The sequence below is a fragment of the Dermacentor andersoni genome, chromosome 3, assembly GCF_023375885.2.
Source record: "Dermacentor andersoni chromosome 3, qqDerAnde1_hic_scaffold, whole genome shotgun sequence".
NCBI classification, from domain to species: Eukaryota; Metazoa; Arthropoda; class Arachnida; order Ixodida; family Ixodidae; genus Dermacentor; species Dermacentor andersoni.
In genome coordinates, this window is record NC_092816.1 from 31,747,471 (window position 1) to 31,819,559 (window position 72,089).

Here is a 72,089-nt window from a genome sequence, read left to right on the forward strand (position 1 = left end):
GGTCGGGCATGAAATAGATGGTAGCTGGCTCATGCCATCATCCGACTCATCCACGCTGAGCACGTTGTTGAAGGGAGGGACTTGTTTTCATCGAGAACGAGGAATACGGGATTTATTTACAATATCTACATGAAGGGTGGAAAACGTTACAGTTCATCAGTCTAACATGACTGAAATAGAATGCATACCGAACAGCCGCAAAACGGCTGCTTAAAAACACTCTGGCCTCCCTAGATCCGTAGGTGAGGGAAAACGGCCTTTCAACCTTCGATCAATGGGAGTGTCCAAAGTCATCGTTGTCGACCTGTCTTTGAGGGGGAGGGTTCACACACTCACTTCCGCACTATGGTTTCACTGAACACACCGAGGTGAGAGGGTTCTTGTAGACAGCGGTCTTGACCCGAGCAGGCGCATCTTGATCCCAGAGCTGACCCCGCAGTCAGTGGCCGCCGCGTCTGTCCATTGACTGTGACGACTTCTGAGGCCCGTGGGAAAGCACCGCAAAACATCCCCTTCCAGGAGTTCCCCCGCTCCAACCAAACCGTGAAGGCGACAGCGAATCGACCAACAATACACGGTCCGCCGAACGCGACTAGACATGCCGGTGCCGACGGGCTGTTGAGGTGGCGCATTGTTGTCTTTACAAAGCGAGTCATCGCAGCGGGCCGGGAAAATTTTGCAGGTTGGTACCCCTGCAGGCCGATCGTAACAGCTCCTCCATGGCCCGGAAAATCTCGACTGGCCAGTGCTGATAACCGCTGGGCAGGAAGAGAATGGCTGCTGGCAAAGGCGGGGGGATGCCTTGGCTTGCAGCGACCAGCTGTGAAATGACACCGCCCCAAAACATCCAACAAGGACAGGCAACTGCAAAGCGAACCTAACAACACGGCTCTGCGCCGAGGTAAGGTATCTTGGATCTCACTTTAGACCCGCTAGGTTTCAAAGAAAACATAAGTGCAGAAACAACAAATGCTGCACTTCGCTACGCCAATTTTTGAAGGAATTTCGTGCTGAAAAATTCAGCAATCATGGATAGAGTTCTGCTAAATGAGAGGGGATCTTCTTGGCTAAACAAAATTAACAATAACAACCCCAAAATTTAGGCGGGATCCCTAAACGCAGAATTCAAATTAGCCTGCGCAAACCATCCGCAGTGCTATGCAACTTTTCCTTCTTATATCTAACGGAGAAGTTGAACTCTTGGAGAGTGAGGCTCCATCGGAGCAAGCGGCCATTTTTGTGTGACATTTGATTGAGCCACGTCAGAGGACAGTGGTCGGTCTCAAAGATGAACCTCGCTCCGTACAAGTAACACGACAACTTCTGGGCTGCCCAAACTAAACAAGCACATTCCTTCTCTGAAGCGCTGTAGGCTTCCTCTCTTACAGTTAGCTTACGGCTGGCATAGAGGATAGGATGTTCCTCATTATCGTCACCGACCTGACTAAGTACCACGCCCATATCCCTGTCGCTTGCATCACACTGAACTATGAATTCCTTTGTGTAGTCTCACGCGCGAAGCACAGGACGAGAAACCAATAGCGTTTTCAAATCTTGGAAAGTGTTCTCTTTGTCCTTATCCCAGTACACGCTATTCGGTGCTCCCTTTCCGAGGGCGTCCGTTAAGGGACTTGCTATTTGCGAGTAATTCGGAATGTACGGTTGATAGTAACCGACAAGTCCCAAAAATGAACGAATGTCTGTTTTCGTGCGTGGCTGTGAAAAATCTCCAATCGTAGCTGTTTTCAGCTCGGCCGGCCGTCACGTGTTCTGACCGACAACATGGCCCAGATAAGTAACCTGCGAGCAGCCAAACCTACACTTTTCCGCTTTCATCGTTAAGCCGGCTTTCCTCAACCGTGAGAACACCTGTTTGAGGTGCGATACGTGCTGTTTCCAGCTGTCCGAAAAAATTGTCACATCATCAAGATATGGCAAGGCGAACTTCTGCAAGTCTTTTAGGACAATATTCATTAACTTAGAGAAGCTAAACGGTGCGTTCTTCAGCCCGAAGCTGAGGGCGAGAGGGCGAAAAGTGCCTACAGGTGAGATAAATGCGGCATAGCGGCTGGCACTTTCTGAAAAGGGAACTTGCCAGTATCCCCGCACGAGATCTATAGTTTAGCAGCTATATATATTTACGCCGTACGTAACCTTCGCTTACAACACGGCGGTGCAAGAAACAACACAGATCACGCCATTTAAGCTGGTTTACGGCAGAAACCCGACGACCACTCTCGACGCCATGCTGCCGCACATCACCGATGAAAATAATCTTGACATCCCCACCTATCTCCAGCGCACCGAAGAAGCCTGACATCTCGCCCACCTGCGGATCAAGAACCAACAAAAAATCGACAGCCGACACTACAACATTCGACGATGCTACGATAGGTACCAGCCCGGCGACCGTGTTTGGGCTTGGACCCCAATTCGCTGACGAGGACTTAGCGAGAAGCTTTTACGCCGCTATTTCTAGCCCTACAAGATCATCAGACGCATTGGCGCACTGGACTTTGAGGTCGTGCCAGACGGCATTTCGCTATCACAGCTGCGCCGCTCACGACCTGAAATAGTCTACGTTGTGCGACTCAAGCCGTTCTACCAGCGCTAATGAACTTTGGAATTTTGCGTAGCTGACCTTTGGACTTTTTTTTACTTTGTTTCTTTTCGTTGTTTTGTTACTTTTGTTTAATAAGTGTCCTTTTGTGTTTCGCTCTCTTGTGTTTATAGCATCGGGACGATGCTTTTTAAGAGGGGGGTATTGACACGTGTACTTGTTTATCTTAATCGGGTGACCACGTTTCACCGCCTAACAAATGTTATCGCACAGCGCAGGACGTGCCTGCATGTATCGGAAGTTTCTGGAATGTTATCGATTGTTCCATCCGCTGTCTATTGCCGAACCTTGTGTAATCTGATTTCATGCATGCACGACGTGAATGGCGTAGAACTTTGTTGAAGACACGTGGGTCCCAGACTCCCAGAGATTACTCTGGAACATTCAACGACTGATGTATAAAAAGCCGACGTGCTTGACCCGCTGATCAGATTTCCGACGATCGCCGACTGTGTTCGCAGCTATCGTTGTGTTTTAATTGTAACTTGCTTTTGTGGGCACAAGCTCGCGCAATAAGACGCTAGTTTCGCCATTCACAGTTTTGCTTTTTTCACCGTCACTACTACGTGACAATAGGACATCTAGCAATCAGTCGCTTTTGGACGTGGCTCACGTGAGGAGTCCAGGACAAGTCTCTGTCAATCACAACATGCAAGAGCCTATGACTTCTCCTGGACGAGATCACTTATCCGCTGATTGATATGGCATATGCAGACATTGCCTTCCGGATGAACGCCACCACTGCGCACTTTTCCCACGTCACCTCCAGACCTTGTTTACGAAGGTAGATGAGGCCACCTTCCGAAGCAGAACGCGAAGCTGAAGCCGTGTCACCCCCGACGTCCAGATACAGATGTCGCCAGCGTAGATAGAGAGTCGAACGGTGCTTGACAGAGAGAGAGAGAAGGGAAGACGGAAAGGCAGGGAGGTTAAACAGACTGAGTCCAGTTTGCTACCCTAGACGTGGGGAGAGGAATGGGGAGTGAAAGAGGGAGAGAGAGAACTTAGGTGTAGGATGTTTATAGTCGGGCACTCAAGTCTGTTGCCCTCAGGTAGCGAAAAAGCGCTCGAACTGCTTTCTGGGCCGATGAAGTGCTTGACAGGCCCTCGAGTAGTCCAATAAGGGCTAGATTAACAAGCATTGGGCTTAGTACTCCGCCGTGAGGGACTCCGCGGCTACTATAATATAGGAGTGTCGGGCCATCCCCGGTGAGCACGTAGAATTATCGCATCTGTAGGTAGCTATGAACCCAGATATATGTCTTGCCACCAAGTCCTATTTCCTCTAACGCTTTAAGGTTGGCTTCATGGTCTCCACATACAGATGGCGCTAAGCCCCATGAACCATCGATGAACCACCATGTTTTGAACGTATGGGCTCCTACAGAAGCTTCGCTACCAGGTATATTTACCTTGGAGCAGCTGCCCCGGAAAGGCGGTGGTCCCGGGTTCGAGTCCCGGACCAGGATGAAGTTTTCTTCAACTGCGAGGCTTTTCTTTCGAGGAACCCGTATGGGTTTCCTTTGTAGCAATTGCTACGAACGGGCGGATGTCTGATTTTCCCTTTACTAATTACTTCTCTCCACCTTGCGGGTTTCCGCAGAACTAATACTTCAGCACTCTTATCTGTGATGCATGTTAGTACTTCAGCCCTCCTATCCCCACTACTGACTGAATCAGCGTGGTCAGATGGATTGCATACACAACTGAAGTCTCCCACGAGAAAGACAGAGCGATCGCAATCTGGCAAGGTTAAGCATAGCTTCAAAAATCTTATTTCCATTAGCTTCATCATTGAAAGCATAGACATTAACTACACGCCATTTAGTATACCATGTAAATGGAAATCGCAACTTTTGAAGTGGCCTTTACTGTCGAAGATCAGGATAAGATCAGAACAAGGAGTTCTCTTTAAAAAGAGAAAACAACCTGCTGAAAGGTCCACAGAGTGCGATACGCAAACAAGGTAATCAGTGAGGAAAGGCTGCAGGGCATTGCGTCTATCTATGCAGACATAGTTTCCAACACAAATGCGACGTAGTCGTGTGGCTTGACCTTTAAAAATTCCTTGTTTCCAATGTCAGGGATGGTGGCTTGTATAGTCTAGGTACTGTAGTTTATCAAAAGGTTTCCTATAGAGCGTTGTCTTTAGTGTCCTATTGCCAATATATATTGTTGTGTACAGAAAGTTTATGCGCTCACTTGAAGATTCCTACGTGAATTTTATTGTTGGGTGAAAAGAATTTATCTAGACTGTCCTGACCCTGTCCCAATATTATAAATATGTTGTCTATGTACCGTACGTATGTGTGAGGCTTGTCTGTGCAGTAAGATAAGAAAGTTGTTTTTAGAGTCCCCGTAAATACGTTCGCGTAGGTTGGTGCAAAAGGTGTACCCATGCTTGTCCCATGTATTTGTAGGTAGCAATTCTCCTCAAAGTCGAAGTAATTATATGTTAGAACTAATTCAAGAAGAGACCTATAGACTGCAATAAAGTGGTGTGCATTGTGTTTGGACAGCGTTTCTTTTATCGAAGATAAACCATCAGTGATTGGAACGTTGGTGTACAGGGCCATGGCGTGTAGTGTCCTTTGCGGTAGTGTGCTTTTGCGCTAGTGTGCCTAGTGTGCTAAGTTTAGCGGTAGTGTGCCTGTAGTGCTAATGTCGTCCATAATTCTTAGTAGGTGGGGTGCATGTTGTACAAATGCGGAAATGTTTTGGGAAAGTCACCAAGGAAGTGGTTAAGAAATTGGGAGAGGCTCTCTTTCCGGGTTTTGTTGTTTGATACTATGGGACTCCCTGGAATGTTAGCGGTGTATAGCTCAGTGAGTGGAATTTCATGAATTTTCAGAAGGTGGTAGAAGCGCCTTGCAGTTTTGTTGCTTGGTTTAAGAAATTTGAGTTCGGGCAGTGCTATCAACTCATCAGCCAAAAGTAATTTCAGCCTGTTAGTAATTAGTGTGTACGGTAACGTCGGATCGTTGTCTAGCTTACGGTGATGCTAAGGGTTGTCTAGCTGTCTGTAAGCCTCGTGCTTGTACTTATCTATTGGCCAAATGACTACACTTCCACCCTCATCTGCTTCCTTATTGCCAATGTCGTTTTGACAACTAAGATTTTAAATGATACGACCCACTGAGGAAGTTGTGGTTTTAGGTCGCTTAGTTGTCTTGGATTGGCTTATAATTTCTTTAGTGACAGTTTTAACATATAGGTCGAGTTCTACGGCTTGTTGTGGTTCGGGAGACCAAATGGAATTGGGCTCTAAGTAGTGCCGTCCCGGTGTCTAGTGCGTTTGTGTCTGCGAATGGTGTTCGTTTCACATTTGACATTTGTAAGCCGATCACTGTTTTGTTGGCGTGAACCAGAGCGCGCTTTGAATAATTCTTGTTGCCTACGTCGTCAGTGCCTTCGCGTCCGCCAACGTTTTGCATTGCCTGATATTCGAGCGCACTGGCGTGCAGTGGAGGGGGTCGTTTCGTAAGACATGTCCGCTCGCGCTGCGTTATCTGCCTCCGCTGCGCGATACTCCCATCCAAGGTTCCGCTGCGTAAACGTTTTCATGGCTCCGACTCGTCTTTTTTATAGCCGCCTAGCTGCCTCGCTGTTCTCGTGACTCCCACATATCAGCTCTTCGTCCTGCGTTTTTTTTTTTTTAAGGGTTTCTTTCAGTCCCATGTTCGACGGCGTGTGTTCTCACGTCGCAGCAGTTTCTGTTTCTTTTCTCTTCAATCACGAACCAACCGGCTTGCGAAGAAAGCTTTCCGGCCGTCGCGCGAGCTTTGCTCGGCGCTGCACGCCTTGCACCGGCGAGTCGTTCGACGAGCCCCGGATCGCCGCAGGAATACGCGGAGGTCGGGCGACGAGAGTCAAACTGGTTTACAATCGGCGGGACTCTGTATAGCGAGTCGGCGACAACAACCAGTGCGACCGACCTGCCGCCCCGGACAGATCGGCTTAGCAGGCCCCGGCGACGCAGCAGCAAGCAGCTCGTCGCGATCTCGTCGTCTGAGCGACGCAAGCGAGCGAGCGAGCGTTCAGCCACATACGTCAGAGTGGATTGTCATCCAGTCAGCTGTTGGAGATCGCGGGCCTCCCCGTTGACTGCGTCCTGGACGAGTTTTATTTTAATTTTTACTCACCGTGTTTTGAAACGACGCGTTTCGAACTCGTACAGCGAGTGGGCGCCGAACGAGAAGCGCAATGACTTCATCGCTGCTCAAGATCGTGCTGCTTCTGGCGCCGGTGTTACTGGCCTACGCTTTCATAACCTACATAGAAGTTCGCCTGCCTCTTCCGGTGAGTGTTGAAAGGGGTGAACGCACGCTCTCGCTTTGGCGAACGTCCGGTTGATAATTGGGTTCGTGTGCTTTTGCATTGGAAGAACTATTGTGGTGGGGTTCGATGACTCAGGTGTTATAGTGTGTATACAGCGGTCACGCCGTTGCGGATTTTTCTTTCTTTCTGGTTCGCTCCTTCGGCTTTACCATTTTCTCAATATTGCATAAGACCAGCTAAACTGTTTGTTTTGGAAAGTGAGAAACAATAGCTTTCTATGCTATCAGAATTAGAGACATCGCCCTCGACGTCAGTCTTTAGAAACTGTGAATGAATTAGAAGGCACGCTAAAGTGCTCTGTCCACCCATTCACATTCTTCTTTTTTTCCTTCTTTGTACATATACGCCAGTCATAGAGAAGCATCGCCAGAACAAGCAAAAATTTGTGGAGTTCAGAAAAACAAATATCATAGACCATGCACGTTCCTCATTTGCCGTTACGAGGACACCTCATGGGTTGCGCATTGCTTAATTTGTAAGCGGAAAGTAGAAAGGCATAAGAAAGATAAAGAGAGCGATAAAGAAATAGGGAGAGAAAGAAAGAAAGATGGCTCGTGCATTACGTTTTGATACAGAATTATGGTCTTTAGAAAAATGATAGCGTACCTATAGTCAGAATTAAAAAAAAAAAGCTAATAGGGTCTGAGGTGACGCCCTGTTAGTGATTTAAGAGCTGTTAGGAAATAACTGTGACCTTCAGGGTCGACCACAGTGAGAGAAGAGGATAGGCTGAAGTGGGAGGTAAGGGAAGGGGGTGTAGTGTGCGCGCGAGATATGTTTTTTCATGCGTCAGCTTTCGCTGCACGTACGAAGGGGTCGTGTTACAAGTTTGTAGATATGAACACGCGCAAGTACGTGTGCTGATGCAGAAAAAAGAAAGAAACAAGGCTGCAACTGCACAGAACGATCGTTTTCTGAACGCAACGGGTGGGAGCAACACTTTGCTTTGGTCCCACTGCAAAGTATAATAGGACGGAAGTATATATGCTCAGCGAGTTGTATCTACGTATTTTGAGTTATCGTGCTCGTTTTCGTAACGACCAGTCACTGTGCAAGCTAGACTCACTTTCGCTTTTCGAATACAGCAAAGCGATATTCCTCTCATCACTTTCTCTGTGCCTCTGACCAACCAGTATTTTGACTTCGGGCAGTCAGATATTTGGCTGCACGTTAACCGACGCCTCGAGCCCTCGGCTGCTTGCCAGATGACCCACATCGGCGCATAGCCCGGGGCCACGGGACCAGATGCTCGGTCCCTGCCATGGCTCGCTAACGTGTTGCGAGGTGACGTCGGCGTCCTGTTTCGGCGTCATGCCGTAATTACCGTTAATCGCCTCCCTCTATAGGAATGTGCAGTCGCGCTGGCCTCACCACAGCATACGAACGCAACCGCCTCTTAATAAGTGCTTCGACACCAAAAGTATGCATCAAATGGAAATTTATTCCGGAAAAAGACGAGAGAGAGAGAAAGGAGGTGGCACATTCGACAATGGCCAATGTTGCTTTCACCCAATAACCCGCAATATATATGACCTTCCGCATGGCTTCCGTTTGGCTCGGAGGACGCCGCCTACGGTGGATTGCTTTCACGTGTTTACGGTGCTTTCTAATGTTGCTGGTTGAGAACGGGAAACCGCGTCGCTGATTCTCTTTAGATGTGATCGATGGTGCCGCATATTACTAAGATATTCACTGAAGGCCGCAGATTCACTTTGGCAACAATAATCTGAAAGATACTGTTATGCCACGATTGCGGCAGAGCTAAACTTCAACGAATATATATATATATATATATATATATCAGTGGTGATTTAGCGGTAAATGCGTCCGTTAGCACTACGTCGTACCTCTTTGAGGTTCCGGATCCGTGATTTAAACCGCGTTCACCACGTTGCAAAGTGTTGTTCAGCAGCTCACTCGGCACACGTCCTGCCTATTCGAGGAACGAAGCGCAGCTGAAGGTGGTGCGTGATTTGGCGCATGGCGGTCTTCGGGAGTGCACTTTACTTTTTCTTTTGTGGCACAGTTTCGCTACTCAAGGATTAGCGTCATCATCATCATCATCAGCCTGGTTACGCCCACTGCAGGGCAAAGGCCTCTCCCATACTTCTCCAACTGCCCCGGTCATGTACTAATTGTGGCCATGTTGACCCTCCAAACTTCCTAATCTCATCTGCCCACCTAACTTTCTGTCGCCCCCTGCTACGCTTCCCTTCCCTCGGAATCCACTCTGTAACTCTTAATGACCATCGGTTATCTTCCCTCCTCATTACATGTCCTGCCCATGCCCATTTCTTTTTCTTGATTTCAACTAAGATGTCATTAACGCGCGTTTGTTCCCTCACCCAATCTGCTCGTTTCTTACCCCTTAATGTTACACCTATCATTCTTCTTTTCATAGCTCGTTGCGTAGTCCTCAATTTAAGTAGAACCCTTTTCGTAAGCCTCCAGGTTTCTGCCCCGTACGTGAGTACTGGTAACACACAGCTGTTATACACTTTTCTCTTGAGGGATAATAGAGACTTTAGCTTGTACGCTATTCCGGTAAACGGGAGCGGTTTGGGCGGATTACCGGATGGTCGGGGCGTAAACGTGAGTGGTGAAGCCGCCTGGTGTTGTAGAGCTCAACCAGACAAACGCACGGCTAAAACTGCAGTAACTCACCATATCCTGCTTCGCCACTCGTGCAAATTTTTGGCAGCGGCGTAATTGTGAACACGATTACGCCACTGTCGAAAATTTACGCCAGCAGCTAAGCAGAATATAGTAATTAGCTCTGTGTTTGTGTGGTTGAGCTTTGCGCCACCAGCTGGCGCCACCAATCTGGCCGCTCACGTTGACGCCCCCGCTAAACCGGAAAACCGCCCGCGCTTGCCCGAATACCGGACACGCTAAAAGTCTCTAATGGCAACCTGCTGTTCATGATCTGCGAATGCCTGCCAAACGCACCCCAGCCCATTCTTATTCTTCTGATTATTTCACTCTCATGATCCGGATCAGCAGGCACTACCTGTCCTAAGTAGATATATTCCCTTACCACACTTCCAGTGCCTCGCTACCTATCGTAAACTGCTGTTCCCTTCCGAGACTTTTAAACATTACTTTAGTTTTCTGCAGATTAATTTTTAGTCCCACCCTTCTGCTCTGCCTCTCCAGGTCAGTGAGCACGCATTGTAGTTGGTCCCCTGAGTTACTAAGAAAGGCAATATCATCAGCGAAGCGCAAGTTACCAAGGTATTCTCCATTTACTCTTATCCCCAATTCTTCCCAATCCAAGTCTCTGAATACCTCCTGTAAACACGCTGTGAATAGCATTGGAGAGATCGTATCTCCCTGCCTGACGCCTTTCTTTATAGGGATTTTGTTGCTTTCTTTATGGAGGACTACAGTGGCTGTGGAGCCGCTATAGATATCTTTCAGTATTTTTACGTACGGCTCGTCTACACCCTGATTCCGCAATGCCTCCATGACTGCTGAGGTTTCGACTGAATCAAACGCTTTCTCATAATCAATGAAAGCTATATATAATGGTTGGTTATATTCCGCACATTTCTCTATCACCTGATTGATAGTGTGAATATGATCTATTGTTGAGTAGCCTTGACGGAATCCTGCCTGGTCCTTTGGTTGACGGAAGTCTAAGGTGTTCCTGATTCTATTTGCAATTACCTTAGTAAATAATTTGTAGGCAACGGAGAGTAAGCTGATCAGTCTATAATTTTTCAAGTCTTTGGCGTCCCCTTTCTTATGGATTAGGATTATGTTAGCGTTCTTCCAAGATTCCGGTACGCTCGAGGCCATGACGCATTGTGTATACAGGGTGGCCAGTTTTTCTAGAACAATCTGCCCACCGTCCTTCAACAAATCTGCTGTTACCTGATCCTCCCCAGCTGCCTTCCACCTCTGCATAGCTCCCAAGGCTTTCCTTACTTCTTCCGGCGTTACTTGTGGGATTTCGAATTCCTCTTGACTATTCTCTCTTCCATTATCATCGTGGGTGCCACTCGTACTGTATAAATCTCTATAGAACGCCTCAGCCACTTGAACTATCTCATCCATATTAGTAATGATATTGCCGGCTTTGTCTCTTAACGCATACATCTGATTCTTGCCACTTCCTAGTTTCTTCTTCACTGCTTTTAGGCTTCCTCCGTTCCTGAGAGCTTGTTCAATTCTATTCATATTATACTTCCTTATGTCAGCTGTCTTACGCTTGTTGATTAACTTCGAAAATTCTGCCAGTTCTATTCTAGCTGTAGGGTTAGAAGCTTTCATACATTGGCGTTTCTTGATCAGATCTTTCGTCTCCTGCGATAGCTTACTGGTATCCTGTCTAACGGAGTTACCGCCGACTTCTATTGCACACTCCTTTGTGATGCCCACAAGATTGTCGTTCATTGCTTCAACACTAAGGTCCTCTTCCTGAGTTAAAGCCGAATACCTGTTCTGTAGCTTGATCTGGAATTCCTCTATTTTTCCTCTTACCGCTAACTCATTGATCGGCTTCTTATGTACCAGTTTCTTCCGTTCCCTCCTCAAGTCTAGGCTAATTTGAGTTCTCACCATCCTGTGGTCAATGCAGCGAACCTTACCGAGCACGTCCACATCTTGTATGATGCCAGGGTTAGCGCAGAGTACGAAGTCTATTTCATTTCTAGTCTCGCCGTTCGGGCTCCTCCACGTCCACTTTCGGCTATCCCGCTTGCAGAAGAAGGTATTCATTATCCGCATATTATTCTGTTCCGCAAACTCTACTAATAACTCTCCCCTGCTATTCCTAGTGCCTATGCCATATTCCCCCACTGCCTTGTCTCCAGCCTGCTTCTTGTCTACACCGGATTAGCGTATTACGCCTCATCTCGGGCGAAACCCGCAGTCTGTTTGAACAGAATTCTGCTGCAGGAATGGGAACCGCGAAAGAGACTTGCACTGTTGGCGACAACCAAGTAAAAATGGACGGATGAAAAAGGAAGCCCACACATTATTAGCATGTAATCCACGCATAATATTTATGACTAACAGCCAAGCAGCTGTAAGCGCGCCCTTTGATGAGGCAGTCACATGTGCGCGCAACCGCAAACGCTCTCACGTGTCTACGCCCCACCGCGCTACGCCATGCAAGGCGAAGCAGGTTGCGTTCACCTGCTTTGAAATTCAAACCAGGCGTGCCCTGTGATATACTGTCGTAGTTGATGCACGCAGCGTCCAGGAAGTCAGACGGTAGAATGGCATGCCTTTATTGTATGGCAAAGTAACCGAACAGCAGCAGCCTGCAGCTGCCGGTGAACAACTGTAAAGTCAGGTTACAGGTGACCGCCTCGACGCAGTAGCAGCTGCTTATAACCACATCTGTGGGCAAGCCGGTGGCTGATAAGCCCGGCACAAGAAAGCCGCATATGGCGCTATCGCAGTTCGTCATTGATGTACCACATATAGAATCTTTTTAAAAATTTATGGTGGTAAATTCTTCGAGATATTTTAGTTTCTTCGCATAGGTTTGAAGACATGGTGAGCATAATGAAACACATGATGTCTTGTGTGTTGTCCATATCTTGAAGCTAATAAAAGAAATCGTCAGTGCCATGCTGAATACGGTGGCTCTCGTCACATTACCGATTATAATCAGTATGGGACTTGGACAATACTCGGCAGGGAGACTACCTCGGAATCACTCATGGCTTCCCTTCTGCCGCTGAGTAGGTGTCAGGTGGGCGTCTTGAGCGAGACAGTTATTTTGTTTCCGCAGTTAGATATGTCTCCCTATCTTTAACAAGCAACAGAAGAAAACAATTTAGTGGTGTTATGTTTTATGATGAGCATAGTGCTATTTACAGCGCAAAGGTGAGACGAACGAAAAAGTATGGACAAAACAACACTCTGCATTCGGTCTTGCTGCATTTGCACTGGAAATAACAACGTTGTCGAAATGACTCACCCAGCAGTGGGCCTTTTCGATATGCCTTCCCGCAAGGCCCAGTACTGTCCGAGAAGCTCCCCCTTTCCACCTCCCCAAGTGTAGGGTAGCTAACCGAGCACACCACTTATTAACTTCCCTACCTTTATATCTTTGTCTCTCTCTCTCTCTCTCTCTCTCTGGATACGCCACTGCGCATTGGCGTCTTGAGAAGTCCTGGGCAGTGCGGGACGACCAATCGAAGGTTTTCATGAGACTCCATCCGCGATAATTCATTGAGTCAAGTCGTTTACGAATGACTTCGGGCGTGAGGCGCCTGCTGCAGCACGTCGGTGCACAATGGATTTCTGCTTTCTTTGTTGCGTCAAACGACGTTTACTCGGTTTCTCCGCTACCAGGGCAAGCGGCCTCCGCCGGGCTCCCCGTGGCCCGCGCCCCAGCGATGGCAGTCGTGGCCGCTACAGCGGAGCCTGGACCCGGACACGTTTGCACTGAGCTCGGCAGCTACCGACTCGTGCGACGTGGTGGCCAAGGCTCTGGCTCGATACCGCAAACTCGCCTTCCTCGGCGACACCCGAAGAGGATCTGCAGGAGGAGAGGGCATCTCGGCCGTCGTCGATCACGGAGTCCTGCCCGCGCTCAGGGTCGAAGTGGCCCACTACCAGGGACAGGAACACTGCGGCTACCCGCAGCACAAGGAGGACGAGAGCTGTAAGCGGGCGTACACTGATCGAAGCTCGTAGATTGCGCTAACCTACGCGCCGCGCGTAGCACAACACACACACACACACACACACACACACACACACACACACACACACACACACACACACACACACACACACACACACACACACACACACACACACACACACACACACACACACACACACACACACACACACACACACACACACACGCACACACACACACACACACACACACACACACACACACACACACACACACACACACACACACACACACACACACACACACAAAAAAAAATGATACAGTGGTGTGAATCTCGCTCAATTCGACCGGATTGAGCAACATTCCGGATAAAGTGCTCCGGCAGACAATAAAAAATGCCCGGCGTACATCACTTAGCTACCAGCGCTGACTTGTCATTGTATGTTACAATCCAATCTCGGTCAGATTACGCAAACGGGAACACAACGTAGCACTTCCATTGTACCTGAGCAGACGTTGCGGGCCATAGCGCAAAAAAAAAAAAAAAAAATCACAGCTCGTGCTGGCTGACTAATCGTAAAACAAGCCCGCAATGGGACACAGCCAGTATAGGGCATTCAGCTGCTGCAGGATCGGGCTAGAGTTGAATATCTCTCGTACAATGGCATAGCCAACGCCGACATCAGCAAGGAGGCTGTGGGCCTTTATGGGCCCAGCCGCCACCAACTCAAAGCAAAGGCTGCCTGGCACCCGACCCTTTTTTGCTGCCTTTCGAGCGGCCTCCGGGCAAATACCGTAGCTCGCACCACCACGCGACGGACAACGGTCGCAGGTCACGCACGGCGCGGCTTCTCAGATCACGCGCGTGTTCTCAGCCTTCGAGACCGAGCCACACGTGATCACTCTTTCGCTGCCTGACGCGTGTTAACGAGGGAGACGCAATTAGTGTGGAGTTCGCGGCAGGAAACGGATCTTGGGAATCATGTTTCAGCGGTGCTCCCAAACCGGAGTCACGAAACGAGTCAAGTAATCTAGTAACTTCTGCTACGATTATATCGCCAACCAGAATGCAGGAGAATTTTTTTACGAATGGTCATGGAACTCTATTGTTTCTGGTAGTAGAACGAACAGGCAGGTTAAAAAAAATTGCGGACTGTGGGTTTCGCAAGAAAAGTGGAATGCCAGCCCAGTTTTAGCTTGCAGCCATTAAAACAGTACAGCCCTATGTTGGTCGCGTACATTATATAGTGCATGTAGCACACTTGAAATGCAGGCTGCATGGCCAGGAAATATTCTGCCTCCTTTTTGATCCCACATTCGGTAAACTGTTGAGCCTGCTCGTACAGTCTGACTACGCTTATAGGGATATCTCTGAAGTGGGAACCTTATTACGAATGATAAATACAAACACATTAGTGCAGAAATGTAACGACAGCGAAACTTTGGGAATCGAAAAAAAGAAGTATGCAAAAAACTAGCTGTAGGCACTTCTTGTTCTCAAGTGTATGCTTTTTCAGTTCCATTCAATTACATATGAATTACAGTTTCCTCTTTATTCTGTCGTTGTACAAAAGTTGAGCTGTTCTGGTGGAGGCAAAAATGTCACCAGCAGATAGAGACAACCACTCCTCACATGTGCACATGTCACATCAAACATGCCACATGTGCACACGTGAGGAGTGGTTGTCTCTGTTTGCTGGTTTATTTCCTTTTCCTTTTGCAAAGGGAATCAGAAATCATTTTACTTTTTTAGACAGAGAGAAAACGACACAAAGAAAGAGGAACGTGATTTTTTTTTCTTAATATGTGCGAGCTTAGCACACCGCGTCTGAATGAGCGAGTGCAATTACAACCATGCAGCAGCAGGAACACACACACAAAAAAAGAGAGTGGAGTTTAGTCTTGTCGCAGAGCGGTATATATATATATATATATATATATATATATATATATATATATATATATATATATATATATATATATATATATATATATATATATATGTATATAGGACAGAACGACTCGACGTGCCTGAGTCATATTATTTAAACCTATTGCATGTATGCTACGTAACTCGTTGTCGGACTGCTCGAATCGACGCGTAGATGCGTACTGACACCCATAACCTGCATATTAAATGCATTGCCACGTGGTATGGAGAATTTCGCGAGACGCGAAGAGATCGAACCAGAAAAGGCTGTTCCTTTGCCAGGGCCAATGGCGATAAGGAGCCGGCAGTGTGTGTGTGTGGGGGGGGGGGGGGGGGGGGGGGAAGTAGAAATACGAAACGAAAGGAGTACAGCTTACACTTACAGCGCCTCTTATTAGGTCACTTCTCAAGCCGCGGCTTACCTCGGAGAAGGAGCTTTTAGCTTTAAAACAGTACAGTGATTTGGCAATGTGGTACGGGACATAGACAAAGAGAACTTCAAGAGCTTTTCGAAAATATGAGCTGAACTGAAACAGTTTAAGAGAAATTTTGGTTCATGCCTACACTTATCGTCCGCGCATTGTATACAGAAGGCGCTAACAACGGTGCTGAAGCTGAAAAAAAAAAAGAAATATTGCTGGCCCCAATTTCGCATCCATCTGGCGCAAAATCCTAGAAACCACGATTGATGACTAGAGCTGGAAGCTGCGCCGACAAACATCTTCTCCAAGTTTGTAACGGTTTTCATGCAACTTTCCACTAACTTACAGTTCCTAAGTCATATCTGTGGATACTCCAGTATTTGAGCTGAGAATTTCATTTGGAAATTCCTGCGCGTCTTTAGGTGATTGTTCTCAGCTGACGCTGCTCGAGACATACGTCTATTAGCGGCTTGTGTAAACATAATAAGGTCTATCCTTTTTGATGACCTTCCTCTCTATCTTCCCGTAGCATGTTCTGTAAACGTTTGTAAGTGGCTGAAGGCTTCACTGATGCTGAGAAGTGTTGTACTGCTTGGATTCTCTATACCCTATGGGCCCCTATGCGGCAGTGCCCGTATGATGCAGCTACTTGAGTAACTTGACAGGTAACAGCGTTCTTTTCTCTTTGAAGACACACTCAACATACCCGAGCAGGGAGATGCAATGCTTACGTCTCAAACCGTGTGGGGCGCTTTGCGCGGTGAGTGGAATTTTTTCTTACCTCACAAACATAATGTACAAAATATTCGACAGGGTAATCACAAGTTCCGTTCGTTGTCTTTTCAGGACTTGAAACATTTACTCAGCTCGTTCACCAAGATCCTGTCAGCAAAGCGGTAAGAGAACTGCGAGAACTTGGAATAGCGTATTAAATGCCCAGATTTAGACTAAGCATCATTGTGTATAATGAAAGGCAAAGTGCTCGATGTGGACTTCAGAAACACGCTCAGAAAGAACATTAGGGAGCTTTAGGAATGCTTCGCCCAGGCGACTTAGCGTAACCAAAAACCCAAACTCAATTATAGGCATTTTGAGTTCTTCTGCGTGTCCAGAGGACTTCCTCCCTCAACTTTGTGTCCCGTATTTAAAAGACCGCAAGAAATGCAGTCGCCTTATGAATGTCTTTATAACGAAGTGCTTAAGGCCCCCGAAGTCGTTCGTTATAGAGGTGACTTCGTTTAAACGTCTCGCGTCGCACCGCTCACGATATAACCGAGATGCAATTATTTCTACGTTATACAGGTCATGTTGTGGAGGCGTTCGTTGTATTTACTGCATTTTGAAAACTACCAGACACGCTGCAACACCGATTGCATACCCTTCATTGCTGATATACAATAGTTTTGACCCTGGACATCAGAAATAATATCACTTACGCTCACTGCTGTAGTCGTGAGTGCGTAGTTTTGCGAAGCACGACTTTCTTGTACAACTTTTCTGGTGTAAAACATTGTAAGAAATGCTACGCTTACTGGTAGCACGCGCTTTAGATGTTGCGCTCATTGCGCCCTCGCAAACGAACGACCCACAGAAAACAACTTGCAACCACGAACCTACACTTAGGTACGTGGTAAACGTACGTGGTAATCACAAATTATTCATTGTTATTTAATTATCGGTGTCTTTTTCTTTGCTTTCCTTTACAGTTTCTTATCAACGTCACCGTCATCGATGATTTTCCCAGATTTTCATACAGAGGTCTGCTGCTCGATTCATCAAGGCACTTTCAACCTATGAAGGTTCTCAAGCAAAACTTGGTGCGTCCATACGAACACTATATAATTTCTCAGATATTTAACAGCGATTTTCGGCTGTTGAACAGGTTCCTCAGGAGGGCGCAACAGTTCCACCTTTTATAGTGTTGTTGCCTCAGTTTTCTACATCCTGTCATTTGTTATTTATTAGCTGCATGGCCCATATATAAATATGCTGTACAGGGTCGTTCGCACTTGGTTGAAACACGTACGATCGCTTTTTATTGCGATAGCAATTATATGGACACTCAGGCGCATTTTTGCCGTCGGTGTTGCCGTGATACTCCGTATAAAGTCGAAGGGCGATAAGACAGTCGCCGCGCGCCGTATGCTGTATGGGAGTGAAAGCGCGCGAGAGGAGCCGCGATATTGGCTAAATCTGGCAAAAACCATGGGGAGATTGGAGGGAAGGAGGAGGGAGGCGTTGTTATTCGGCAGAAAAGGAGGAAAGCGGGGAGGAAGCTCGATTCGTTCTTCCGTCGCGCGCACAGAACAGGTGAGAGAGGAGGTAGGGGGCGGGGCGTTGTACTTCGGCAGCAACGCGCGGACGCGCGCGGGCTTTATCTTGAAAGCAATCTGCTTTGAGGGCAGAGTCTGGGTGGGTCGACGGCTCGTAGCTTTGCGTGCGCTGTGTTCTCGTTGCTCAGTTCGTGCAGAAGTTACAGACTACACGAAGGTCACCTCACTCGCTGCTGCTGCCGCGCTTCCTCACGCCAGCATTTTGACAGCGTGTCCGCGGTCGTCGATCGTGATGTCTTCATGTATGCCTGTGCGCGCTGATACTTGCTTGTTAATTATTGCGATAGGAATTATATGGGCACTCGTTTATCTATATGGACACTCGAGGCACATTTTTGCCCTTGCCGTCGGCGTCCTCGTGATGTTCCGTATGAAGTCTAAGGGCGATAATACCGTCGCCAGGCGTCGTATGCTGTATCACGGCTCATTCTCGCGCGTGCGAAGGGAGAAAGCGGAGAGCTAACGCGCCGTCTTCCGTCGCGCGGGAGGCCGTGGAAAGATGGGAGGGAAGGGGGGGCGGCGGCGTTGTGCTCCGGCAGCAACTGCGCATTTCGCGACCGGGCGCAAGGGGAACTGACGATTGCAGCTCAATCTCGCGCGCCATATAGGGAGGAAAGCGGGGAGGCAGCGCGGGAGGCAGGATGAGTGGCTTCGACTCCGCTACATGCCTACTTTGCGCGGCCGCGCGCGCCGTATCTTGAAAGGTATCTGTAGACGGCTCATACCTTTGTGCGCGCAGTGTTCTCACCGCTCTTGCGTTTTTTGCGTTGGAGCGTTGGACCGCACGAAGGTCACTCCCTAGGGAAAATTCCAATATAAGTCTCTGTTGGTCTTACACGAAATATGTAGGTACTATAGGAAAACCTACAGGTCCCATAGCAAAGCGTACAGGTCCCATAAAGACTTTTGCCGGTCTTATATCAGTGCGATAGAGAGTTCTATAAGAAAAACGAAATCCTTTAGGGGTTCCAATTGAAAAAGTAGAAGTCGCGATATAAACTTGCATTGGACAAATAAAATGCTTCGCAGGTCCCGATAGATGCAATAGAAGTGGTGATCATGATATAAACCTGCATTGGTAGTATTGCTTGGCAAGAATTGGATAAAGCAGACACGCTAAACATCGAGAATGAAGGTAGAAAAGGAGTCGCTTTAGTAAAGGGTTTATGCATCCCAAGCTGTTAATTTCTTATAGTGAGGATATCTAGGTACCGTTTGTTGTTTCACTGCGTAATCTTGTAGAGATCAGAGCTGGCCACCAGCACATCTGTAGGGGTAGAACAGATGCGGCCATATATAGGCCACGATCTGGCGTATAAGTGGTCTCCTGTTTGTGAAATGTTTAGCAAGGCCGCAGCAGCAACCACGACCAGCAATGTCTGGAAGGTCTTCACGCAGAAAGATTCGCTTTAAAATGAACAATTAATGCACCTTTGTAGAACAAACGACTTTGGTACACAGTGCTACGATGTACACCAATACACCTGTAAGCTAATAGACCAATACAGGTTATCAGTTTTACCAGTGTATCAGGCATATTACTTCATGGCCCAATAGACCAATAAAAATATGTTTTATTAGTGTATCAGGTCTATCGTTTCATAATCCAATAAGATGAAACCTATAGACACCAATAAAATGTTTCTATTAGAAATTTTCCTAGGGTTTCGCTCGCTACTGCTTCCGGGCTTGCTCACTCTAGCGTTTTCACTGCGAGTGTCCGCGCTCATCGAGTGGGATGTGTTCACGTTTGCTTGTGCGCCCTGACACCATGTTTGTGAATTCAATTAGTCAGAGAATGTTTCCCAGTTTATGCGGCCGAAAAAACTACTACCCTTACTTCGTATAGCTATGTACTAATTTGCTATCGCAATTGATGCTTCGCCTTTCGTGTGAAACTGCGACTTCTTTAGTTAGTAAGCGAGTGTTTGCAATTGATGCTTCGCCTTTCGGGCGAAATTGCGACTTCTTTAGTTAGTAAGCGAATGTTTGCAAGTTTATATGGCCGATAAAACTACAATCCTTACTTCATATAGCTATCTACTAATTTGACATCGCAATCGATGCTTCGCCTTTCGGGCGAAACGGCGACCTTTTTTTTTTCCCGATCGCAGGATGCCATGGCCTACAACAAATTCAACGTCTTCCACTGGCACCTTGTCGACGACCAGTCGTGGCCACTGGAAATGGCGACGTACCCAAACCTGACACAGGTACGCCACTCTCGCTCCTGCTGTGATTAGAGCGCAGTCCTTAGGCGCCCGTTCCTGCGGCGAACGTCGGCCTGGTCCCTCGTAACCGAGTGAAGGAGCACAGCGAAAGATAAAAGCGAGCGCAGAGCGCAGCGGGAGATGAAAGACGGCGATAGCGTAGAGAGCGCGAGGCGGAAAGCGGAGGAGGAGGGGCAGCGGAACCATGATGCGGAAAGCGGAGGACGAGGGTATGGCGAAAGCGTGAGAAGGAAAGCGTATAGTGCCACGCAAGACGGGGGCTTTGCAGCCACGATGGTTACAGAGTATACTACGTGTCGTCTGTATGAAAACAAAGCGCTGCATGAGCGGAGGTCTGTACGCGGAGGCTGCTGTGAATCGCGCCCACGCCTTCCACGGTTCGCCTCTCGCGATCTCCCGACTAGCGAGGCCGTCGCGCCACACTTCGCTCCGTTTGCAACGTGCCGCCAGAGACATTATCCACACCAGCCAACATATCGCGAAATGAAAATACATATACAGCTGTGCTCACATTTCACATTAGGGAGTATCGCTATCGTTGGTGAATTATTGTTTTGCTTTTGTTTTTGTGGCTGTTTGGAGGAGCGTTGTTTTACTCTGAACAGCAGTTGAAAGTTCTTACCTACGTTAACCATAATCATCAGTTAACAAACAATCAAGCGAACGAACAAAGAAACTTTATTCAAACGTCACAAAATGTTTAGAAGCGCGGACAAAAAGCCTTCAACAGGCTTGACTGGGTCTGTGCACTCTACAAATGGTACACAGTGAGAAGAGCATGGTCTAACTAAAAAGGTTACAGATTTGTAGCACGTATGTATTAACAGTAAACACAGAAAATAATGATTATTGTCTAGCACAACAATTAAGACAACCATATAGAAAATATAGAGTATATCAACAGAATATCTAAAAGAACAAGAATAAGCTTACTAATGAAGTTAGAATACAGTGTTAATAGCTCTAGATATAGGATATACAACAATATGGAATAAGGAACGCAAAGAGTGAGAGAGAGATAGTCACATATCCAGATTCAACGCTGCATGTTCCATAAAGCTTACAGGCTCTTATGAAAATCACAAGCATCGTGTGCACAAAGTTTTGAACGATTAGGAAATATCATTATTATCTCTTGATAATTCATTTAATAAAGATGGCAAGTGAAATTTGAACATTTCTTTTCCATGTAGTTTTTGCGGCATGCATCTTTCCACTTTTCAAGTGTACGTGCATTGTTTAAAGGATGGTTTTATTGAAATCCCGCCAAGCTATATAATGTACTGGTATGCCCAGATGCGCCATATTTGTAATGTCGAGCAAGCCTGTAGAGATACAATGATTTCATGCTGATAATGTCGAATTTATGAAATAATTCCGAAGTGTGCGTACTAGGAGAAACTTTAAGGCTATACGAACGACTCGCTTTTGTAGCCGAAGAAGTCTATGTTTTCGAGGGCTGTCGTAGACCAGAATAAGGCGCCTTAATTCATTATCGAGGATTATAAAGAATTATAGAATAAGATATTTACCGACACCAGAAACTATGAACAATGACGGCGCATAAAGCCAGTCGTACGAGAAAGTTTTCCAACAAGGTAATCAACATGATCGTTTCATGACATGTTTTCTGAAAAGTAGATTCCCAACGTTTTAAATGTCATTTCAGTGTTGGCTATCATGAGAAATGGAAGATGGAAACATTTTTGACATGGGTGGAACGTTACAGGTTTAGCCTTTTGAACTTTATTTTTAAATCGTTTTCGAGAGCCCAGGTATTAGTTAGTGCTAATGTGTTATTGGCTCTTTCAGCCAACTTTGGCGATTGAATTCCCTGAAAAAAATGAACTCGTTTTGTCGGCGTATATGATTTACTTTGACGTATTATCAATATTCATGAGTTTATTAATGTACAGTATGAAAAGGAAAGGCCCAAAATGCTTCCTTGAGGAACACCTGAAGTTATCGGTTTCACTGAATTGAATGGTGTCGGTTAATGTCAACGAACTGTGCGCGATGTTTTAAGTATGAAGAAATATAAAGACAGTAATTTTCCACGGTAACCGTAGTGCTCACATTTCCGAAGAAAGGTGTGATGATGAGATCGAGAGCTCTAGCGAAGTCTAGGAAAACTCTCACGTATGTCCTTTCCGTTACGCCATCGTACTTCGTTATGCCGCCAACGTCACCCCAGGACACTCGTCATTCCTCTGCTTCAAACTCACCATACGGCAAGAGAAGAAACGTACGCCGTTTTACTTTTAGTTCGCCAATGCTTCATGGGGAGCACTACAAGTGTTGAAGATGCGCGATTTGTGCAAAATACACATTATTCCCGGTAACTGTTCGTTCAAAGACATGGAAATTTTCGGAGCTAAGCTTAATGCGTTTAAAAGCGCTGGAAGCTTCTACACGTTGTACAGTCGCGTTTAATACGAGCTGCGACACGGTGCCCGGGGTCGAAGGGCGTCCAAGAATGCACAGTGCCATCGACATACGCAAAATTAGTCTATTGAATACACCAGTAATTGGGAAACGGCGTTCTCCAAATTTTCGCATTTCGGCGTTGCCGCGAAGTATTGGAGCCGGTTCGACCACGGCCACAGTGTAGGAGCTAACATCTAACGTGACTGTATGTGCATGTCATTGGACGTTCGTACATTTCTGTTAAGTTCCCTTCCCTTATGTCCTAACTAGCCCGAATTCGCTCGTTCTTGAGCGTTGGAGGCGCGTGGGGAACACGAACCCTTTTAAAGAACTCGCTGAATTGTTTACACTTACAGCGTAACTCCAAACGCTGTTGCTTTGTAACTCTGCTTTACGAGAGAGTCTCGGGCGAATTGATGACGCAATCCTTCCGCTTCGCACCACGCAGAGCGCGTACTCTCCGAGGCACGTGTACAGCCGCAAGGACGTCCAGGACCTCGTCGAGTACGCTCGGCTGCGTGGGATCCGCGTCATCCCTGAGATCGACACTCCGGGACACACGCAAGCCCTGGGAAAGATATTCCCCGGTAAGTGCAGCGCGGCTGTGACCCGCCTTCTCGACGCGAAGGCCTGTTGTTATACGGGACTGGTCGAGCTTATCGCCTGATCGCGTCCGCCGCAGTGGCGCAGTGGTATATATGGCGCATGCGCTGCTGAATTTGAGGACGCTGGTTCGATGGGGGGCGAAATTTAAGAAACGCTCGTGTACTTGTATTAAAGTGAGCGTTAATTAAAGAACGCCGGGCGGTCGGAATTAATTAGGAGTCCCCACCATACGGCCTGGTGTTAACAGCGCAAAACGTAGACGTGACACGAGACGAGAAGACGACAGCACAAGCGCTGTGCTGTCGTATTCTCGTCTCGTGTCTCGTCTACGTTTTGCGCTGTTAACACCAGGATGGAAAACCAACAAGACCAAGCTGCTATGCTAGCCACTATATGGCGTGCCTCACAATAAGATCGTGGTGCTGGCACGTAAAACCCCGCGATTTCCTATTTCGCCTGCTTGCAATTAACTAAACAAAGTCGAAATATGTGTAATCAGCTTATTTTTTTTCTTCTTATTTTTATGTTTTGTGAGAACAGAGGGCCTTTGCCGTTGAGATCTCTTACTCTGCGCGAGGCGCATCCTGGCCGTATTCGGAGAACGACCGGAACGAAAGGCGATTCGCATGCTCGGAATGTGGTGAAACGCAAGCCTGCATTGTTCGCCGTCATTTGACCGGAGTTCCGAGCGGTGCGATCATCGACTTACAAAGCTCGTCCTTCTCTGAATACCTTGAGAACGAGAAAAAGTAATAATAATTTTTAAAAAGATGGGCGGGGGGAGTGGAGGAAGGATCACCTCATCAAGTGCATGGCAGAGCTGCCAGAGAATTCGGGTGGCGTTTGTCTTCAAAGCTCTCACTTTGACGTAACCACGTTTTATGACAAAGGCTCGCTATTGCCTCTCAGACCATCGGTGCTGTAGTTATGGCTGTCGTATCGGCCATTATGCACTGGAAAATATCACAAGTGCCTCATCGTTCTTACAGTGAAATGGGTTATATTCAGAGACAACTTTAAAAAGAACTTTGTGCCCTTCCACTATGTGAAGAAGGATAACCAGCGAAGCTGCATGTATTGGCATGACTATTGTGATAATTACATTGATTTATATAGTTATTGATATATTGATTTAATAACGACACATACACGTAACTTGCCGGGGACTTGACCACCATGGGCGGCGTCTGTGACCAACATCAGCGCGAATGTGGTGGCGTGGCGGAAGTGTGTGCAATCGGTGTATTTGGAGCTCGTGCGCTGGTGCGCGTGTGCGGAACGTGTAGCGACACTTTGGTGATAGGCGCAGTGCCTCGGTTTGCCACCATCAACGGTTACGTGTAAGAGTCCGTGCCGGAGCACCTCCCAAAAGCTAAACGTCATGGAGGAAAGACTAGTGTCCCCGCGCCTTCCGTTTATGTCCATACGACAGTGACGACTATGGTGGTCAAGTCCCCGACAAACCATACTCGATCACACACCACACAGGTGGCGCCAAACGGGCTGCCTACGAACTCCTGCTAGAACCTCGCCATGACTGGGGAAACGTTCCAATGGATTGTAGCCACGTTGACGCCTTGCGTTCTGCAACTCACGGTACTCGGGGTCCTGACGGGCACAACGCTTGCGCTTGGCATCCGCGGCCCGCTCCTCGTCGGTCGTATCAGCCCGCCATCGCCGCACATATTCTCGCTGCTGCTGCCGCCAGCGCTCCAGACGGGCCCTCTGTGCGTCTTCGTCCGTAAGAGAGCAGCTACTCGATGGTCCCGACCCGTCGGCCGCTGCGCGTTCGACGACAGCAGCTTCCCGTTGCTTTTGTGCACCTTCGCGCTGTTGTTCACGTCGGCACTCTTTGAGGGCACCTTCTTCTACTTCAGAGCGAACTATGCGTGTCCTGTCCATAGCAGTCCGAAGTGAAACTGCTGATAACGTCGCTAAGGCGATGACTACATCAGGATAAAACGAGGTGCAACATAGACTACTATATATTCGTGCGGGGAAAACTTCTCTGTTGATGCGACTCGATGGACGGACGCAAACATTTTCTAAATCTAGCCATATACAGCTTCGCTGTAAAGAAAAATAGCGGAATGATGCGATGGCAACCTCCGCGCACATATCTGATGTCGCATTCAGCGTAGGAGGTTGTGGGACAACTTAGTGGAGAATATCACATCTTACAACATAGTTTCGGAACCGTAAGCGATCGGTACGGATGTGGTAAATGTAGATGAACTGCTAGACAACGCAGGTATATCTTGTGACTCGTAGCTCGCTATTCGCAATCCGCAATCCGCATTAGGCACTGTGTTGCAGTTTACGGGAATTGCTAGCATCGAGAATTTCAGAAACTTGTCACCACGAAGTGGTGCGTCAGCCGTTATCAAGATACTGTGACATCGTAGATTACCTATACAGTGTTCTTGCCGTTCAACTGCCATTGTGCCTTACATTTGCACCGTGCCTATCAATCTATGCCATGTCAAGTTGCCGCGCTCTTTCAGATATCCTGACGGCGTGCTACTCCAACGGCACCCGCGGGAAAGCCGACTATCCTAATCACGCTGCATTTGAGATGCTCAACCCCACGCAGAACTACACGTACGACGTCATGAGAAACATCTTTCGAGAAGTCTTCGAGACTTTCAAAGACAAGTACATCCACCTGGGCATGGACGAGGTTTACTATTCCTGCTGGTAAGTAGGGCAAGCGCAGCTGATATTTCATGCAAGCGTGCGTAAGAAGTAAAAGGAAGGCAGCAATTTTTCCTCCCAGTCTTCGAATAATGATTATGTTCGAAGAACTGAAACTTTATTACAAGGCTCGACCATGAATCTTATACATGAAACGTCTTTCTTCTTTTTTCTGAGCGGCGGCGAGTGCCTGAATCTGCAGAAGCAGGTCGAATTTATGAGCCACGGCCTGCTAGCACATGTTTTGACACATTAACTTTGATTTTCTCCTGCTTGGCTTAATGGTTCACCCCTTCTTCCTTGCGCGCCACGGAATCGGAATGAACAACTCATGTTTCCGTGCACTCTATTGTTTCTGTTGCTAGTTTTCACTGGTAGTATGGAAACTTTAGCCTCGTTTATTAATTTTCGACTGCTGCATTCAAAAGATGGGGCCTGAACGGAGCAGCTCCCGATAACTAATACGCTGCTAGACTCGCCTGTAGCCATCAAACTCCCTCGCCTGAGATCGTTCACCTGGTGCACGGGCATGGGGTGTCTGCGCGGCGCCAGACACAGCTCCCTCGTTATCCGTCCAATAAGTCGGGCGAATGAAAAATATTCAGATTTTCATAAGTAATTTCGTGTAATCCATATAAAGCGGTTTGGCGGAATCCTAACGACCATCGAGCAAAGAGACACTGAACCTATCGGCCGCAAGACGCTAGCTACAAAACGCAAGGACCAAACCAGCCTTCATTTCCAGGCTACGGACTAAAGAGGCAAGGAGATCCCGGTTTTTTCATGGCGACTACTTTCCGTTGAGCGGTGTTCTTTTGGTTAGCAACAGCGTGCCTAAGAGGTTGTGCGTCGTTTCGTAAACTTACACCGGACGGCCAGAAGATGAAAGTGTATTAGGTAAAACGGTGTCGTGAACGTTCGCTGATTTCGCTTCGCAGGGAGTCAAGCCCCGAGATCGCCGAGTTCATGCGGGAGCAAGGTTTCGACGCCGTCAACCAGGTGGAGCAGTACTACGTCAAGAGAACGCTGGCCAACGTCCAAGCACTCGGCGCCAAGTACATGATTTGGCAGGATCCCATCGACAACGACGTGAACGTACGCCGTTCTACACGCTTCCTCGTTGAACTTGCGATAGAAAGCATGCGCGTAACGCCTCCTTCAAGTAGCGCGGAGCATAATGGATTCGAGGTCGCTGATCTCGCTTTCACAAGCGGTGTATAAATACTCTAGTGCTCTACGTATCAGTACATTTCTTATATAGTCTTGTGTAGTGTAGCTTGAATATGTGACGCCGATCACCGCCTTTGAAGCCGCATTTAAGCAGTTTAGTAAGCGGCATTCGTGCTGACTGAAATCTATAACCGCTTGAAACTCGTCGTGTATACGTGCTATACAATTTTCATCCATAGCTTACTGATGCACTCTTAATGTCGGTACACATAGGCTTCAGTAAGAAAGTGGGACGTAACTGCAGAAATGCCACGCTTACTTAGTGGAACAAGGTTACGCTGGCTAGTGGGCGGACTGCGCGGGCCAGCATTCTTGCTCAACTGTTGTTCGTGGAAACAATTCTACGCAATCTAATCTACTAAGAAGGAGCTTTGATAAGCCCTGACACATTTCAACGACGCCAAGGAGGGTAAAACGTAAACAAGCACATCGGCATCTCCTTGAACAAAAGAACGAATGCCCTCTCAACCCTGCTTCGCGTCACCGCGCGTTTGAAGATCGAGTCGTATATGCAGGATAGGGACGTCAGGGCAGCATTTCCGTCATTATGATCCTCATGTTATTTCACGATATTTCCGATCATTGGCCGAAAATACCTTATTAAATCATTTTTTACTGGCTTCCTTTTTTTTAAAGAAATGCGAATATCTTAAGTAGCGAAACAAATATGACAAACATATTTCTTCCGAGGGTAAACCTTTTATTCATAGTATTCTTTCGCAGAAGATAAGATACAATGAAACGTTGATGTTCAAAAACAAAACTAGCAGAGATAAAACATTTTTAAATCGCTGAGAAAGCCAAGTCTCCATGGGAATAGCTAAAATGTGCACTTGTGTTGCGACGTTGTCTTTCCATGTCATGACCACTGGTCGAGGGTCCTTCATCAGCTGAGCCTTGAATGACATCTGTGGAGCCTGAATCTGCACATTAAATCAAATATTGCAGTTACTGGGCAAAAATACAAAGTACTTCTACGGCGAAATAATGCACTTATTTTGTAAAAACACGTATTTTTTAATGTTTGAAACATGTCCCGTAAGAAACAATGGAAAATCAGATGTATGTAAGGAAAAATCTCATGAAGATTTCCCACACAGGAAACTGTCCTGGCAACACATTAGATTTGAATTCAAAATATTACGTACATCCAGTGCATTGCGAGCTTCAGTGATATTTAAAGCACTCGTAATGACGACGAACGCATTACAGACGAGTTCAAACTGCATTACTGTGCCATAATTTTTTAATATTTTTGCTTTGTCACGCTTTACATATTTCAGTACAATAGAAAGTGACTGTCGTAGTGCAGTGGTAACACTTGGCTGACACCGCCCAGCTCAGGGACGCCATTTCAACAACAGAAGCTGCACTGCTGTAGACTGGAATATTAATTTTCCTTTTGGCTTCTGCAGCATGTGTTCTTCTTTCGTATGCTTTACCAAAAGGCCTGACTCAAAGGGATCTTGCCAAAGGTAGCGGAGCGACCTGGCATGCAGCTCGGATGGGGTTGGGGGAGGTTAGAGAGTGAAGGGGGAAGTAAATGCTGCTTTAGCGGCCGCAGAGCAATGAAGAATGACACGTTCTTTTATTTAACGTGTTGATGCCACGTCGATTTTTTGTAGCCTCGCTGTTTATACTGAAGGTTATAACGAAGTTAGTGTTCGTGAATGGGCGGAGCATACACAGAGCGGGCCCAGGTGGCACGTACTGTAAAGATCGCCTCCCATTCCCTGCACGCGTCGCCTTCTACCAGACTGGCGAATCGTGCTGCAGATACTCGAAAACATGCAGCAAGCACAAAGCACGTGCTTTTGGCAAAGGATGCTTCATATTAAAACATTCAGAGGGAGTGGCCTGTGAGATATTGCGAGATATATACTACGTGTCCTTGCCGTAGCGAGCGGGAGATTAAAAGAAATTACAAATTAGTAGACAGGGCAGAATGTGGAAAATAACCCGCCGATAGCTCGGTTTCGTAAAACTTCTTACCATGAAAAGCCATCGTCGGCAGAAAAACATGTTCCTCTTCCACTGCTTGGAGCTTCGTGGCAAATCCGGGTCACTTATCGCGAATAGTTCCTCGTTCTGCTGCTGGTCTGGTATAGATGGTATAGATGGTTATACATGCAGCTGGAAATCAAGAGCTGCATAAGTACAATTTCGAAGGACAGAGTATATATTCGTGTTCATTAAACACAGTCACACTTCCTCTCCTTAAAAGCCCAAAATGTAAAATATGCGTAGCGGCACACGGAAAGGTATCGCAATTCAGAGCGCAATCCGGGTCGCAGGTACCACGTGTGCCTGCCACCTCGCATGTAGCGCTTCTCAGATGCAGGTTACTGTCGGTCGACATATAGCAAAATTAGGAACTTTCACTTTATCGGCAGCGGTATACGACGAGCGGGGTACCCTACAACTGTAGGTTATACCCTACAACGCTCAGCAGACTCGCCGACAGCGCAGAGACGTCAGCGACGTGCAGCGGAGAACCACTCACTCGTGCAAATTACAGACAATCCGTTAGCAGCGTGTTCAATGGGGCTGGTTGGTTCATCTGTAGAATAAAAACAGGAACAGCGCAACACAGGACAAGCGAGTAAAGAGCACAGGACAGAGCGCTGTTTCACAAGAAGCTCATGCCCTGTGCTCTTTACTCGCTCTTCCTGTGTTGCGCTGTTCCTGTTTTTATTCTAAAGACAATCCACCGCTAGCTAGCTTGCGACTCGCCGGGAAGCTTGCAGTGGGCTCACACCTGAGTTTCGGTTAACGCGTTGAAATGCAGCCATCGGTAAGCTTCTGAGAATCATTCTCAAATATTTATGATCACTCCTTGTAACGTTTAATAACGGCCACTTTATTTCCAGTTGACTCATCGTAGGGAAAAACGCACGAGATTAGTTGCATCAGATATCGCTTCTCGTGGCATGCCTGCCCGAAGTCCACGTTCACCGGAGCAAGTACCAGATGAGCTAGGCTGAAAGTATGAGCTTAGTTACTTAGATAAGTAACTTTTCTAACCAGCAATACGCCCGCCGACCATTAAGTACACAATGCAGAGTGCATGCAACGCGGGGCATCTACATTCGGTGCTAAGTACTACCGCAGTCACAGCGGTACAATATACTAGACTTTGATTCTGTCACTGACCAAGGCAGATGGTAATTATAATAAATGTGCGGTGAGAACACAGGCTGTAAGAGCGCTTCTTACTGCGGTGCGAAATAATATCTATCACTATCCCTGGCTGGAAAACCGCGGGAAAGTTATTTTTCTTGCTAGGCGTGTATACCGTATTTGCCGGCAAATAACGCGACCACAACTATAACGCGAGAGGGGGCTACTGGAAAAAGAAAAGAAAATATTACGATTGCAACGCGAAGTTGTGCTACAGAGTAACGTGAAACGACGCTTACAAGCGGATGCCCGCTGCGCTTCATTCATCGTTACTGCGAAGTGCCGTCGCAAAATGTAGTGAAAGTACGAAGGCCGACGCCTTCTGTCACTGTCGGCGAGAATGGCGTCCTCCTCCTGAACATTCAGAAGTGCCCGCCATATATACAGTCAGACGCGGCAAAGCCTTTCACGAATTGCGTGGTGGTGCACCGCTCGGTTGCCGCGCCTGCACAACAGCGCCGATCGTCGCGCTCAAGGTTGCGATTGATACGCCGTAACCACATTGATGTCCCACTAAGAGCGTTCCAAATCATGAGGAAAAAACACAGCGCGAAATGCACAGTGGCAACTCCCTGCTCGCCGCCCTTGCCCGAGGCGAAGTGGCAGTGGCCACGGAGAGGGACGGTGAGATGGCGAAAAAAAATTTAAAAAAAAATGCGTTATATTCGTGTTATAAACCATAATATAACGCCAGGCGCGTTCTCACGTCAGAAATTTGTAGAATAATCGCATTATATTCGCGTGAATTTGGTACTTGAGCACAATAAAACAAGAACTAAAAAAAAAAAGGTCGGAGAAATAACAGTCCAGCTTCAAAACTTGTTGAAAAATCACGAAGCTGACTACTCTCTATTTCGATCAAAAGTTACTGCTCGCGTGATACATTCTCGCTTTGCACTTAAAGAATGCACAATTAAGAAAAATTTTGCACCGCGCATGATACAAGCAGACACCGGTAATTATGACAAATAAACAGCTAGCTGCCACTTAATAAGAGCAAAGTGCGACTAATGTTCTTACCTGTATATTCCCAACGTCCATGAGTGGCAGGTGAGTTGACGCAATATATGCACCATTCATGGGGAAATGCTGAACCCGAGCGGCCACGCCGTGGTGGATATTCTCTCGTAAACTCGGCACAGTTGCATGCTGTATGCGAAGCTTGCATTGCGCGCGCTGTACGAAAAGAGTGTCTGTAGAATTGAACTTAGTGATACGTATCAACTCACAAAATTAGACCTAGCGCTTTGTTCTGTAATGAACGAACATCGTGATAATCGGCCGAGGAATTCACACCAAAAATGGCTGCCAGGCGACAGCAGTCTTGAAAAACACCACGGTCTTTGTCAGCCTCCCCAAGAAAAATTTCGTATTCCCCGCACGGCGATGAGAAGACGAGAGGGCGCAGAGCGTTCTCCTCCTACACCCATGCTCCTTGCAGGCCACGTGATATACCACCGCTGCTCTATGAGGATTTGTATATGCGCGATGGAAAATTTCCGCCCGAGCACTGGGCGCAGGATGTTAAACGTGTGATTTGCGTCTCTCACGCGTGCGCGGCTTCCTAACGCTCGCCCAAGACGAGAACCCTGTTACGCAGTCTTGCCCTCACGCTTACATGAAGGAATGTGACGCTTATTCGCGGTCACCACGTGGTGGCTTGAAATGTCATCCACACTTCATTTACATGGGCGCCTCACTTATACGCACACTTTAGCGTGAGATTAAGCGCGGGATTTTTTAGAGTGTACGGCTGCCACTTGTTAAAAGTTGGCAAGCACGCTCATAAGCGAGCGCTCACTCATGCAAGTGCGAGCGTTGTTGGGTGCTCTGCGGCTACAGGTGTTGCGTGGACTATACTAATCTCAACCTGCATGCTTCATCTTGGCCAACCCCTCTTCCATGTGTTCACGCTTGCGCAGAGGCGAGTCTGTGAAACGCACCATCTACCAATTCAACATGCTTGTTTTGTCACTTAGTGCTATTCGTTTGCGCAAGAGCCAGCGCGTGCATTATTGTTTACGTGATATCACCATCCTCGCTTCGTCTTATTCTGCTTCGAAGGGCACGCTACCGCTTGTCGAGGACTGCGTGGTCTTGTTTACCCATTGTCTTGTCACGCGGCGCCATCCATTACATGAGCCAGCTGCGCAAGAATCTGCGCGCTTAACTGTGTTGAAAGCGTGCCTCAACCGTGCACGTGCCTCAAGACAGGAGGCAACGACCGGTTCGCAATACATGCATCTCCGGTGCAACGTTACAATTATTGATGTTCTTGTTTCCAAAGCTTTCATGAGCTGCATAGCGATAACTGCAGCACCTCGGCACTTCGTGTGTGCCGATTGTAAGATTTTTATCATGCCACAGCACTGTACAAACGATACTGTGCATCGACGCATTGCTACAACTGATTACCTGTTGTTGGGACAAGCAACGCAGAAATATTTTTTCTAATAATAAACTTAGCCGCCCCCAAGGTGCACATGGCGAACAACAGGCAGGATGCAGCTTTCTCTTCCGTAAAGATTATGTATCTTTTTCAGACCCTAAAGGTTCCGAATCTGAAGTTGTCGTAATGTGCCACGAAACAGAAAACTGTGTTAACATGCAATAAAAATGTTCAGGTTTAGCATCTGCAATGGAATGCTGCTATATAGACTAGAAAATTGAAGCTCGTCGCAATAATGAGAAGGCACAAATACGTTCTCACCCAAACAGAGTCGAGAAAAACTCACGAACAAATCTATGACCCCGATGGTCGTAGATTCGTTCTGTAATTCGACCCCCAATGGCGGTCGAGATATTTCCGTGTCAGGCTGGCGATCTAATGTTATTTGCATATGAATATTCTATTTGCCCACCCGTTTTGCCTGCTTCCTGTTCGCGCAGGCGGCGAACGACACTCTGGTTGGCGTGTGGAAGGACACCTCGCTGGACAGCAAGATGAAACGCTGGCAGGACTACATCAAGCCGATTGCCCGCAAGGGGTACCAAATGGTACTGTCGGCCTGCTGGTACCTCAATTACATCAGCTACGGCGAGGACTGGAAGAAGTTCTACCAGTGCGATCCGCGCAGCTTCGAAGGTGTGTTACGCAGGTTCATAATAAGGGCTAGCTGGGAAAACCTGTCGCTACGTGGCTCAGTGGCCGTGGCATTATGCAGCTGAACACGAGGTCGTGGAGTCGATTCCTAGCCGAAGCGGTCGCATCCCTTGGCGAGCCCAAACATGCATGTCGAACACTGCGTGCGCCTAGAAAGCCAACAATGGCGTTAAACCCAGTCAGGTCGGTCGATCCAGTGAGTATACACCGTCTAGTTCGACTGCGGAAGGAGTGACGTTGGAAGCCAAGCGCCGGACACCCACCGCTTTATAATGTCGATGTCACGCGGGGCACTTTTCGATCGCGATGGAATATATCAATCACGATTGCCTCCTTTGCACAAACTGCAGAAAGGAGTAAATTGTAATCGGGAAAGTAAATCCCGATCGGGCTCCCGATCGAAAGCATCCCTTGTGAGCGAGGTATTTATTAGATGGCTAGTAGATAGTTAACGGAAAGTAATTGGGACATGAGGAGATGCACTTAACACGGCTGGCGTATATATACACGCCCAGTCAAAACCGTCGTACGCAGTATCGTTTAGTCCTGTTGCCGTTAGGAAGCACGTCCCCACGGTGCTTTATTCACGGATCAAGAACGTTTCGCCGTTCAAGAAACGTTTACGTTGTGATGCAGTCGGTACACTTCGCTGCAGACACGAAGAGCACGATGCGTGTCCTTCGAAACAATGCGAAAAGGGCGCTTTGACTGGTCAGGCTCGGACATCAGCTGCCGCACGTTTCTTACTGCGCCATGTATAGTCCGACAGAGTTCGACAGCGTTTTCGGCTTCTGGGAACAGATGCTGGAATTCATGTGACTTCCTCGCGAAGTGGTTTCGGATGTACCAGAACACGGAAGCGAGAAGTAAAAAACAAATAGATAAAAATAATTCGTACTCAATGCTCAGCGGTGTATTCTTTTTATTTGGTGTTATAAACTAGATGTTTTATCTTCCCCAGCCCTAACTATAACGCGCATGAGAATAAGGGACATTGCTTCGGGAGTTCTGTCGCATGTGCACGCTTTGCCTCCCTACAGCTTTCTCTTCATTGCCACATAAAGTTGTACGCGAGCATAATGGCGTGCGCAGAACGCTGATTACAGCAACGGAATGCAGAACGCTGCCCTGTGGCTCCGTCATCGAGGCGACTGAGCGTTGACGGTGGGTCGATTTCGCTTCGTCGTCTTGCAGATGCACTCACGGACAACTTTCTGTGGCAGTGAAGGGAAAGCTACGGGCGCGTGGCTGCTTCACATGTGTTTACGGCGCCAAGTAGTCCGCCAGCGTTTGACAGTGCTTTTGGCTGCTCGGAACAGACGCTGAATCGATGCAACTTCACGGGCGACGGTTTCGCGTTCGTCCAGACGCGGAAGGGAAAAGCCGCGAAATAAGTGAACTTTTACATGCAGTGGTGTGTTCTATCTTATTGAACTGCCGCTAATAAGGTGTCTATGTTTTCTCTTCCCCAGCTTAAACTACGGTGGATGAAAACACGGGACTCTTCAGAAGCGCTCTCACTTGTGCGCGCTTTGCCTCTCTAGCTTTCCCTTCATTGCCACAGAAAATTGTCCGCGAGTATAGGCAACTCCGCGACTCTGGAGGCCTTCTATAACCATAGAGCTTCGTACGATTACTCGAGGGAACTATGGTGCTAGTATCCAGGGGAGCGGCAAGCACATGTATTTGCCTAAGCTTCGACCTTGTGGCATTAAAACGACTCGGTGACTTTGTAAACTCGTCATTCTTCAAGCAAATACGGCGTTACATGTAATTAACTAAACATAATTAAATTTGTGCGACGGCAGCACTCAAGCACGGGACCTCTAGAACAGAAGCCCGATATTGAAACCATTACGCCACGGACGCGTGGACAAGCGGAACCGCTGAAATTAGCAGCGATTAAGCGTGTTCGCAGAGTATTATTACCTTCTGCACTAAAACAAAAAAGTATAGATTGCTTTGTAGTGTAGGTCAGTTAAAGCAGATAAAGCGTAATAAACGAATCCACAAGAAAGTATGAAGCCACAAGCATGAAGATCAGACAGATTCATGTACTATCATTCCCATGGTAGCTGAACGATAGCAGCGCCAGAGCTGCTGCCGTCACCGCCGGCTCTCACGGTCTAAACATTCGGCGCGCTCTGAAATGGACAGCACATTTCGTAGACACAAACAGAATATTCCTCCTCCCACCCACGCCCATAGGTATAAACACGTGTACATGTAAGGTGAAGTGGCAGGACATGTTACTAATCCTTGACGTCTTCATTTCGTTCACAGGCACCGAAGCTGAGAAGGATTTGGTTGTCGGCGGCGAAGCCTGCATGTGGGGTGAATACGTCGATGGCACAAACCTGATTCCCAGGCTGTGGTAAGTTTGAGAACGAGAAATGCGTGCGCCATATCTGTTCAGGCTAGTAGCAGTATTATGACATAAATTCATCGTGCCTAGGGAGGTGGGCGCTCTCTCTTTTGCAAGAAAAAAAGAGAGACATTTATAGAGCCTGCCAAAAAAAAAAGCATTTGCTGCTGTTAAATCCGTTGTAATCCCGTAGAGTGGCAGTTTAGTGACATTTTATATGAACCTGCTTAAAGGAGGAAATGAGGAGAAATGTGCAACACATCCGGGAAGAGGGTGGCGTGATACACCGCGACTCCACCACCTGACCCACATGACCGCGCTGATTACACTGCCTCCGCGATCAGCACTGTGTTCACTACACCGTCTCCGCGGTCGGCGCACTTCACGGGGAGAGAAACCGACCGAGTAGACGCCCCAGACCACAGGTAGGAAGGCAAAGAAAGCGTCGCTTTAGGAAGGGCATCATGCACTTTAAAACATGTATTTGTTGTAGTGGGGATATTTCAGTGCCATTTTTTGTATATTTGCGAAATGTCATAGAGAACGGAGCCGCTCACCGGAATCTTTTGCAGGAGTAGTATAGACGACTATATGCAAAGCCGATACATTATGTTTAATACATGCGGTCTCTTTGCGTTCGCGGTCAAAGACCAACAAAACGACCAACCAACCACTTATTGACTGAAGGGTTGAATCGTCGCGAAGAAGCTCAGGCTCAAAAATAAATAAGTGAATATATTAATAAGTAAATAAAGGCTGAACGCGTACACAGGAAGTGTAATCATGGCAAAGTCGATCACAGAATAAACTGACACATTTACTCTGAGCCACTGTATACGTACTTTGCGACGCATCTGCTAATGTTAGTGCACCAGTAATAATTAACCATTTCTTATTGCTTCGTCACTTTTTCCACTCCTACAATACAGCGAAAGGCATCAAAGTGCGAGCGTAATATTCGCTTAGGAAAGAAGCGCCGATACTGGCCAGCACGATAGTGGTTTTGAGTGCGCTTGATACAGAAATCGGCAGTGTCAGCGTTTTTTGGAGTACCATAATTGTTGTGTGTAACGTGTGACATATCGTGAGTGCGGTTAAAGAGGCAGTGCAGTCACTTCAGAATAGCGAAACAATTTCATATGATGAAGGCCGTGTCAAATATCGCCGCTGCTATGACACCAGCAAGAAGTTTCATGGAGATTGTTCTGCAGCGCCAGTCAATTACATGAAAAGCCTCTTCCTTTTTTCAGTAAATAATATGTCTGTTTTTTTTTATGTGCACTTTAGTTATACATTTTTCATCTCAGAAAGTTTCTTTTTAATGTATAATTTGCACTTGATAGTTGAAAAATTGATTCTTCCGTCTCCGCGTGCTGACATATCCTGCCTGCATCCCATCATTACATCCTGTTAACTTCCCGTGTTTTGTGGCCCCCAGATGTCCTCGAGCAACTTGTTTGTAGCTTGTTGTCTGCGGTCCCTACCGTAATAAATAAATTAATTAATGCTTTCCTTACGCATCCATGTGTCATCACACCGCAGTAGCCATGGCATTAAAGATGCCTGCGAGTGCTGTGGGCGAGCATAGCGTTTAATTATATGCACGTACACCGCAGGCCTCGCGCTTCGGCGGTCGCCGAGCGTCTCTGGAGTAGCGCTGACGTCAACAACACGGACGACGCCAGTTTCAGGCTGGACCAACAGCGCTGCCGCATGCTCAGGTCAGTTACCCAAGTAGCACTAAAGAAATAGGGCCAATGCCGGTTCAGTTGGCCAATCCTGGTCAATGCTAGGGTGTCCCAATGTGAAACCAATACAGCCCTACGGTAGGCCTACGTACGCCCTGCTCCTATGGTGCCAGGGCTAAGCCTCGCACTTTCCCAACACTGTCGTTTGCACGCTTGCAACAATTTTAGAAGTAACTTTTGACAGTTCGCAGATTGTGTGTCTAATCTTTTTATGCGACATTACCGACTTGTAAACTTGTCTTATATTTTTATATACTCTGTGTACTCTATATAGATAAATGTCATGGCCAAGTCTACTTCTCTTGTTTCTTTGTGGTCCATAGACTGGTTGTCCATAGACGATTTTTAGATTTCGCAGGAAAACAGCTATAGGCTTTCGAATGACTTCACTTTTGTGGGAGGGAGTGATATGGCAAATAATTATTCATCGGAAAAGCGAAAAGACTTCGCGCGCCTTTTTCTGAGTGGAATAATGGTACCATGATCAGGCTACAGAAACAAAAAAAAAAAAGAAAAATTGTGTAGGAGTGTCCGCTCACCAAATCCTAATGACTTAGGGTGCTTTAGAACGGGGAGTTAAGCTGAAGTATGTATTGGAGACGTCGCCCCAGAGAGGTAAGTAAAACGTTTCGCAGATACACTCGCGTAGCGCTCGCTGTACTTGCTTAGAAATACTTCCCCCACCGGAGGTGACTGCGCTAGCGGATAGTACGAGTTAAGCATAAATTTGCGCTTTAATTTCATTATGAAAGCTACTTTAATATACGACGCCTTCTATTGAGACTGTGTTCTTCTTCGCCTAATCGCCTACTATATCTGGCTCGTCTTCATTTTCCTCTCCTTTCAACTTCCCTTCAGCACGCGAGGCAACTGCAGCTGGCTAGCAGAAACAGTTCACTGGCAGCTGCCGTGTGTCTCACAATGCTGGCGTACATCCACAGATATGCAGGGCCAATGCAGCATAGAGTGTCATACTGTGTGCAATGCATGACACGAGACCTGGCGCCCTCTTTCGGTGGTTTTCCGTTCGGCACTGCACAACTGAATGGGTATCAGAGTTTAAATTAATGGAATACCTCGAGAAAACGTAATTACCAGTTAGAATTTTATTGACATATGACAATGACATATTTGTGAGCTATGTGGTATTAAAAGGGAAAAAATGATTTCTTTAAGAACAGATATTGAAATCGAATACCGTCGCTTCTCGCTTGAACGCCTGTTGGTGAAGGTTTCCAACGTTGCCGCTTATCGGTGGCATTACATAATTGCCAACGGGCTTCACTTCAGGGTTTACCTGCTTTAATGTCTTCTTTTGTCTCTTCTGCAGGCGTGGAATACCGACGCAGCCAATTTTGAACGGCTACTGCGGCGACTATGAATGGGATCTGGACACCCCGTACCACATCGATTAGACGCGCTGACGACCTAGTGAATAACATATCTAATCACCTATCATCCGCTCTTAACGGTTAAGTAAATGATTCAAGACATCGTCACGTGTGCAGGATGTCGAAGGCCACCTCCCGAATACTTCCAGTTCTTATGTTACCAGTGATACTCTTCAATCTGGACTCGGAGACGGAAATCGTTATAAGGTTGCAAACAATTAGGCTATCTTTGACACACAACACGGAAATGTTTGAAGTATTTCCCCACATTTGATGTGATAATAGCCATTCCTGCTGCCACCATGTGTTTTTATCGCCAAATTCTGATGACACTACCGAATTGTGACTGCTGTTTCTATTGAAAGTTGTCGAACTCTTTGTCGAGGATGGAGTTAATAGACCACACAATTTTAGCAGGTGCAATGCAGTCCTTGTTTCTGGGTGCTATGCGGTGAGCTATAAACCATGTTCGCAAGCCTTCAGTGGTGTGACTACGAGAGCGCTAAAGTATAGACAAGAGCGAACGCAAGCTTAATGCACTTCAACTGCCAAATTGTGCTCGAAGCGTGGCATCCCGGCCACAGGCCAAGCAATGAACAAATAATAAACGAATAAAATGTTATGCCGACATGCTTTCACGCATCTTGTGCCTAGCACGTAGCGTTTAACGCTCGCTAAACCCCTGGGGTTTCGTATTAGCGCGATCTGTACGTTTTCCCACGAGCCAATAGACTGCACCAGCGACGCAAGCACCACGATAAACAAGCGGAAGCAGAGCCACTTCAAAGAACTTTTATCCACTTGTAGTCACCACCACTGTGCGGGAAAAGGCTAAGGAAAATGAATGCCTTTTTTTTTTTTTGCTCGGTTGATTGAACGATAGGCTCTCACATAATCACATTATTATCGCCTATGGTTACGTGCTTTAATACTGATATCGAAATAATTTTTGTGCTAGTACGACGAATCCACCAGGTTACTTGAGTCGCCGTGTAAAGATAAAATAAGCGCTTTGAAACCAATGATCCGATACAAGTTTCCAAAGTTTCAAGATTCTTACAGAGTTAAATGGGGCACGTATACATTAAAGAATAATAATAATAAACAAAATAGAAAATAAAAAAGCTGTAATTGTTACCTAAATAGCAGTATTGGATATGCTTTACATTAAATGTACACATTCGGGTAAAGGCCGGGAACTGATCATGGCAATCAGCGAATGGAGCATGAGATTACACCACTGTACAATTTTTTTTTTTAATTCCAAGATTCGCAACAAGGCATACGTCGTAAATATGATGAACAAAGAGAGGCATCAAATAAAGGCATGCAGCCCTTTGGGACATAGGTACTGCAGCAATGAATGTGCTGCAACACCTAGCTATCTTGATATTATTCGCGCTGTCAAACATTCGAACACTACGTGCAGCTTCAAGCATTCTTCATGTTCGGTATTTAGAGTGGAAGTGCTTTGGAGTGGATTGAAAAGTTCTTGAAGTGGGAAGGATTTGCATATTTTGTCGGCAGTGACTTATGCCCTGTAGCCTTCTTTCTATACCGCTGTTTTAAGTAGAAAAAACTCGACTAATTTCTATTTTGCTTGTCTGTTTCGCCTCTTCGACTGTCATTGTTTTTTTTCTTTTTTACGTAGCTTATTTCGAACTGACTTAATTCATACACATGGTTATGGGTACCTTAGTACATTGTTTACCATTGCAAACAGTCGTCGTACATGTCACCTGCACTCATGCGTTCGTATGCGGTATATGTGTAGGGATAGTTATGTTATGCCTCCGAGATTCACTACTCGTGTTTTACCCTGCGACGCCGTGACCCAGTGTGGGAACTATACATCCTCCTTTAGTCTTGGCTTGTGGACAACTTGGTTTGCCTGAAAAGTGAGTAAATTGACCCCAATAAATTGATTGATTGTGCTCAACGTGCAAAACTCGGCACCACAACGATACACTATTGGAGCGTTCGCTTTTAGAATGCTCTACTTTCAACCGTTTTCTATTTTCTTTTTCTTTCTTTTTTGTTGTTTCTAGGGACTTGCCGCAGGGTACACAGGTTTTTCTTTTTTTTTTTTCCACCCACCAGAAAAGTTGCCTCTGACAGACAGTGTAATTGTAGACTGTGATATGTATTCGAAGCGGCGGATATTACTCGAGCGAAACGTCGAAATGTATAAACTGAAATAATAAACTGAAACTGAAAGAAAGGAAGCAAGACAAAAACAGTGCTGTCGCGAGCGGTTGCACCCTGCGCGAGTCTACATTGACTTGAAACGCGCTCTTGCAGCTGAAGCCCGGAAACAACTGAGCAATTCGTAATGGAATGCCACTGTATTCATCCAGCAAGACCTGTGGGGAACGTCCACCTTCCAAAAGCATTGGGATTCAAAGTGGGCAGAAAGAATAGCTAGGCCAGCAGCGGAAACAAGCAAGATAAATTTATATGTGGTATCGGTGAAAAAAAAAAGAAAATAAAAAGATGGGGATGCACCGACAGAACCGGAGTCGTTACAGTACACTTTACACCAGAGATAGAGGTTTTAGTGGAGAGAAAAAAAAATCAAGGAGAGATAATCGAAATGCCAGACTGCTACATGTATATTATATTGATTAGTTCCAGCAGGTTAGGTACCCAACTATCAGCAGGTTTAACCAAAGCGCATGCTTTAGACTGAACACTGAAATAGGCACAACTATCTATATACGATCTATATTTACCCGCCGTGGTTGCTCAGTGGCTATGGTGTTAGGCTGCTGAGCACGAGGTCACGGGATCGAATCCCGGCCACGGCGGTCGCATTTCGATGGGGGCGAAATGCGAAAACACCCGTGTACTTAGATTTAGGTGCACGTTAAAGAACCCCAGGTGGTCGAAATTTCCGGAGTCCTCCACTACGGCGTGCCTCATAATCAGAAAGTGGTTTTGGCACGTAAAACCCCATAATTTCATTTCACGATCTATATCTATCGTATATAAGCTATCGCCGCACCGTCTCGAAGAGGACGTCAAACGAGATCATCATCATCTCGGATCTCACTTGAGCGGCGACATCGAATAGGAGCAAAACAAATGCTTCGCACGCAAACCCGTGCTATTAATGCGTAAAGAGCCCCTGTGCATGCATGGGTGTGGCTAAGTTTACCTCTGTGGAATGATTCGGCAAATACACTAGAGGAACGACATCCCTCAAGGCGTGAAAACTGCTTCGAAGACGAGGTATCGCGATGCACAACATTTAGTTGAGCGCGGCCACTCCAGTGCGAGGTCCAGCAGCAGTGACGAGGCAAAAACTGCGGCTCTATGTTTAGATAAATTTCTGCCATCGATTCAGTGCCTCTTCATGTGTCATTCCGAGGGACTGAATACCAAAGCAGTGGCACATCCCTGTCGCAATCTATAGAGGCCGTGTCAGCAATGTACAGTCGGTGTCACCCTTGAGTAGATCGCGGGAACAGTGGCCTCTGGGGCGCTCCTGAGGCAGCCAGCGACGTCTAACGCTAGCACCCGGGCCTGACGTCTAACGGTAGCTGCTGGACACGCTTGGGTCTAGCAACTACCGTGAGACGTCGCTCGCTGGCTCTTGAGCGCCCCGGCAGCCGCCGTTCCCGCGCTCTACACAAGGGTGACGCCTACTGTAGTACATCATGGAGAATTACAGGAGCGGTCCTTCCGAGGCACCTCGACTCCCAGAAACGCAGACGGAGAAGCAGCAGGTATGTTCGGTCGCGTGTCTTCTACACGTTTGCTGGGTTAACAGACGTGCGCCTGCCGATATAGGGGAAAGTGATCTTAAAGGCCAAACTACCCGTACACTTGCTGGCGCGCGATAGTTCGCGCCCGCGCGCCTCGCGAGGAGTGGCGGTTTCAAACTTCGTGAAATATTTTCGCCTTGGTAGACATCGTTTCGTATTTTTGCGAGTCATCCGAAGCACCGATATTTGTCTGAAGAAGACATCCGCGCTCGCGCCGCGCTTCGACGCGTACGATCTGTCCCGCACCATCTGCGCACGGGTAGGCGCGCGGAAACGAGCCTTTAAGCGTATGTGTGTAGTTTGGCCTTTAGAGTGCGTGCCACATGGTCGCGCTCTGCGTGTGCTCCACCTAACCAGGTGTCACCTAGCCACGCAGACGCGCCTCTGCTGTGGGCTTGTTATAAGATTTTTTTCCCCTTTGACCACTAGGGCTGACACAGGGGTTCACGCCAAGGGGGGCGGTAGCAACCTGGCGCGCAGCACTGTGGGCAGGGCTTTGGTAGATGCCGCATTATCGGCCGCAGACCAATGGATAATGCCTCATTACTGCTGCGAATTCGTTTTATTACTGCGAAAGCATTATATGGCTCAGGAAGCGGAAAATCCGGCGGCGTGGCCGGAGATGGCACGAAAGATCACGTGGTCACAAAGACGTGCTCGTGCCACTGCTCGCGCATTCGCCCACTTCTTCCATAGCTGACTCAGATGCCGCTCACTGTGCCAGCGTTCCCACACTGCCCCTCCCTCAGCGAAGGCGCTGAGGGCATTGGTCCACTGCCAGTCGGTGCGGTGATTTCGGCGAGTTCTGCCGTGCACTCCGATGGACGAACCTTCGACTTCTCAGTCAGTAGCCGTGCCCGGCTCCTTTGCACTTCCACGCACGTACGCGAATGAGGTCGAGGCACGTGATGCGAGAAATGATGCAAGGCAACGTGAAAACAATGCCATTACGTTTCATAAAACGAGTCGTCATCGGGAAGACGTCGCAATGCTTTTGCATTCACCCACGTAGGGATACTCAAGTGCCTTTGGCTTTTTGTTAAATATCTATTTCGAGGTTATACTGAAGTTCGCCTTCATGGCTAGGCGGAGCATACACAGAGCGGGCCCATGTGGCACGCACTGCAAAGATCGCCTCCCTGATCGAGCAGACGTGCTGAAGATACCCAAGCTGGCGTCGAACAAGTTCTTTGAAAAGCGACACGTGCTGAGTAGCAAGCTACCCAGTGGCATGCACCCAGTGGCATATATCCAGTGGTATATCGGCACATATGTTTAGACTGCAACATATTCGGTATCGGTCCACGCAAACGGCCTGATGCCAACAAGATATACCCTTGACAGAAAATCGGGTTTAACTGGTCAAGAATGCTTCGCACGAAGAAGCGCGCGTTCTTCTTTAGAAACTTCTTTATTTACAAGTCATTGTGTCCTATGGCATAATGTTGTGCTCATTGGCAGCCAAATCATTCGAACACCTATACTGATGAAATTCGCGGCTGCCACTGATCCACCAAGCGCCACGCGGCTAGTTTGCAGCGCGATCACTGAGCGCCAGGTACGGGGCTGCTGAGCGCAGTCGAACTACTCCGAAAGGAGGACCCATTGACCGTGGTACAGAAAGAACGTCCGAGCAGCCCAGATTTGCCCTTACGAGTTCTCTCAATGGAGGAGTTGTGGTACGGGCCTGAAGCTACGGCGGGAAAAGCGACAGAGATTCCCTGTTCCAGGCTGCTGTCTGGTATTGCCAGCCCGTGGTTGCTCGGCTATGACGCCCCTGCGTTGGATACGCTTGGTGCAGAAATGGTGTGAAGGGACTTTGGGCAGCAGGACAGGGGGACACCCAAACGCTTTGACCGCGGCATAACGGGCCCGCCTCCACAGGGAGCGCAAGTGCAGGGCATTCAGGCCAGCGCAGGAGCCACCACTATCTGCGAGTGCGGTGGGCTCGAGCTTCGTAGGGTCGTCTAGGACGTTACCCGTAAGGGGACCATTTCTTTAGTATCCAAGCACTCTGTGTGAAACAAACAGCCTGATACAGCCTACTCGATATTTTTCAACATCACTTGCCTGTTCGTGACCTCATTTCTTGAAAAGTGCAGAGTTCTTATTATTCCAACATTATCCACCTTTCGCGTCCATTCCTAAAAGAATGATCGGTTTACAGTCAACATATGCGTCCGGTCCACCCTCTTCGTCTCGTTGTTCCCATCATTCGTCTTGTTCGAACGTCTGGCTCATTTTTACAAATGTTTTTCTTGGTTAGTTCGCGATGCCGCTATACAATAAAGCGGGAACCAGGGTATATATCAGTTCTTTCACTTACTAGAACTCTTTCTCTGTCCGTGTCTTTCAACTTGTCTTTCTTAAGTTCGATCTAAAAAGAGGGAAGTAGAATAAATAATTTTTTAAAGTTCACATATTCACTATTAAGGTGAGCAGAGTAACGCGAACTGTGCTCCATCTCCCGGACGCGGTACAGAGTACTGAAACTGTGTCAGCCAATCAGCAATGGGATTCGGCTACCCGTAAGAGAGGAGTGAAGAGAGCTCACCCATTGCAGTCTAATCCTTCCGAGAAACATTCATGGAGTGGGCGTGCCGCCATCAGAAGCGCGTACAACGGAGGAGGCCTTCTTCTGGATCTCGTTTTTCGATGGCTGACGCGACCGATAGCGTTAGCTGCACTGCAAGCAATTGGTGAGGTGGAATCACAGCTTGATAGGCACACTGATTAAGCTCAGCTCATTAAGCGTGTCAAGCAATCCTACCCATCTCCGAATTTTAAGATCACTGGCTGCAGGTCAAGCTACATATCGACAGGGGATTTACAATTCTCCTGCGGACCAAGGTAATGCTTGCACACTAGCTTCATATCAAACCCGGTCTAGTGTTTGCTTTCTTATATTTGTGGCCTTTGACATCCAAAATTGTGAGGCGTCTAGTGCGGCAGCACCAGTTTGCTGAAGGCTCGGAGGGTCTAAGAATAAAACTTGTGGAACGTAAACCATCGACGCATCGGTGCGCGGTTTTTTCGCTGTGTACACAGTTTTGCCGTCACGGCCACCATGGTTGACCAGACGTTAACGAATGGCATATTAAGGCCCTAAATTATATTTAGCTCTTATATGTAACATAAATTATTGTAGCAAGGACCCAAGATCTTTGCCTGCAGCCGTGTAATGGCGGCAGAGTTTCGAATTCGCTTCCATTGGTATATGTTCAGTACACAACACCTGAGAAGGCGTCCACATTTATCGTCGAGTAGCAACAGCTTCGTTTCTGTTTGCGCAAAAGGCAGTAGGTTTCGTCAAAAAAAGTGGTACTGTTAAGGAAAAAAAAGCGACCGCTGACATCTTTGCACTCGAATTTACTCGAAAGTATGCCCATGACGTAGCATGCGCCAGTCGTTCTAGATGATGAGCAGGCGAAACATTGCTTGACTCGGCGCTTGCAATGACGCATACGACAAAGCACTGCAGTGATATCAGAACGTTTTTGGAGTGAGACTAGCAAGGTGTTGCAAGAGGCAAAAAGCACTTCGTCTAACAAATGAAAGTGGACGGCAGGGTGAGAGTTTTAGGATGACAGTCAGTTCGGATTGGAATTCAATACAACGAATTCGCAGAAAACAGTACGGACGCCTGTGTGCTTGAACCTTCGTTTTGTGCTGTCTTTTGCGCATTTTTGAATAATAGTCAAATACAGCACGTGCTAAAAAAGTCTTTACTACGTTGCATGCATTAGCCGCGTTTACGTGAATGTAACCTGTAGCGCATCGTATCGCCATTTTTTGCCTCACTGCATTCGTGTAAGCGAAAATAACACGTATAGCAAGACGTGTCGCCAAATTGTGCCAGCCCGAGGGAGTTTGAGTTGATGTGGCCTCCATATAACTAGTACAAACGGCTGGCAGAACAAGATAGGAACAAGAAAGTGAAAGCGTGATGCCTGGTGTGCTGCTTTTACTCACAGTCAAAACGCGCAAGCCAAAGACGCGGGCGCGAGTTCACTTAGGATGTCGTGGGACGAGGGCTGAATACCTGTATATATAAGCAACCAACAGCAGCGTGTGAAAAGAAGGACGTTACTGGAAGGCACGTACACACCATGGCGCTGCATATCTTTCTTGTTTGTTACGTCCTTCGTTTCGTGGGCTCTTAATCACGTATAACAAACTATATAGCCGGAATTTTGTCTAGTATATATGTAAACGCTCAGACCTCATATGATGATTCAGTATAGGAAATGCGATGCGCTAGAATCTCGCTCATGAAAAGGTGATTTACTGATTTCCAGTTTAAGAGGCACCACCCACCAGTTTGACGGTTGTTCGGGGCCGTTACTCGCGAAACTACAATTACAGGTTTCCTTTGCGGCTTGATATTACATTCAAGTGGATTTCAGCTGTGTACTTATAGCAGCAACATTGAACTCCAGAATTACTTCTTAGAATTCAATACAACGACATATTTTCATCCGACGCCTTATCCAGAACTAGAGAATAACGTGGAGGAACCTGAGGTCCAGGTCCAGCGTGGCGAGACAAGAACCAGCTTGGAACCGAGTTTGGTTTGGTGCTTACGGGTATGGCTCAACTAACTACGGGGGATCAGCCATGAAACGGGAGGCCGTAGGTAAAAAGGGAATAAAACATAGATAGGACGCCGAAACTTCGAGTCGCTTCATCTTGAGCCTTTTCACACGCTCGACCTTCGCGTGCTGCGAATGAAGGTTGTGAGGTTGCGGCCGGTGTAAATTAAACCATTAATTCGGCGGTAAAGCAAAGTGAGCGCGAGAAAGAGTAAAAAAAAAAGAGAAATAAACATCGCTCAACACCATGCAGAAACTACACGGCAGGTAGAATCAACAAAGGGGCACTGCGAATCCTCCTCGAGGCAGGGCTTCCGAACGAAAAGATACTGCATACGATTTTCTGGGTGCCGGTTCACACCGGAATAGAGAGTAACCAGAGGGCCCACAGTCTAGCTCGCGAACTTACACACCGAGTGGGACAGTCAGTGAACCAGGATACCACTATGACGGTAGAACCAACGTACGCGGTAATACTAAACCATCACAGAGGCAGAAGGATAATATATCCACCACCCCATCCATCTTTAAGACAACACGAAGCAGTCGGCTGGCGAAGGCTGCAGACAGGAATATTCTCCAATCTACACATCCTACATAATATCTTTCCCAGTCAATACAGGGACACATGCCCATGGTGTGGGGCCATCCCTACACTATATCACATCACATGGGAGTGCAGAAATAACTTCTCTTTCCACAAAGGAAAAAAAAAACCAGTGCGGAACAGTGGGAGGGCCTGCTCACTAGCGGCGTGCTCACCGTCCAAAAAGGATTGGTTCAACACGCTCTCAAAGTGGTCAGGCTCAGCGGGGCTCTGGAATAGGGGCACCGACCACTCAAGACGACGGAGACTTCAGTAAAACATAAAGACCTCTGTTAGCCGCTGAAAGCTGTAAATGGAGCAATAAAGTTTTTCTTTCCTTCCTTCCTTCACAGCTCAAACTACAGTGAAGCTGACCGTGAGACCGCGTGCACGCCACATCCGTAACCATGGTAAACATGCCGCCGCCTCGGCTCTCGTCATTATAATGGACAGCCGATACTAGCAGAATTTTGTAATTTCCCACAGCAGCCTATTACGAAGCACAATCTTCACTTTGCCCGTGACATGTCCAAAAACACACGTATATTCCATTGCGTCAGCTCCAGTGGCTCTCTTGCACGACTTTGTCATCATTTTGAACTGTCGCAATTATTTCGAATATTTGGTGGAAGTTTTCAGGAGAGTGCTTTACAGCGTGTCATATCCCAGTCCTAGCTTCGCTGCAAAAGTTTTTTTTCTGACCGCTAAAAATATTGTCACTAATTCATGAGTAGCGCGAAGCTACAATGGAAACCACGTCTCTTTCTCCGACAATCTTAGCAGTTGAAGAAGGATTAGTCCTTTTCGAGGAATTTATAAAGTGAAGGTTCCTTTGTGATCCCTCCCTGGAATTTCCACATCATGGCTTCTGGGCGCTGCTGCTGTCTTACTCAAAAAGTCACACTAAACAAAAAAGTTAAATTATAAATTACACGCCCGATGCTGAGAATGAACTTCGGCCCTCCAGCACAGCAACCCGATCTTCTAAGCTTTAAGCTACAATGGTACTTATACATACTTCCATAGGGCCAACGTCAACTAGCTTTGTATATGATTGCCTTGCATTTCCCATTACGTAGTATGAGCACGCGAGCCCGACAGTTTCCTTTACGCCAAGGATCCAAGGATAAAATATGCTAATTAATGGCACTTGATCAAACGCTCCACGAAGGCTTCGCTTCACAAAGATTGCGATACTTTCCAGAAGCCAGCATTCGTTTCCCTGGCAGATTCATAGTATTCTCGGGCGGATGACGAGTTCCGGTAACGATGACGACAATGACGATAATTATCATAATGATGACAATGATGGTACGTTTGCTGGTGGTGATGATGATGATCGCTAATAGCATCTCCTTTAGGTCAGAGTGGCGACGAATACACTCACCCGTCATGTGTGAGTTGGGGGTTATGTCGCAATCTAGCATTTTGCCTACCTCTGCATTATATCGTAATGTTATCTGTACCAGGGACGATTCCTTTCATGTAATAAGGTGGCGAGCAGAGGACGGAGCGCGGTTTGTCAAATCTTTAAGGGCTTTCGCCCTTCCTTTTGGGTGATCTAATTCTGCGACTTCAACATTTCAGCAAGATACTACTGAGATAGAGTATAGTAGATTCAAGAGTTTTTGTGGAGAGAGAGAAGATCAAGGCGAGTACAGATGGGAGGGGTAGGCAATAGGCTAGAGTGCACTATTTGAAGCAAAAGTTCGTTGGCTCAAGCGGGCTATGTAATCTCTCTGTCGCCGTACCGTTTCCAAGGAGGTACCAATAGAAATCATCATCATGGTTGCTAGGTGCAGTCGACGGTCTGACCGAGCCGGCGCCCGTTTCTTACCGGAACACCTAATTCTGCTAATTTTCTTGTGGTGTTAACACACGTTTACTTAAACTTCGTCACTTCTTATCACAACAAGGCATCTGCGCAATTAAAATCTCATTCTTTACTATTCTTATTATTCACCTTGTTTTTCCGTCCAATTAATGGTTTAAACCCACAGCCTTCTCTCGAGGCGCGCGCACGTTGAACGTGCCAAAGGCAGAAGAAGAAACGACCCGAGTTTTGGCGTCAAGGAACAAGCCAGCAAGCTCTCGGTGCCGCTCTGTTTCTCCACCCGCGATGCAAGACCTGCGGTTTCTCCACGGTATTCTCTGCTACTGCACCGTAAGTAGGCGGATCAAAACAGTGCCAGGCCTATTTATGATGATTATTGCTTATTCCCAACAGCCATCCTTAGTGATGTCTCTTACGACGCTTCTCATGTTAACCGAGTAACTCTTAAGATTTGCGCGCTGCTAACCTCCTGGTCGCGGGTTCGATCCACGTCGTGGCGACAGCAATTTGTTGGCGAAAGGCACAAAGGCACTTTTACTCAGATGAGCGCACGGTCAAGAACCCAATGAGATAAAACAATAATCCGGGTTCTCCCAGTGCGGCATGCCTTATGTTGTCTTCATCCATAGCTACTGTTACGTTTCGCCTACGACGCGCGGTATAGCCGGCGCGGATGCAACGGACGCCGGGGCTTCGTTCAAAGCGGCGGACATTTTGGCCCGTTCGGAGCTGCCGCAAAGCCTCCCCGCCAAGCGCGTCCAGGCGTGTTTCAGTGCCACGTGTCTGCGTGTGTGTGTGTGTGTGCCCACGCTTGTCAAAGCGCGGCAGCCAGGGAGAGGAGCTCCCCAAGTGTGAAGCGAGGAGGTCTGATCGGCGCCGGGTTGGCGATGCGTCACTACACTCGTCTCAACATGTCTCTCAGCCTGTCCGGGCCCAGAGTCACGTGGTCTCACCCCGAGACGTTCCTCCTTGCCCTCAGCTGCGAGACTATAAAAGCAGCTGCCCCCCGGACGCCGAGAGAGGCTCCGATTTCTTCTGTTGAGTTACGTGCTCTCCCGTCTCTCACTTCGGTCGACCTGACCGGCCGCTCTTTTGCGATGTTAGAATAAACAAGTTGTTCTGTTACCAGTCGACTCATGCTTTGCCAGGACCTTCGGATGCTCCCAGTTGTGCCCCAGGCCGCCAGGCCACCGCTACCCTTGGGGCTTGCGACCCATTTGCAACAACGGGCGTCAGCGCTGAGATTCCAACACTACTGGTCCAGTGGTAGTGGTAATGGATTTAAGGGGGGAAATAATTTCTGCAAGTTCCATTGTGACTGCTTACATGGCTACACAGGCAAGGTAACAACAAAGCAAGGCACAGCTACATATAACGACCGTCTTAGACGCTCAGAAACACCGGAATACTGGCCTACGTGCACGGAGGAAGGAAAAGAAAGAAAAACTGGAGAGACGTGTGGTTGCAGTCACGTGGTAAGTTTTCCTGTAGCGGCCATGTTGTCAGAGCACAATGACGGTTTGGTTATGGTGCGCAGTCCTCAAGCATGTGCTGCCCAGTATAGGTCTCGTGCCGTGGCAAAGGCGTCGTGCATACAGGATCGCGTTACTCTCAGTGTTGTGTTCCGCTGTTTTACCTAGACGGTGCTCTCCCGGCTGTTGCTGTGGCCAGGTGAGAATGGAAGAAATAAAATGCATGAAACGAGCGCGCACGCTACGCCGTGCACCACGTGTACCACGCCATGGAACAAGGATGATCTGGGAACATACTACCCGTCTCTGGTGAATCCATGCTAACGGTTCATCACACACTTAAATCGCCGTGCTTCCGAATATGTGCGATCAACTCGTTGCAGGTCAGTGTCAGCAGTGTAGTGTTCTTGCTCTTGAGAACGGACGATGCATTTGTGGCACGCAAAACAGCCATGTGGAATGATGCGAAAGAAGCGGTTCCTCTGAGTAATTAAGGGACGAACCCTCCTTACCGCAGATGTCTTATCTGTGTGCTCGAGGGGCGAAGGGAAGTGAAGGTTGGTGGATGCGGTGCAAGAGTGGACAAGGCCCGACAGAAGAACGTGTGCGCCTGCGCGCACGTCAAACGGCCGGTTGTCGCACGTGTAGGTCCGGTCAACGCGCTATAGCTGCACGCATGCGCGCTTACTGTTCGGCACCCGACGGAGGATATCACAGAACTTTGTTTACATGAAGGTACACTTAACGTGAGAACAATGTAAGTGTGGTCGCGGTCAGTGTATGTAACCGCGTATCGACGTCGTCCTCTGCTGGCCTCTTCGCCGCCGCGCTGTGGCTCGTCACATCTCCACTGCGCGCACGCCCGGAAGTTGAATAAAGCAAAACGATTCCCGTAAAGCCACGACAGGCATAGGTGTTTGTTGTCATAAACTGCAGGTGGGCTAGCCATAGGGCCTGACGTGCCTAAGGTGTCCTGCCGCTCATCGCCTGTGCACTTCTGCAGTGCGGTGAGAATGCACAGATTTGTTTTCAGAAAAGCCTGCAGAAGTGTCGGGGACCGACCGCTCTCACATTTTAACTTGTGCAGTTCGTTACGAACTCCTTTCAATGCTACAACGCAATACTCGGACGAAATTACGTGGGCAACGGTGTCCCGATAGTTAACACCGCGATCGGATCCGGTGGTCGGATCGCTGTGTAGGGTGTGCGCACGCCACGCCACCTCCCGGCATCACTGAGTTTAAAAAAGAGTGACGTCAGGTCTCCTCCTCTGTTTTTCCTTCCACCGTGCCTACGTGTGTCCCAAACTACACCAAGGCTTGCTGGCGAACAACGCAGGGATCGCTCTTACACAAGGGGCGCTGAAATCTACCGGATCGTGGTTTACGAATGCGTAAAAAATTATTTAACTTTTATGTATTATTCATCTTTGTGTTACCTTCGAATTTTGTTTTGTAGTAAACGAAGCTGTAAATACTCGTGTGTGTTGTACAGCCCACGAAGCAGTCTAAATAGAGGTGTACACGTTAAGACTTGTCAACAAACTTTTATTGAGGGTCACTCATAAATGCCGTCTTCCTTAATGGAAGTGCGAACCGTACACACCGTGATTGAACTTATGCAGTTGAAATTGATGCGTTATTTTATTATTGTATACAGCATATCAGTATCAGTTTTGAAATGCTGCCATTGTGTATTGTAAGTGTGTAGAGATGTGTCTATCAAATATTTATGCACGGTTTATTTCAGAGCTTGATGATTTGCGATGATGGCTTGGTATGTATCATTGGATGTGTCTTGTATATAGTTTTTTACTATTTGCTAAAGATATTGAAGATCATAAATTTATGTAGATGGTTTCCTCTTTGTTGTGTTGTTAGCCCTGCAAGGCTGAACTTAACATCCGTAAAGTTAACTAACTTTTTCAATTTTTCGTTCAGGCGTCCTTCCATTTTTGATGGAAAATAAGTAAATTCAAATTCAAAATTCATTTAGCATCAAGCCTTGGCGTAGCTAATAGTAGCGTTGGATCAAATCAGTCAACCATGCCAATCAGATATATTGAATAGCTAGATAAATAAACCTATTGAATTTAATAATATAGGTAGATGGTTTCCTCTTTGTTGTTTTGTTAGCCCTGCAAGGCTGAACTTAACATCCGTAAAATTAACTAACTTTTTCAATTTTTCGTTCAGGCGTCCTTCCATTTTTGATGGAAAATAAGTAAATTCAAATTCAAAATTCATTTAGCATCAAGCCTTGGCGTAGCTAATAGTAGCGTTGGATCAAATCAGTCAACCATGCCAATAAGATATATTGAATAGCTAGATAAATAAACCTATTGAATTTAATAGTTTAGGAAGATGGTTTCCTCTTTGTTGTGTTGTTAGCCCTGCAAGGCTGAACTTAACACCCGTAAAGTTTAATAACTTTTTCAATTTTTCGTTCAGGCGTCCTTCCATTTTTGATGGAAAATAAGGAAATTCAAATTCAGAATACATTTAGCATCAAGCCTTGGCGTAGCTAATAGTAGCGTTGGATCAAATCAGTCAACCATGCCAATCAGATATATTGAATAGCTAGATAAATAACCATATTGAATTTAATATATTCGTGCTAACGACCTTTCTGAAGAGCCTAAGGATACATTTCTGTTGTTTCTTTGCAGGCGTGCAACATTTTTTGGATCTTTACAAGCATCGAGCTTCTCAGTAGGGGACTCAACAGTGAGTAATTAATGCCCCATACAAAATCTGCGCACCGTGCTATTCCGCGCGTCCTTAGGCGTATTTTTTTTACGACTTGAATCTCTCAATTCTATGCTATCAGAGCTTACTTTGCTTCCTCCTGCACTGCTGGCTCTATTCAATGTCTTCACGACAAGTTTTGTGACAATTTATACTCATATTTAGCAGCGTATAACTTCAAATGTAAGGAAATGGTTTTGTTTGCTATGCCGATATTTATTTCCAACCAGTATGGAGGGCGCAGATATAAGAAAAGAAAAACACGAAAGCTGCGGTCTTCACAGGAGCCTTTTGTCCTTAAACAAACCTTTTCAATAAACGACACCATCCGAAGAGCAAGTCGAGATGTCGACGTATACTTCCAAGATGACTCCTGTATGTACCTAATTAGCTAATTCGTTTATTGGTTAGCAGAAGAGAGCAGGTCACTGTTTTCGCCCTAGTAGGAGCGGAACGCACATCATGAGGCAGAACAGCTACACGTTGAGCTTAAGGTGCAATTTGGTACCATCTTTACGTAAAGGTACCGTATTTTCTGGCCTATAGACCATTTTCACAGCATCACGGCGAGCTCGTGGGCGCCGCCATCTTTGATGACGGGGTGACGCGTCCATGTCTTGCCTCCGTTGCCTCCGCCTTTACAATCGATGTGCATGATGCCGGTGCGGCACACAGCAAACATCTGTTTCGGTGGACATCTTAGGCGGCGCCTGGGTGCACGACACGAAGCTTCTGCGACCAGAGCTTCAGATGACGTGCAAGCGCTTTCGGAACTCATTACGCCACGTTCAAACGGCGCGAGCAGCGCATACGGCGCTTGTACTAAGAGCAGGAGTAGAAATATATTTCAAGCTGTCCAAACTTTCCGCTAAGGTCATTGTATTTTGCTCTTCGTTCTTCATTTGCCAATCACGTTGGAGCAATGCTTTCTTATGTTTATGACTCAGCAACCTTTCTCGCTTCGCTCACTGTCTGGTTATTTTCTCCCTGATCGCCCGAGGATGTTCTGAGTTGCGGTAGGTTTATTCTTGCCGCACACGAGGTGCAGGAAGCAAATGTTCTGTATTTTGTAATAGCTTGCAACAAAGATGTGTTATCGCTAGTCACTCGTTCAGCATCGAATATACGTGTGCATTCCTTGTAGTCGGCGTCTCATGTGCTTCGGCGCATTGATTCAAGTGCGCGTTATTCTCATATTCTTGATGCTTCGGCGATAAACTGTGCGTAAGCTTGCGTGGATGTTTGGGTGCATGTGTGTAGATAACGTGCGAGAAACTTACTACACCAGGAAGCGGCGCTACTCCCTTTGTCCCTGTGCAACGAGAGGTATACTCAGTCTTAACGACGTTCCGGGGATGAAGTCTTTTCTTTAGAGGTTAGTAATGCAACGCTGGCGAACGAGTGAATTTTTTTGTCGTTTAGCAAAAGTGTGCATCGCGAAGAGCCCACAACAAAGGCAGTACTTGTGTAGGAAGGGTCCCTGAACTTGGCCATGGCCATGTTCTCTGTGTGCGTACACAGAGTAATTCCATTAGGTATTATGCCAGATACTATCTTTTGTAGGCACCTTCTGCACACGTCTTCCCTATACGGTTACACGTGTTGCAATATGAGTGCAACACATTGCGTTAGCGAAAACCCAGTTACATTTCCCACAGCTGATCGCACAGTATCTGGGCAGACGCGGTTATAGAGAGTTTTAAAATAGGGGCCCCAAACGTATTGGGGCCCATAAGAAATAGCGTCGAGGCCACTGCGCATGCGCGAGACGCAAGCTGCGTTTGGGTTTTGCGTTGGGCACACTATTTCACTGATTTAGCGGGAGGCCGAAGGGTTGCCCCACAAGGATTCCGTAAACAAACATGGCGGCATCCATTGAAGCGACGGCTCTAACCTACCACCAAACTGGGTTCGATTCGTGGTAACGCGTGAAGTTCGCAAGCTAGGAGAAGTGACTGCGGTTATCGCTCTCTCTCAACTAGCGTGTGTTATGAAGATTGATTATTAAGACGCCGCGGATTCCGAATTCGATTGTAGATTTTATGGCTCGTAGGCCTAAAACTGCTTTGCTTGGCTGTTGAAGGCACGTTAAGTTGTTTACTCAAAGCTAAGGGCAATGAATTGTTTGCTGCTTACAGAATAACCTCTAAATAATCTCTAAATTGTAATTAAACGCGAATACACGACAGTCAAAAGTACTATTTTTATCATAAAATGGTATATTTTATTTATTTATTTCTAATAGCTTTTCTTTGACGCCGTAGTGGCGCTGTCAGCGCAAGACGCTATCCGCAAACGCAAAGCCCCATTCTAAAGCTCTTCACTCCTGCGTGCCCCAACGCTAACACCCGAAAACCTGTTTGGGACCCGATACTATTGGGGCCCCTATTCTAAAGCTCTCTAATGACTTCGTATTTGTGCGCTTTCCCTGAGGCAACCTCGGGAGCGCCACTGAAACCGCCATCTCGTTTCTCTAGAGCAAACTGCTCAGGGAAAATGGTCACGTGGACTCTAAAAGCTTAAAAGATTCAATTTCGCGCGATGTGCGCTTTCTTTAGGTCCGGGCTATCAAGATATATATAAATATCGGAGGCGTGCTCGAAGGAAACGAGGCCAGTCCGCACCTGTCAAATTTTGCCTCGTGAACTCACAGAAAAGTAAGCATGTCTCCAAGAATTCGAGGTTGATATGTCGTGGTGCGCCAGGTTCACGAAATCACCTGAGGGATGAGCAGCCGTTCTTCGAATGCAACATGTCTGACGTCTTTTGTTCTGACACCCACACAAAAAGTGGTTTTGAGCGGTTCTAGAATTGGCCGCTACAAGCAGTATAACCAAGCACTGATGCTTTTCTACTCCTTGATAATAAAATTTCTGCTCAGCTACTGCACACTGGTGATCATGGAATGCAGACTCCTGTTTTCGAGTGAATTCACGCGAAGTGAAACACTGTTTTACCATTTACCGGAGCACCTGCTCCGCCTTCATTGCTGCTCTTTTCATACAGAGGAAAAAGTCATCTTCCCCATTATCTATGGCGTCGGAAGTGCCCTCAACCTTGTCAGCGACGTAATCATGATCCATGCTTTGAGAAACCCGGTACGTGAACAGCGTAAGCTCTCGTTTCCAGATTTGTGTGTTGATTAGAGTTTTCTGGGATTGCAAACTACATTGGCGGATAATCGCATCGGGCGTCACGTGTTTTCCGAAACGCACTTAGTCGCCACTCTTCTCAAACAGCGGTTCTAGGTTATTAAAGTGTCGGAATTGACAGCCTTGAGCGACCTTGGAACTATAGAGGGAGATGTCTCCCGAAAATGAATTACCAGGCGCACTTTGAGAAAGCGACGATATAGCTCATGGAGTGCATAATTATGATGTCATGGCTCAGAATTCACATGTACAGCATAGCGCGTCAGCCCTCGTGCGATGGCATCCGAAACGAGGTGGTGCTTGCTTCTGGCTTGCACGCTTCACCTGTGAGTGCAGGAGGGCAATCGCTAAGCACCACGTTATGTCACGTGGTGATGGAATACCGTTGGTACGGATTCACTATAGCTGCAAATTTCACTCACTCAACCTACCTTCGGCTACCGCATTAAGGTGAAGCGTCTTTATGACGCAACATCACGTACACGAATTCGATGCGGTAACCATGACAGACGACAGGCGCCAGTGCCGAATTCAAGTAAGCCCGGCAACAGACAGCTAAATTGAAACATTAGGCGCGTTAGGGTGCGTTTTGTTTCACCGTTAGCAAATATGTCGAACAAAAAGAGAGGCCATTTTGTGTCTATTCATTTCGTTATTGTTGAAACCGAGCTGCATATCTTCGTAATACGTGTGTCCTGCCGCATCACTGTGCCATCCACGCCGTTCCATTTGTTAGACGAAGGTGTTTGCCTTACATGCCAGGACTGCTTAGAGGAGCGCCCTTGTATGACTGCTGATTCTTGTCGTCGATTCTGTTGCAAACGCAGAGTCAGGCAAAGCAGAAGTTTCGACTGTTCCTTATCTGGAACACCTTGTCTACCTGCGGCTGCTACGTGACAGACCTGTTCTACAGTGACTTCTTGAGCAAGGACGTAAGACACCGCTGTTCGCCAAAGCTGAAATACTTCCATGGTGAACCTTAGCTTGTTGTGCAAACCTTACTTTTTGTTATTTGACGAAACGTGCAGACACTTCCTTATGTGTTGTCGATGAGTTATACCAGAGTCCTTCCATGTTTGGAAGGACTCTGGTTATACGTAGGTTGTTCCAGCTATGAACGGAAAAGAATAATTAATACGATATACGGTTATGGGAACAACGGTGTTCGGTCATAAGCTTTCTTCCGCCTTCGGCATAACTTTTCTGCACTCAATATCTGGCTAACCACAAGGAATTCTTAAACGCTTTTGAATAATTTAATCAAGGGCACGACTTCCAATTGGAAAGTTTTTTATTCAGTCAGGTATTCAGTTGTTGTCAGTAGGCTATCTCTTGTGCAGTTATTCTTCGGTGCATTACTTTTAGCACGTGCAACGCCATAAAAATGTCGCCTGATTACCTTAGTTTCGTGACACTAGCGGTTCCAAAATTGATCTGAAGGGAATAACTCCGCTCATGGCCGGACTCGCAATTCCCCGGGAAGTGACCAGCTGTCGTTGTTGATTTAATGGTGTTGGCGTCCCTTCATCGCGAACTGCGTGTAACTACGCATGGCGATGGCAGAGTGTACGCAGTGACCACCTGGTCACCGGGTCAGGCAATGCGCAGATTTAGTTTCTGCGAAACACCGCTGTGATCTCTGGTGTCACGACATGGCCATACACGTGATCACGCGACACGTTTTCTATTTCGCGCTCAACGCGCAATGTGTGGAAAATAATTTCAGAGGACATATCGCGCTGAAAGCGATGGAGTGGCATCTTTTAAGACACGATAACACATTTCCCGTGTGAATTCAGGCCATAACTCAGTAAATAAAAGGCTGGTAAATTATGGTTAATAATTATACGGGTAATTAGTACACAAAATTATCTTGGTGGTGGAAAAGGACGTATGACCGAACAACATAGGTCTCATAATCGCATATGGCGCCATAGTTTGTAGAAGTTTGGTTAACGATAATTTTAATTACTTACTGTGTATACATACGAATGAAACCAAATGCGACGTTCTGCCGCCATTATACGGGGGGCTGCTTCAAATATTCTGGGTCGTACGCTGCTACAATATCAAAGCGGGGCCTTGATTTGGGACGCGTTAGCAACGGACTCGCTGTGATGGCCGCAACCTCAAAGTGGTATACGCAGCGATAAAAATGGCCGTGACTGTGACGTCGATGGTTTAAGCTGCACACGCAGCGGTGTAGCCTAGTGGCGATGGCGTCGCGTTGCTGATGTTGAGGTCGCGGGTTCGTAACCGGCCGCGGCGGTAGCGTTTCCATGGCAGCGATACGTAAGAACGCTTCTGTGCTTAGATTTCAGCGCACGTTGAAGAATCATAAATGAAGAAAATGAATCCGGGGTGCACCCCTGTATACAGTGGGCCTCATAACGATAAGGTCGGAACTTTCGCACGCAATATCTCAGAACTTGTGTTTTTTTTAACATTCCACCAGTTATGATCGCGGACTTTCTAATCATTCAGCTAACCGAAGCTGCAGTACTGGGTGCCTCCGCATTTCGAATGCCAAAGGCCACACAGGTCAGACAGCCAACACTACCAGGTTTCAGAGGAAGCTGTAGCATGGGAGCATTACCAATCGTCCACAGGGCAACTATGAACGGCTACAGCCAGTCATTTCAGATTTCTCTGAATTTGTTCAGAGACGCATAGAAGTGCGTGAGTTACGCGCGCCGTGGTGACGCTGTGGCTATGGCTGTGCTGCAGCGGATATCCTTAGACCACTCAGCCCATCCTAATGGAATGCGAAGGGATTCACCCAATGGGACTCGAAGGCAACATACACCTTCCAGAAGCGCTTGGATTTAAAGTGGACCGAAAGATGAACCGGTCAGCAGTCGAGTTAAGTAAGGGACGGTTAGAGTATTGGTGAAAAAAGAAACAGAAAAGAAATTGACCCGACCGGATCCGTTACAAGCGTAGGTAGCGGTACAACGTAGATAGAGAAGTTTTCAGCAAGGGAAAAAGGATTAAAGAGATGTATCCGAAAATTGGAGGACGCTTAAGCTTCGCCTTCAAGAGTGGAACGCGATAGCGTTCCCGTCGACCCGCCAAGGGGTGTAAGACAATGCGCTACGGCGCAGCGATCACTTACCAGGCGCCCCGAATCGGACTTTGCATCCACCAATCACGCGGTGAGTGTTCGGCGCGGCAACGAAACGTGCACCTGAGCAAGCGGAACGAACCAAAGAACTCGGTGTCTCGGAAGGAGAAACGATCTACGCCAGCCAAACGTCTTGATCGGCATGGACAGCCGGGCCGCGACGCGCCATGAAGGCCGACGCGATCATGGGGCTGACACCTCAATGAGATCGTCCTCTATCTCGCTTGGGAGCACCACGCAGACGCATGACTCCTCGGAAGCAGCTCGGCGCACATCGCAGGGGACGCTTTCCTACCAGACGTGCTAAGGCGCAGCGATCACGTCAGAGGCGTCCCGCATCGGATTCTGCACCTAGGAGCCGCGTCGCCTAAGAGGAGGAGGAGCCGCGTCGGCTAAAGAGGAGCCGCGTCGCCTAAACACGAGAGTTCGAGTGACGCACGCTGGAAGTTGGAAGGGGAGAGAGCGAGAAAACTTACTGAACGCAAGGGTAGTGGGGCATCCTCGCACCGGTCCCCGCACGGCCCGAAGGGCAGAAGCGGGAGAGTGGCGCGCCACGTGTCGGGGCAGCGCCGCCCATTGCGAGGACGGGGTCTTCTGTGTTTGCCGCAAGATGGCTCTGCGTGTGCGCAGAGCGGAGAAGTGTAGCGGAAACGTACTTCGCTGCTCGTGTAACTGCGACTTCTATAAGTTACAGGCTCATAATTACCGATATACACTGCAGTACAACTTTGTACGGCACGTTTCTAAGGCAACACCGCATTCACTAGAGGCGCTTTTGAGCCGCCTTGAAGCAGCGAACTCGTGGTTGAGTGGTAGCGTCTCCGTCTCACACTCCGTAGACCCTTGTTTGATTCTCACCCAGCCGATCTTGAAAATTGTTTTTTTGTTTGTGAAACGCCTTCCGGGATTTATCGCTCACGGTCGACACCGACGACACCGGCTTTTCAGCGACACGAGCTCCTTAACGCTGTCGCGTTAAAATGCTAGAATGAAAAGCATGTGTAGCATGCGTGAGCAACTCAAGCAGGCTAGGTGACTAGTGCTCACCACCCCATTTCAAAGGCGGCATAAGTAAATCATCATCATCCTGATCATCATCACTGCCACCGCTACTACCACCATGAGATGCTAGGATGAAATCCTGACCGCGGCGCCAGAATTCAGTTTTATTAATTTAATTAATTGCTTGAGGTGCTTAACGATCTGAGCTTAATCAGTGTGCGTATGAGACTGCGCTCCATATGACCGATTCCGTGCAGTACAGCGAAAGCTGTTGGTCACGTCAGTCATCCAGAAACGAGATCCAGAAGAAGGGCTCCTCCATTGTACGCGCGTCTGATCGTTCGACGCCGTTTGCACGGAAGCTTCACGTAAGGATTAGTCATGTACAATGGGCGAGCCCCCCTTCCTTATCTCGATTGCGTGGCTGGCTCTCGTTGTCCACGATCTGCTGACAAGTGCGCTCTACTACACTGCATGAACTGCCAGGAGGTCATTTGTGTTACATATGAAGCTGCAACGATTGTTTTATTGAACTTTCTTCTGTTTAGGTAAAAGTTCCAGAAAACAAGTTGCGAGACATGGAGGAAAAATCATATCGAGTAAGTGCAACGAATGACGCCCTTGCTTTTCTCATTTATTGTGGCGATCTCGCGAGACAACTAACCGACAAACAATAAATAATGTACCAGACCTGTTAACGCGAACATTGACGAAGAAAACGCGGCGCAAATGACGAACACGGCATTTGTTTTGAATGTCAGTTTTCTTATGCGGAGTGGTGCGAAAGACATGTTTGTAATTCGATAAAAGTAACACTGCACGCCTGGAGAAAGCCACTCATGAACGGACCGCTATGCTCGGCGCTGCACCTTCTTACAGCTTAAAGCGGTAATGACAGCAATACCGAAACTGCCTGCAAAAAAGCTATTACAAATCATTATTCAGGTTGCTCTTACGCTTTCAGCATCTTTCTTACTATGGTTACAGGTCTAGTACCTTCATTTAACGCAAAAAAAAAGAATTATCGAAAATATCACGTCAATGTACCCCTTCACATGTTTGTTTGAGTTACACTGTAGGTCAAATTACGTTGATTCAGTTATCTTTGCAGAAGGACATTCCACGGACATTCCGCGAAATAAGAAATTACTCTCCCGTGGCTTTATATTTAAATGGCCGTCGTATAGACATAATGAAGTAGGCTCTAAAATTAGGATAACTGACATTGTGAGCAATGATAGTTGTAAAATTGGCGTTTGCTTGCGAGCTTTCTCGTAGATGGCTTTTGTAGTTACTTAAGCTTCTTGCGTTAGTGCATTATGTCATATTAACTAACGCTGTCTCTGCTGTACTTGTTCAGCTGTGCTCAGCGCTTTCCGTATCATTTTATTTCCTTTTTCCCGTTCCTTATTCCTCCAATTTTTCAGACCATGCTTTTCTACGGCTTCGCAGTATTCCACACGGTGATTTTTCTTGTAAAGGTAAGACTGCAATACACTTTATCCTGTTCATGTCTGCCTAAAACATTTCTGTTCATTGTTGGTTAGCTTATCCGGAGCTTTTACCCGCAATGAGAGCATACGTCCAGACTGGGCGGAAGCAATCGTAGCATCCGAAACCTTAAGCCCGAGCTGTATATTGGGGTGGCCACGTTGCTACGCTCAAATTTTCGGGGATCTGTTTCGTAGAACGGCCTGGAAAACATTACATGTGGTGTGACGAAAATGTCTGAGACTGCGATTATGCAACCTACTTTTACCACATCACCGCTCACGTGCGCAGCTGGGGTTCCTTGTATCACGACCAGACGGCGCTCGCCGCCGCGCATTCCGGCATTTCCGGACTAGTTTTGAAGTGAGGGAAGCTCGCAGTAAAATTGAGCATGAAGAACGGCTGAGGAATATGGAAGAAAGTTTTGGGCTGGGAGAGTGTTCAGGTATCTGTACAGGAAAAACATTGATTCACAGTGGAGGGAAAAAACTAGGAAGCTTACCAGCAAGTATGCGGCCTGTAGGGTGGGCAACACAGCAAAAAAAAAAAAAGAAAGGTCAAGCGGAAAGTCCGAGAGGCTGAAATAATCTCATGGGTGGCGGCAATGGAAAAGAAACCTGCCACGACTAACTACTTAAAAGGAAAAAACGAAATCAGGAAGGACACAATTTATGATAACTCAAAAGGAAACTCATTACTTTTCGAAGCGAGATCGGGATACCTAGAACACGCACCTATAAAGCGAGATATAAGAAGGAAGAAGAAGCATCTGCTTGCTGCGGTAAAGCTAGGGAAACTATGGAGCATGTTTTATTAGAATGTGAGTACGTCTACCCAGCGGTCGATTTCGGCACCACTGGCCTCCTTGAAGCCCTTGGGTTCATCGAGAGCAGTGGAAAAGTAAACATGTCCGCAATAGGCTTTAGTAAGAGCCGGTTGGAGGTTTGATGGAAGAAAATTAGGGAAACGGCAAAAGACGGAGACGTACAAAATCACAGTTCGAAATAGGGGATCAGAAAATTTGGGTGTGGTATTTCATAGTGTTTTTTTTTCTTTTTTTATTGTTTAACCTTGGTAAGACATTAGGCAGTATAATAGCAAAAGCTTGGTGGCGCAACCCACCGCCCCGTTCCAAAGGAGACGCTCATAACATACATACATACATACATACATACATACATACATACATACATACATACATACATACATACATACATACATACATACATACATACATACATACATACATACATACATACATACATACATACATACATACATACATACATACATACATACATACATACATACATACATACATGCATGCATGCATGCATGCATGCATGCATACATACATACATACATACATACATACATACATACATACATACATACATACATACATACATACATACATACATACATACATACATACATACATACATACATACATCATCCATCCATCCATCCATTCTTCCATCCATCCATCCATCCATCCATCCATCCATCCATCCATCCATCCATCCATCCATCCAGGTCGGACACTGAGTTCTATCGTGGAGCAAGCAAAAGCGAAGCTCGCAGAAAACGCCCACGTACGCAGCCTTGTCATAATAGCAGGTGGGCTACTAAACTACAACTACTAAACAGGAAAGGGACAGGACTAGCCCAGCGCTCGGCAAAGGGTGCATACGACTTGCCCGAGCTGTCCCCTCGGGTGCAGATCGTGGTGTGCACGGTGCCAGAGGTGCCTGTACGTGGCAGTCACGTACAAAGAGCCGTAGTTGCTGCTAGTGAGGCGATATGGAAAATGAGCCGAGAGAAAGGCTTCGAGGTTGTCGAAGTAAACAGGGAAGTGAGAAGGTGTGGTGGATTTGGACGAGACGGATCCACCACTTCAATTACACGCTTGGACGAGAAGGGGACTGTAGACTAGCTGGTCACACTGTTGCTTCTTTCGGGGGCCCATGGGCGCTCAGAAGGCCAGAGTAGGTATAAAATGAAGAAGGTCGCCTAGGGGAACCTCAGAATAGCATCGCCGTCAATAACAGAAAAAGGAGGAAAACAACAAAGAGAGCCCGCCGTGCAATAGCCTGCATAAACATGCAGGGCGACAGAAGAAAGGAAAAGTGGGTAGAGGTTGAGGAGCAGTTACATAGAGAACAAATAGGGGCGTATGCAGTTACAGAAACGCACCTTAGAGACTCGGAAGAGCCGCCAATGATTGAAAATTATGTTTGAGAAGGGTGCAACAGAACTAAGTCGGAAAGAAAGGGGGGGAGGGGTAGTCGGAATGCTCATGAATCAGGGAGCCAAATGGAAAAGAGTAAATTCCAAATGTCGAGAGCATCTTTGGTTATCAGGTACAATGAGTTGGAAAAAAATTGGCTGGGCGTTACGTATTTATGGACCGGAAATAATTCCACAGAGAAGAATAAAGAGTTAGTGGAATGCATAAGCGCTGATATTAAGGGTTTTGGGAATGGTGCTGAAATTATTCTATTAGGTGACATGAATGCCCACATACAGGATTTAGATGGCCATACCGACAACAACGGGAAGTCAATGCTAGACCTTTGTGAGCAACATAACCTCGTTATCGTGAACACAGGGCCTAAGTGTGAAGGGCAGATCACGTGGGAAGTGGGAAACCGGCAATCAACCATTGATTACTGTGTGATGACAGAAGGACTTAATGATAAGTTGAGAGAAATGGTCGTTGATGAGGAAGGGTATAGCAGCATAGAGAGGGAGCATAAGCGCATCATTTTGAAAATGGGATATGCAGTTGGAAAAGAGTGCAACGAGCACAATATGGCCTGTCAAAACTTGAACACTAAAGAAATAAAAGATATAGTCGCAAGAATCGAAGATGAACTTGGCAAATGGCCAAGCAAAGGCTGTGAATATAGTGAGCTTCTAAGTGTAATTGCGACAGACATGCGGAAAGAGAAGCATTATGCTCGTTGGAAAAGAAGAAAAGAAACCCAAAACAAGGTGGAACAGGGAGAAGCGATCACCGAACGACAGAAAGCATGCCGAGAGCACAAGCAGGCAAAAAAAGCGCAGTTGCAGCAGGATTAAGTAGCCAGAAAATGGGAAATATAGTGGGAAAAAATCTGTGGTTCAACTACTCGTTCAAGAAAAGATAAAAGGTGAAAGTGAACGTTGGTTGTCAGAAATACGTGAGAAAATGAAGGCCGCACCTAGAATATTTTGGAACCACATAAACTTATTATTAGGCGGGAAGCCCAGAACAATACAACATATCCTACACCAAAATAGGAACAAGGTGGAAGGGGACGCGGCATTGAATTACATGCGAAAAATAACAGGCCAATTCTTCCAAGGCAATCACGAGGTTCTATTTGAGAGAAAAAAGAGCGAACCAGATAGAAAAAGAGCTGATGCTGACAAAATTCAACTGGAAGAAAGTCGAAGAGTAAATTCCTAAGCGCACAGACACAGGGTTAGACGAGGTTCGCGTTAGGCTGATTATTGAACTAGGCCCAAAATGTAAGGAAGCTCTGTTGAAGACAATAAAAGAAACCTTAAAATATAGCCGAATAGCGGGCAGTTGGCGACAAAGTGGAATGAATTTAATTGATAAATGCAAGGGGGAGAGGATAGAATTAACTGATATAGGCCATTGACCATATTGCATCGGTAATATAGTGGTTAGTAATGCAGGCAATCAAATTAAAGCTGCAAGCATGGGAAGAGAACAATGGCATATTCGGAGAACTTCCGAATAGCTTCAGAATCGGTGGGCGTCTAGACGACAACTCTTGTCATTACTTAATATATTGAAATATCCAGAGTAGAAAGGAAACCGTTATATGTGGCTTCTTAGACCTTACAGGAGCATAAGAAAACGTATACCCCGATATTTTGTGGGATATTCTGGAATGGGAAGGCTTAGGCGACGATTGCGTACAGTTTTTGAGGGAGATTTACCTAGAAAATACCGTTTGCGTTGAATGGGAAGGGATGAGGAGCGAGGCGAAAGCTGATATCGACAAGGGACTGAGGCAAGGGTGCCCTTTATTCATTTACGATGTACGTTGTGAGGATGGAAAGGGCGCTAGAGGAAAGTAATATCGGGTGTAATCTCTCATACAAACAGGTTGGCACAGTAGTAGAGCAGCAGCTTCCAGGTTTGTTTTATGTGGACGAGATTGTGTTGCTAGCTAACAAGCAAAGTGATATGCAACGTCTAGCTAATATCTGTGGATAGAAAGACGAGAATTTAGGTTTGAAATTTAGCGTTAAAAATCAGGTGTCATGGTATTCACTGAAAACACGGAACAGACAGTGTTAGCACAGGGCCAGGAAAGACCTCGGGCAAAAGAATATAGATACCTTGGTGTATGGATAAACAAAGCCAATAGATAAGGAAACACAGGAAAAAGTATAACAGCAAGGGAGAAGAGAAATGCGGCCATAATGACACACAGAGCTCTATGGGGATACAATAGGTACGAGCGGCTCCAGGGTATATGAAAAGATGTAATGGTTCCAGGGCTTACATTTGGAAATGCGGTTATTAGCTTGTAGCCGATGGTACAATCAGAACTCGATGGCAAACAAAGGTCAGTGGGACGCCTCGCATTAGGCGCTCACGGGAAGACTACAAATGAAGCTGTGCAGGGTGATATCGGTTGGAACGGCTGAGGAATATGGAAGAAAGTGAATGGGATGGGGGAGTGTTGAGGTGTTTGTACAGGAAAAACATTGATTCACAGTGGAGGAAAAAATGGCTGTGGCTTAGCTAAGGTTAAGCCCAGGATGCGAAACATACTAGCCTTTATTTTAGTTGTTGAACCACTGTTTAGCCTGGTGAACTGCTGTTGCTTGGCTATATTTGGTTCGGCTAGTAGAAGAAACAACTCATGCGTTACTCTGCTTCGCCTTCAAGAGTGGAACGCGACAGCGTTCCCGTCGACCCGCGAAGGGGTGTAAGACAATGGGCTACGGCGCAGCGACTACGCGCCCCGCATTGGACGCGGTGAGCGTCGAGCAACGCAGCGTTCGGCGCGGCAACGAAATGTGCGCCTGAGCAAGCGACGCACGCCTGAGCCTAGAAACAGCTCGTTTCTAAGGCAACACCGCATTCACTAGAGGCGCTTTTGTACCGTTTCGAAGCATCGTACTCGTGGCTCAGTGGTAGCGTCTCCGTCTCACACTCCGGAGACCCTGGTTCGATTCCCACCCAGCCCATCTTGCAAGAGTTGCCGCGACGCCGCGAGCGACGGCGCGAGTTCGAGCCCCGTTTCTCCTCTGTCGTGACGTCACGGTGTCACGTGGTATTGAAGGCGACACCGCCGCGCCTGAGGAGCTGGGTTGAGCTCTAGTAATATGCTTCGCATAAAAACTAGAAAGCGTTACCAGTAAGTATGCGGCCTGTAGGGTGAGCAACACAGCAACATTGCGATAGCAAATTACTAGATAGCTGTACAAGTAAGGATAGAGATCTAGAGATAGAGATCTGCCGCATGAACTTGTAAACATTCGCTTACTAAATTCAGAATTATAGAGTGTGTAAGCGTGACTCTACGACGACATAGAAAGAAACAGACACACAGAGACAGTGCTATCTCTGTGTGTCGGCTTCTTTTTACGTCCTTGTTCAGTCGCATTTACACATTCTATATGGAAGCAAACCAACTAGCCCGCCAACGTGTTTCAACTAAATTAACCGATACGGCGTCACACGCGCACAGGTAAAATGAACACATCTCGCTCAATGAGCGCGGATACTCGCTGTCAAAATTCTGTAGTGAGGAACCGCGGCAGCAGCAATCGAATTGACATTCATGCATTTCTCGCTTCAAAGCGAACGAAACGTCGAAAGCACAGCGCATACGAAGCTACCGGCACTAAGCACACTCTGCAAACATCGCAGATCGCTTTGAAGATGGTCCGCGGAGGCGCGCACGTTGGCCACGTCGCAGATCGCTTTTAAGAGGAAGCTTTAGCTCGGGTGCTCCTATCTAAATACATGTAAAAGGAGAATTCGTTTTTCTCGGCAACCACTGCACCAAATTTGACGAGATTTGTTGCATTTGAAAGAAAAACTTAAAAACTAGTGACTGTTGGTCTTGAATCTTTGAGTTAGGTTGTCAATCTATTTTAAAAAAATGGCGAAAATTGTAAGTCTTCAAGGAACAAAACTGTCAAGTTTACAACTCTGTAACTCAACAACGAAAAATGTTAATACAATTCTGTAAATTGTATATTATAGCACATAGAAAGCGGACAAAATGCGCCTGGAGTGTCCTTATAATTGCTTTCGGAATAAAGTTGCCGATGGGAGTTCAGAAACCTTGGTGATGAGAATTCTTCGTGGCATTTCTTTTTTCGTTTTCTTTCTTTTTTGACATAGGTAGAACTTTACGCAATATAATAACAATACCTTGGTGGCGACCCCTACCACCCTGTTCCAAAGGGGACGCTCATAGCATTCATCCATCCATCCCAGTTAGGCTCATAGTTTCCTACAAAAATTACTAGAGGGAACTCTGGCGCTAGTGTCTACGGGAGCTGCAACGAGAACGGTTGTCCCAGCATGGGAAGTACATGGATTTGCCTAAACTTCGTCCTTTTTGGCTTCAAACGGCTTTCTGACTTTTGAAACTCGTCATTTTCAACAGCGTATTCCGTAATAAATAATTAAATTAACATCATTAAAATTGCCCTACGGCAGGATTCGAACACAGGGACTCTAGCACAGAAGCCTGATATTGAAACCATTAGGCCACGGACGCATGTATCGGCAAGCGAATGAAACGCCCCTATGTATTTATCGTGGGCATGCCAGTGCCTTGAGACGCTTGGCGCGTTTCGATTTGGCCACCTGGAGAAGCTCAATCGTTGCAATTAATAGCAATTGTATGCGTTCCCGGCGTCTTCTGCACTTCGAAGAATATAGATTGCGCTGAAATATACGACAATAAGATTTATATAGCCTAATATACAAAACTACAAGAACGTCTGAATCCACAAGCACGAAGATCAGACAAATCCTTGTACTTCCCATCATTCCCATGGTAGGACAACGACTGCAGCGCCAGAGTTCCCTCTAGTAATTTTTGTAGGAAACTCTATGGTTAGGCTCCATCGTACGCAGCAGCGGTGGCCCCAACTAAAAAGGAGCCTTAGCATCAGTGGGAGGCGCGCGCAGCGGGGGCTGTAGGGTTCCTCGGAGCACCAGCAGATGGCGCCCGCCTGCGCGCATCCGCGGCAGCAGCAGCGTCGGCCAGAAACCTCGCCTCGAACGAGAAATCTCGCCTTCGCACATAGCGTTCGTCGCAAGCGTTTCCCGGTAATGATTACAGTTGCATACGCTGCAGTTGGCGGGAAGCGACAACTGTAGCGTACGAAGCAAGTAGTGCAGTAGAGGCTGTTGAAATGGGGGGGGGGGGGGGGAGGGTCTTAGGGTAATAGTTAGGTAAAGTGCCTGAGAGTGTAACCATGTGAATAATTTCATGCTACGTGACAATGTGTAATCGTTCTAGTTGTCGTTTACAGCTTCGCTGTCCAACCGCCTTCATAACGAAGTGTGGAGACAAATTTCTTTATTCATACGGATGGTTACAGCAATGCCGCTGCTGCCGTCGTGCTGACATTGCAGCAACGCGCATGCGCGTCTTGCGAGCGCAGGGTTAGAAGGTCTGTACTAGCTCCCACGAAGTGTTTGGCTGCAAAAGAGACGAAGCCAAGTGGACGGGCAGCGTCACGCTCCGCTCAGTTGACTTTGCAGCGGAGTCACGAAGGGCAGCGTTCGTGCTCAGCAGCCGTGTGGATACCTCACCGTGGTGAGACGGAGTGGTTCGAGCAGAAATCATTATGTACACGCTATGTATACGCGGGAAAGTGTCAAGTAGGAGCCGGTCTTTCGCTTTTCAATATCATTGAAATGGTTAAGGTTCCCTCGAATGTATGCTAGCATCAGCGAGGCCGCCAGAACTTGAATCGGGGAGTGTGACTATTTGGGCACGGAAAGCACTTAAATATTCAGGCGCAGCCGGCAGCTTGGTTCACACAAGCGGAAAATTACAATGGGTGTGCATCATACTTTTTTCCAAGCATCGTAAACATTTCGTGTACGTACGTGTACTGCAATGAAGCCGCTCGCAACGTTGTCTGTGTCGCTCCATTCCAGGGCTGTATCCTGTACTCTTTCTACCAGGTCTACCAGAACTACGATCGCATCGCGGCCTACGAGGAACAGAACCTCGCTCCGCAGCCCGGAATATTCTCCAGTGCGCCGCCGGTCGCATACAGGTTCGAACCCGGAAGCCGATCCGGGGTTCCGGTCATGCCTACCGGGCCAGCGTTGCTCGCGGCTCCCGCGTTGGGTGGATACCCAAAAGCGACTCCGGGCCCGGCGGGCGTTCCCAGTACCAGGCCTGCTCGGTCAGGGATGCCGCAATCATCAGGACAGCCGTACTATGCAGCCGTTCAGCAACCTCACCTGCGAGAACAGCAGCGACCAGCTCCTTCCACGCAGCCCCAGTTTTTTTCTTCCAGTGGAATAGTGCACGTGTCTTGCTGCTCCGCAACCCAGCCCCAACTGACGGTGGACCAACCAGCGATGGGCCAGGGCGCGAATGCCGAAGCGACAGCGACGGAAGCCGAGGCCACCGAATGTCCTCCGCGTACAACGGGAACGCCGGAAGCGCCGTCATCTGATCCATGTACTCCTAACCAAGTGAAATCAAAACAAGATGCACAAGGCGAGACAAAGCCGGCCAACGCGGCGCCTTCTGATAAGGTACCCGATGCTGCGGGCTCGCGGCCGTCGCCGTCTGCACAAGCAGCACGGACTCTATCAACGACCAATGAAAATACACGGACTCAAAACATTGCAAAGGCTGCATCCGCCAGTTCCGTGCATGTCTCGGGTGCCGCGTCCAAAGAGACGCTGCCGGGTGATAAACTTGGCCGAACTTCTTCACGGCGAATCATGGCGGCCGGATCAGTGCCGAAATTCTTAACAGCGAAGCACGGCGGCCAGATCTGCGTCGAAATCTGACCAGTCGCGGCCAGATTTTGCAGATGCCTAGCGACCATCGGGCCGAGCTGCCGAACGTAA

General features: G+C 47.2%; 1 protein-coding gene across 1 annotated transcript; it reads left to right on the forward strand.

Annotated features, from left to right (window-relative positions):
- Positions 1–5,881: 5,881 nt before the first annotated feature.
- On the forward strand, positions 5,882–41,450 carry LOC126520859 (beta-hexosaminidase subunit alpha-like). Its single transcript, XM_050169659.3, has 13 exons — positions 5,882–6,919; positions 13,271–13,583; positions 16,609–16,677; positions 16,764–16,813; positions 17,624–17,734; positions 20,365–20,463; positions 23,357–23,495; positions 26,019–26,211; positions 27,147–27,303; positions 33,508–33,703; positions 36,005–36,095; positions 37,703–37,807; positions 39,165–41,450. Exons 1-13 carry the CDS (start codon positions 6,824–6,826, stop codon positions 39,247–39,249), a joined length of 1,704 nt encoding a protein of 567 aa, XP_050025616.2. The 5' UTR covers positions 5,882–6,823; the 3' UTR covers positions 39,250–41,450.
- The last annotated feature ends 30,639 nt before the right edge of the window (positions 41,451–72,089 follow it).

Coding starts and splice junctions, on each gene's coding strand:
- LOC126520859 (XM_050169659.3), top strand. CDS start 6,824: ATGACTTCATCGCTGCTCAAGATCGTGCTGCTTCTGGCGCCGGTGTTA. Junction 16,678..16,763: donor CGTGTGGGGCGCTTTGCGCG/GTGAGTGGAATT, acceptor TTGTCTTTTCAG/GACTTGAAACATTTACTCAG. Junction 16,814..17,623: donor AAGATCCTGTCAGCAAAGCG/GTAAGAGAACTG, acceptor TTTCCTTTACAG/TTTCTTATCAACGTCACCGT.